This window comes from Bombina bombina, chromosome 2, assembly GCF_027579735.1.
Source record: "Bombina bombina isolate aBomBom1 chromosome 2, aBomBom1.pri, whole genome shotgun sequence".
Classification (NCBI taxonomy): domain Eukaryota; kingdom Metazoa; phylum Chordata; class Amphibia; order Anura; family Bombinatoridae; genus Bombina; species Bombina bombina.
In genome coordinates, this window is record NC_069500.1 from 25,211,486 (window position 1) to 25,283,574 (window position 72,089).

Here is a 72,089-nt window from a genome sequence, read left to right on the forward strand (position 1 = left end):
AAAAAGTTTTTTAAAAAAAAAATTTACACTACTGCTACAACAGATATGAGTGGTGGCACTAGTTGGCAAGTGGGCTTGGCACACACGCTGGCAGGCAGGCAACTGCAATTAGATTACACTAGAAAACTGATGTTTCACAGTCAAAAAAGTTTTTTTTTTTTTTTAAATTTACACTACTGTTACAACAGATATGAGTGGTGGCACTAGTTGGCAAGTGGGCTTGGCACACACGCTGGCAGGCAGGCAACTGCACTTAGATTACACTAGCAGACTGATGTTTCACAGTCAAAAAATTTTTTTTTTACAAAATTTACACTACTGTTACAACAGATATTAGTGGTTGCACTAGTTGGCAAGTGAGCCTGACACACATGCTGGCAGGCAGGCAAATGCTATTAGATTACACTAGCAGACTGATGTTTCACAGTCAAAAAAGTTTTGTTTTTTTTTAATTTACACTACTGTTACAACAGATATGAGTGGTGGCACTAGTTGGCAAGTGAGCCTGGCACACATGCTGGCAGTCAGGCAAATGCAATTAGATTACACTAGCAGACTGATGTTTCACAGTCAAAAAAGTTTTTTTTTTAAATTTACACTACTGTTACAACAGATATGAGTGGTGGCACTAGTTGGCAAGTGAGCCTGGCACACATGCTGGCAGTCAGGCAACTGCAATTAGATTACACTAGCAGACTGATGTTTCACAGTCAAAAAAGTTTTTATTTTTAAATTTACACTACTGTTACAAGAGATATGAGTGGTGGCACTAGTTTGCAAGTGGGCCTGGCACACACGCTGGCAGGCAGGCAACTACTATTAGATTACACTAGCAGACTGATGTTTCACAGTCAAAAAAGTTTTTTTTTTAAATTTACACTACTGTTACAACAGAAATGAGTAGTGGCACTAGTTGGCAAGTGGACCTGGCACACACGCTGGCAGGCAGGAAACTGCAATTAGATTACACTAGCAGACTGATGTTTCACAGTGAAAAAAGTTTTTTTTTACAAAATTTACACTACTGTTACAACAGATATGAGTGGTGGCACTAGTTGGCAAGTGGGCCTGGCACACACGCTGGCAGGCAGGCAACTGCAATTAGATCACACTAGCAGACTGATGTTTCACAGTCAAAAAGATTTTTTTTAAATTTACACTACTGTTACAACAGATATGAGTGGTGGCACTAGTTGGCAAGTGGGACTGGCACACACGCTGGCAGGCAGGCAACTGCAATTAGATTACACTAGAAGACTGATGTTTCACAGTCAAAAAAGTTTTTTTTTAAAATGTACACTACTGTTACAACAGATATGAGTGGTGGCACTAGTTGGCAAGTGGGCCTGGCACACACACTGGCAGGCAGGCAACTGCAATTAGATTACACTAGCAGACTGATGTTTCACAGTGAAAAATGATTTTTTTTAAAAAAATTACACTACTGTTACAACAGATATGAGTGGTGGCACTAGTTGGCAAGTGGGCCTCGCACAAACGCTGGCAGGCAGGCAGGCAACTGCAATTAGATTTCACTAGCAGACTGATGTTTCACAGTCAAAAATTTTTTTTTTACAAAATTTACACTACTGTTGCAACAGATATGAGTAGTTGCACTAGTTGGCAAGTGGGCCTGGCAAACAGGCAACTGCAATTAGATTACACTGCAGACTGATGTTTCACAGTCCAAAAAGTTTTTTTTTTTAAATTTACACTACTGTTACAACAGATATGAGTGGTGGCACTAGTTGGCAAGTGGGCCTGGCACAAACGCTGGCAGGCAGGCAACTGCAATTAGAATACACTAGCAGACTGATGTTTCACAGTCAAAAAAGTTTTTATTTTTAAATTTACACTACTGTTACAACAGATATGAGTGGTGGCACTAGTTGGCAAGTGGGTCTGGCACACACGCTGGCAGGCAGTCAACTACAATTAGATTACACTGCAGACTGATGTTTCACAGTCAAAAAAGTTTTTTTTTTTAAATTTACACTATTGTTACAACAGATATGAGTGGTGGCACTAGTTGGCAAGTGTGCCTGGCACACACGCTGGCAGGCAGGCAACTGCAATTAGATTACACTAGCAGACTGATGTTTCACAGTCAAAAAAGTTTTTATTTTTAAATTTACACTACTGTTACAACAGATATGAGTGGTGGCACTAGTTGGCAAGTGGGACTGGCACACACGCTGGCAGGCAGGCAACTGCAATTAGATCACACTAGCAGACTGATGTTTCACAGTCAAAATTTTTTTTTTAAATTTACACTACTGTTACAACAGATATGAGTGGTGGCACATAGCAAGTGGGCCTGGCACACATGCTGGCAGGCAGGCAACTACAATTAGATTACACTAGCAGACTGATGTTTCACAGTCAAAAAAGTTTTTTTTTTAAATGTACACTACTGTTACAACAGATATGAGTGGTGGCACTAGTTGGCAAGTGGGCCTGACACACACACTGGCAGGCAGGCAACTGCAATTAGATTACACTAGCAGACTGATGTTTCATAGTGAAAAATGATTTTTTTTTAACAAATTACACTACTGTTACAACAGATATGAGTGGTGGCACTAGTTGGCAAGTGGGCCTCGCACACACGCTGGCAACTGCAATTAGATTACACTAGCAGACTGATGTTTCACAGTCAAAATTTTTTTTTTACAAAATTTACACTACTGTTGCAACAGATATGAGTGGTGGCACTAGTTGGCAAGTGGGCCTGGCACAAACGCTGGCAGGCAGGCAACTGCAATTAGATTACACTAGCAGACTGATGTTTCACAGTCAAAAAAGTTTTTTTTTTAAATTTACACTACTGTTACAACAGATATGAGTGGTGGCACTAGTTGGCAAGTGAGCCTGACACACATGCTGGCAGTCAGGCAACTGCAATTAGATTACACTAGCAGACTGATGTTTCACAGTCAAAAAAGTTTTTATTTTTAAATTTACACTACTGTTACAACAGATATGAGTGGTGGCACTAGTTTGCAAGTGGGCCTGGCACACACGCTGGCAGGCAGGCAACTACAATTAGATCACACTAGCAGACTGATGTTTCACAGTCAAAAAAGTTTTTTTTTTAAATTTACACTACTGTTACAACAGAAATGAGTAGTGGCACTAGTTGGCAAGTGGACCTGGCACACACGCTGGCAGGCAGGCAACTGCAATTAGATTACACTAGCAGACTGATGTTTCACAGTGAAAAAAGTTTTTTTTTACAAAATTTACACTACTGTTACAACAGATATGAGTGGTGGCACTAGTTGGCAAGTGGGCCTGGCACACACACTGGCAGGCAGGCAACTGCAATTAGATCACACTATCAGACTGATGTTTCACAGACAAAAAGTTTTTTTTAAAATTTACACTACTGTTACCACAGATATGAGTGGTGGCACTAGTTGGCAAGTGGGAATGGCACACACGCTGGCAGGCAGTCAACTACAATTAGATTACACTGCAGACTGATGTTTCACAGTCAAAAAAGTTTTTTTTTTTAAATTTACACTATTGTTACAACAGATATGAGTGGTGGCACTAGTTGGCAAGTGTGCCTGGCACACACGCTGGCAGGCAGGCAACTGCAATTAGATTACACTAGCAGACTGATGTTTCACAGTCAAAAAAGTTTTTATTTTTAAATTTACACTACTGTTACAACAGATATGAGTGGTGGCACTAGTTGGCAAGTGGGCCTGGCACACACACTGGCAGGCAGGCAACTGCAATTAGATTACACTAGCAGACTGATGTTTCACAGTGAAAAATGATTTTTTTTTAAAAAATTACACTACTGTTACAACAGATATGAGTGGTGGCACTAGTTGGCAAGTGGGCCTCGCACAAACGCTGGCAGGCAGGCAGGCAACTGCAATTAGATTTCACTAGCAGACTGATGTTTCACAGTCAAAATTTTTTTTTTTACAAAATTTACACTACTGTTGCAACAGATATGAGTAGTTGCACTAGTTGGCAAGTGGGCCTGGCAAACACGCTGGCAGGCAGGCAACTGCAATTAGATTACACTGCAGACTGATGTTTCACAGTCCAAAAAGTTTTTTTTTTTAAATTTACACTACTGTTACAACAGATATGAGTGGTGGCACTAGTTGGCAAGTGGGCCTGGCACAAACGCTGGCAGGCAGGCAACTGCAATTAGAATACACTAGCAGACTGATGTTTCACAGTCAAAAAAGTTTTTATTTTTAAATTTACACTACTGTTACAACAGATATGAGTGGTGGCACTAGTTGGCAAGTGGGTCTGGCACACACGCTGGCAGGCAGTCAACTACAATTAGATTACACTGCAGACTGATGTTTCACAGTCAAAAAAGTTTTTATTTTTAAATTTACACTACTGTTACAACAGATATGAGTGGTGGCACTAGTTGGCAAGTGGGCCTGGCACACACACTGGCAGGCAGGCAACTGCAATTAGATTACACTAGCAGACTGATGTTTCACAGTGAAAAATGATTTTTTTTTTAAAAATTACACTACTGTTACAACAGATATGAGTGGTGGCACTAGTTGGCAAGTGGGCCTCGCACAAACGCTGGCAGGCAGGCAGGCAACTGCAATTAGATTTCACTAGCAGACTGATGTTTCACAGTCAAAATTTTTTTTTTTACAAAATTTACACTACTGTTGCAACAGATATGAGTAGTTGCACTAGTTGGCAAGTGGGCCTGGCAAACACGCTGGCAGGCAGGCAACTGCAATTAGATTACACTGCAGACTGATGTTTCACAGTCCAAAAAGTTTTTTTTTTTAAATTTACACTACTGTTACAACAGATATGAGTGGTGGCACTAGTTGGCAAGTGGGCCTGGCACAAACGCTGGCAGGCAGGCAACTGCAATTAGAATACACTAGCAGACTGATGTTTCACAGTCAAAAAAGTTTTTATTTTTAAATTTACACTATTGTTACAACAGATATGAGTGGTGGCACTAGTTGGCAAGTGTGCCTGGCACACACGCTGGCAGGCAGGCAACTGCAATTAGATTACACTAGCAGACTGATGTTTCACAGTCAAAAAAGTTTTTATTTTTAAATTTACACTACTGTTACAACAGATATGAGTGGTGGCACTAGTTGGCAAGTGGGACTGGCACACACGCTGGCAGGCAGGCAACTGCAATTAGATCACACTAGCAGACTGATGTTTCACAGTCAAAATTTTTTTTTTAAATTTACACTACTGTTACAACAGATATGAGTGGTGGCACATAGCAAGTGGGCCTGGCACACATGCTGGCAGGCAGGCAGGCAACTACAATTAGATTACACTAGCAGACTGATGTTTCACAGTCAAAAAAGTTTTTTTTTTAAATGTACACTACTGTTACAACAGATATGAGTGGTGGCACTAGTTGGCAAGTGGGCCTGACACACACACTGGCAGGCAGGCAACTGCAATTAGATTACACTAGCAGACTGATGTTTCATAGTGAAAAATGATTTTTTTTTAACAAATTACACTACTGTTACAACAGATATGAGTGGTGGCACTAGTTGGCAAGTGGGCCTCGCACACACGCTGGCAACTGCAATTAGATTACACTAGCAGACTGATGTTTCACAGTCAAATTTTTTTTTTTTACAAAATTTACACTACTGTTGCAACAGATATGAGTAGTTGCACTAGTTGGCAAGTGGGCCTGGCACACACGCTGGCAGGCAGGCAACTGCAATTAGATTACACTGCAGACTGATGTTTCACAGTCAAAAAAGTTTTTTTTTTAAATTTACACTACTGTTACAACAGATATGAGTGGTGGCACTAGTTGGCAAGTGGGCCTGGCACACACGCTGGCAGGCAACTGCAATTAGATTACACTGCAATTAGATTACACTAGCAGACTGATGTTTCACAGTAAGAAAAGTTTTTTTTTTTAAATTTACACTACTGTTACAACAGATATGAGTGGTGGCACTAGTTGGCAAGTGGGCCTGGCACAAACGCTGGCAGGCAGGCAACTGCAATTAGATTACACTAGCAGACTGATGTTTCACAGTCAAAAAAGTTTTTTTTTTAAATTTACACTACTGTTACAACAGATATGAGTGGTGGCACTAGTTTGCAAGTGGGCCTGGCACACACGCTGGCAGGCAGGCAACTACAATTAGATCACACTAGCAGACTGATGTTTCACAGTCAAAAAAGTTTTTTTTTTAAATTTACACTACTGTTACAACAGAAATGAGTAGTGGCACTAGTTGGCAAGTGGACCTGGCACACACGCTGGCAGGCAGGCAACTGCAATTAGATTACACTAGCAGACTGATGATTCACAGTGAAAAAATTTTTTTTTACAAAATTTACACTACTGTTACAACAGATATGAGTGGTGGCACTAGTTGGCAAGTGGGCCTGGCACACACGCTGGCAGGCAGGCAACTGCAATTAGATCACACTATCAGACTGATGTTTCACAGACAAAAAGTTTTTTTTAAAATTTACACTACTGTTACAACAGATATGAGTGGTGGCACTAGTTGGCAAGTGGGAATGGCACACACGCTGGCAGGCAGGCAACTGCAATTAGATTACACTAGAAGACTGATGTTTCACAGTCAAAAAAGTTTTTTTTTAAAATGTACACTACTGTTACAACAGATATGAGTGGTGGCACTAGTTGGCAAGTGGGCCTGGCACACACACTGGCAGGCAGGCAACTGCAATTAGATTACACTAGCAGACTGATGTTTCACAGTGAAAAATGATTTTTTTTTAAAAAATTACACTACTGTTACAACAGATATGAGTGGTGGCACTAGTTGGCAAGTGGGCCTCGCACACACGCTGGCAGGCAGGCAGGCAGGCAACTGCAATTAGATTACACTAGCAGACTGATGTTTCACAGTCAAAAATTTTTTTTTTACAAAATTTACACTACTGTTGCAACAGATATGAGTAGTTGCACTAGTTGGCAAGTGGGCCTGGCAAACACGCTGGCAGGCAGGCAACTGCAATTAGATTACACTGCAGACTGATGTTTCACAGTCAAAAAAGTTTTTTTTTTTATATTTACACTACTGTTACAACAGATATGAGTGGTGGCACTAGTTGGCAAGTGGGCCTGGCACAAACGCTGGCAGGCAGGCAACTGCAATTAGAATACACTAGCAGACTGATGTTTCACAGTCAAAAAAGTTTTTATTTTTAAATTTACACTACTGTTACAACAGATATGAGTGGTGGCACTAGTTGGCAAGTGGGTCTGGCACACACGCTGGCAGGCAGTCAACTACAATTAGATTACACTGCAGACTGATGTTTCACAGTCAAAAAAGTTTTTTTTTTTAAATTTACACTATTGTTACAACAGATATGAGTGGTGGCACTAGTTGGCAAGTGTGCCTGGCACACACGCTGGCAGGCAGGCAACTGCAATTAGATTACACTAGCAGACTGATGTTTCACAGTCAAAAAAGTTTTTATTTTTAAATTTACACTACTGTTACAACAGATATGAGTGGTGGCACTAGTTGGCAAGTGGGACTGGCACACACGCTGGCAGGCAGGCAACTGCAATTAGATCACACTAGCAGACTGATGTTTCACAGTCAAAATTTTTTTTTTAAATTTACACTACTGTTACAACAGATATGAGTGGTGGCACATAGCAAGTGGGCCTGGCACACATGCTGGCAGGCAGGCAACTACAATTAGATTACACTAGCAGACTGATGTTTCACAGTCAAAAAAGTTTTTTTTTAAAATGTACACTACTGTTACAACAGATATGAGTGGTGGCACTAGTTGGCAAGTGGGCCTGACACACACACTGGCAGGCAGGCAGGAAACTGCAATTAGATTACACTAGCAGACTGATGTTTCATAGTGAAAAATGATTTTTTTTTAACAAATTACACTACTGTTACAACAGATATGAGTGGTGGCACTAGTTGGCAAGTGGGCCTCGCACACACGCTGGCAGGCAGGCAGGCAACTGCAATTAGATTACACTAGCAGACTGATGTTTCACAGTCAAAAAATTTTTTTTACAAAATTTACACTACTGTTGCAACAGATATGAGTAGTTGCACTAGTTGGCAAGTGGGCCTGGCACACACGCTGGCAGGCAGGCAACTGCAATTAGATTACACTGCAGACTGATGTTTCACAGTCAAAAAAGTTTTTTTTTTAAATTTACACTACTGTTACAACAGATATTAGTGGTGGCACTAGTTGGCAAGTGGGCCTGGCCTACACGCTGGCAGGCAACTGCAATTAGATTACACTGCAATTAGATTACACTAGCAGACTGATGTTTCACAGTAAGAAAAGTTTTTTTTTTAAATTTACACTACTGTTACAACAGATATGAGTGGTGGCACTAGTTGGCAAGTGGGCCTGGCACAAACGCTGGCAGGCAGGCAACTGCAATTAGATTACACTAGCAGACTGATGTTTCACAGTCAAAAAAGTTTTTTTTTTAAATTTACACTACTGTTACAACAGATATGAGTGGTGGCACTAGTTGGCAAGTGAGCCTGGCACACATGCTGGCAGTCAGACAACTGCAATTAGATTACACTAGCAGACTGATGTTTCACAGTCAAAAAAGTTTTTATTTTTAAATTTACACTACTGTTACAACAGATATGAGTGGTGGCACTAGTTTGCAAGTGGGCCTGGCACACACGCTGGCAGGCAGGCAACTACAATTAGATTACACTAGCAGACTGATGTTTCACAGTCAAAAAAGTTTTTTTTTTAAATTTACACTACTGTTACAACAGAAATGAGTAGTGGCACTAGTTGGCAAGTGGACCTGGCACACACGCTGGCAGGCAGGCAACTGCAATTAGATTACACTAGCAGACTGATGTTTCACAGTGAAAAAAGTTTTTTTTTACAAAATTTACACTACTGTTACAACAGATATGAGTGGTGGCACTAGTTGGCAAGTGGGCCTGGCACACACGCTGGCAGGCAGGCAACTGCAATTAGATCACACTATCAGACTGATGTTTCACAGACAAAAAGTTTTTTTTAAAATTTACACTACTGTTACAACAGATATGAGTGGTGGCACTAGTTGGCAAGTGGGAATGGCACACACGCTGGCAGGCAGGCAGGCAACTGCAATTAGATTACACTAGAAGACTGATGTTTCACAGTCAAAAAAGTTTTTTTTTTAAAATGTACACTACTGTTACAAGAGATATGAGTGGTGGCACTAGTTGGCAAGTGGGCCTGGCACACACACTGGCAGACAGGCAACTGCAATTAGATTACACTAGCAGACTGATGTTTCACAGTGAAAAATGATTTTTTTTAAAAAAATTACACTACTGTTACAACAGATATGAGTGGTGGCACTAGTTGGCAAGTGGGCCTCGCACACACGCTGGCAGGCAGGCAGGCAGGCAACTGCAATTAGATTACACTAGCAGACTGATGTTTCACAGTCAAAATTTTTTTTTTTACAAAATTTACACTACTGTTGCAACAGATATGAGTAGTTGCACTAGTTGGCAAGTGGGCCTGGCAAACACGCTGGCAGGCAGGCAACTGCAATTAGATTACACTGCAGACTGATGTTTCACAGTCCAAAAAGTTTTTTTTTTTAAATTTACACTACTGTTACAACAGATATGAGTGGTGGCACTAGTTGGCAAGTGGGCCTGGCACAAACGCTGGCAGGCAGGCAACTGCAATTAGAATACACTAGCAGACTGATGTTTCACAGTCAAAAAAGTTTTTATTTTTAAATTTACACTACTGTTACAACAGATATGAGTGGTGGCACTAGTTGGCAAGTGGGTCTGGCACACACGCTGGCAGGCAGTCAACTACAATTAGATTACACTGCAGACTGATGTTTCACAGTCAAAAAAGTTTTTTTTTTTAAATTTACACTATTGTTACAACAGATATGAGTGGTGGCACTAGTTGGCAAGTGTGCCTGGCACACACGCTGGCAGGCAGGCAACTGCAATTAGATTACACTAGCAGACTGATGTTTCACAGTCAAAAAAGTTTTTATTTTTAAATTTACACTACTGTTACAACAGATATGAGTGGTGGCACTAGTTGGCAAGTGGGACTGGCACACACGCTGGCAGGCAGGCAACTGCAATTAGATCACACTAGCAGACTGATGTTTCACAGTCAAATTTTTTTTTTTAAATTTACACTACTGTTACAACAGATATGAGTGGTGGCACATAGCAAGTGGGCCTGGCACACATGCTGGCAGGCAGGCAGGCAGGCAACTACAATTAGATTACACTAGCAGACTGATGTTTCACAGTCAAAAAAGTTTTTTTTTTAAATGTACACTACTGTTACAACAGATATGAGTGGTGGCACTAGTTGGCAAGTGGGCCTGACACACACACTGGCAGGCAGGCAACTGCAATTAGATTACACTAGCAGACTGATGTTTCATAGTGAAAAATGATTTTTTTTTAACAAATTACACTACTGTTACAACAGATATGAGTGGTGGCACTAGTTGGCAAGTGGGCCTCGCACACACGCTGGCAACTGCAATTAGATTACACTAGCAGACTGATGTTTCACAGTCAAAATTTTTTTTTTTACAAAATTTACACTACTGTTGCAACAGATATGAGTAGTTGCACTAGTTGGCAAGTGGGCCTGGCACACACGCTGGCAGGCAGGCAACTGCAATTAGATTACACTGCAGACTGATGTTTCACAGTCAAAAAAGTTTTTTTTTTAAATTTACACTACTGTTACAACAGATATGAGTGGTGGCACTAGTTGGCAAGTGGGCCTGGCACACACGCTGGCAGGCAACTGCAATTAGATTACACTGCAATTAGATTACACTAGCAGACTGATGTTTCACAGTAAGAAAAGTTTTTTTTTTTAAATTTACACTACTGTTACAACAGATATGAGTGGTGGCACTAGTTGGCAAGTGGGCCTGGCACAAACGCTGGCAGGCAGGCAACTGCAATTAGATTACACTAGCAGACTGATGTTTCACAGTCAAAAAAGTTTTTTTTTTAAATTTACACTACTGTTACAACAGATATGAGTGGTGGCACTAGTTTGCAAGTGGGCCTGGCACACACGCTGGCAGGCAGGCAACTACAATTAGATCACACTAGCAGACTGATGTTTCACAGTCAAAAAAGTTTTTTTTTTAAATGTACACTACTGTTACAACAGATATGAGTGGTGGCACTAGTTGGCAAGTGGGCCTGACACACACACTGGCAGGCAGGCAACTGCAATTAGATTACACTAGCAGACTGATGTTTCATAGTGAAAAATGATTTTTTTTTAACAAATTACACTACTGTTACAACAGATATGAGTGGTGGCACTAGTTGGCAAGTGGGCCTCGCACACACCCTGGCAACTGCAATTAGATTACACTAGCAGACTGATGTTTCACAGTCAAATTTTTTTTTTTTACAAAATTTACACTACTGTTGCAACAGATATGAGTAGTTGCACTAGTTTGCAAGTGGGCCTGGCACACACGCTGGCAGGCAGGCAACTACAATTAGATCACACTAGCAGACTGATGTTTCACAGTCAAAAAAGTTTTTTTTTTAAATTTACACTACTGTTACAACAGAAATGAGTAGTGGCACTAGTTGGCAAGTGGACCTGGCACACACGCTGGCAGGCAGGCAACTGCAATTAGATTACACTAGCAGACTGATGTTTCACAGTGAAAAAAGTTTTTTTTTACAAAATTTACACTACTGTTACAACAGATATGAGTGGTGGCACTAGTTGGCAAGTGGGCCTGGCACACACGCTGGCAGGCAGGCAACTGCAATTAGATCACACTATCAGACTGATGTTTCACAGACAAAAAGTTTTTTTTAAAATTTACACTACTGTTACAACAGATATGAGTGGTGGCACTAGTTGGCAAGTGGGAATGGCACACACGCTGGCAGGCAGGCAACTGCAATTAGATTACACTAGAAGACTGATGTTTCACAGTCAAAAAAGTTTTTTTTTTAAATGTACACTACTGTTACAACAGATATGAGTGGTGGCACTAGTTGGCAAGTGGGCCTGGCACACACACTGGCAGGCAGGCAACTGCAATTAGATTACACTAGCAGACTGATGTTTCACAGTGAAAAATGATTTTTTTTTTAAAAATTACACTACTGTTACAACAGATATGAGTGGTGGCACTAGTTGGCAAGTGGGCCTCGCACACACGCTGGCAGGCAGGCAGGCAACTGCAATTAGATTACACTAGCAGACTGATGTTTCACAGTCAAAAATTTTATTTTTACAAAATTTACACTACTGTTGCAACAGATATGAGTAGTTGCACTAGTTGGCAAGTGGGCCTGGCAAACACGCTGGCAGGCAGGCAACTGCAATTAGATTACACTGCAGACTGATGTTTCACAGTCAAAAAAGTTTTTTTTTTTATATTTACACTACTGTTACAACAGATATGAGTGGTGGCACTAGTTGGCAAGTGGGCCTGGCACAAACGCTGGCAGGCAGGCAACTGCAATTAGAATACACTAGCAGACTGATGTTTCACAGTCAAAAAAGTTTTTATTTTTAAATTTACACTACTGTTACAACAGATATGAGTGGTGGCACTAGTTGGCAAGTGGGTCTGGCACACACGCTGGCAGGCAGTCAACTACAATTAGATTACACTGCAGACTGATGTTTCACAGTCAAAAAAGTTTTTTTTTTTAAATTTACACTATTGTTACAACAGATATGAGTGGTGGCACTAGTTGGCAAGTGTGCCTGGCACACACGCTGGCAGGCAGGCAACTGCAATTAGATTACACTAGCAGACTGATGTTTCACAGTCAAAAAAGTTTTTATTTTTAAATTTACACTACTGTTACAACAGATATGAGTGGTGGCACTAGTTGGCAAGTGGGACTGGCACACACGCTGGCAGGCAGGCAACTGCAATTAGATCACACTAGCAGACTGATGTTTCACAGTCAAAATTTTTTTTTTAAATTTACACTACTGTTACAACAGATATGAGTGGTGGCACATAGCAAGTGGGCCTGGCACACATGCTGGCAGGCAGGCAACTACAATTAGATTACACTAGCAGACTGATGTTTCACAGTCAAAAAAGTTTTTTTTTAAAATGTACACTACTGTTACAACAGATATGAGTGGTGGCACTAGTTGGCAAGTGGGCCTGACACACACACTGGCAGGCAGGCAGGCAACTGCAATTAGATTACACTAGCAGACTGATGTTTCATAGTGAAAAATTATTTTTTTTTAACAAATTACACTACTGTTACAACAGATATGAGTGGTGGCACTAGTTGGCAAGTGGGCCTCGCACACACGCTGGCAGGCAACTGCAATTAGATTACACTAGCAGACTGATGTTTCACAGTCAAAAAATTTTTTTTACAAAATTTACACTACTGTTGCAACAGATATGAGTAGTTGCACTAGTTGGCAAGTGGGCCTGGCACACACGCTGGCAGGCAGGCAACTGCAATTAGATTACACTGCAGACTGATGTTTCACAGTCAAAAAAGTTTTTTTTTTAAATTTACACTACTGTTACAACAGATATGAGTGGTGGCACTAGTTGGCAAGTGGGCCTGGCCTACACGCTGGCAGGCAACTGCAATTAGATTACACTGCAATTAGATTACACTAGCAGACTGATGTTTCACAGTAAGAAAAGTTTTTTTTTTAAATTTACACTACTGTTACAACAGATATGAGTGGTGGCACTAGTTGGCAAGTGGGCCTGGCACAAACGCTGGCAGGCAGGCAACTGCAATTAGATTACACTAGCAGACTGATGTTTCACAGTCAAAAAAGTTTTTTTTTTAAATTTACACTACTGTTACAACAGATATGAGTGGTGGCACTAGTTGGCAAGTGAGCCTGGCACACATGCTGGCAGTCAGGCAACTGCAATTAGATTACACTAGCAGACTGATGTTTCACAGTCAAAAAAGTTTTTATTTTTAAATTTACACTACTGTTACAACAGATATGAGTGGTGGCACTAGTTTGCAAGTGGGCCTGGCACACACGCTGGCAGGCAGGCAACTACAATTAGATTACACTAGCAGACTGATGTTTCACAGTCAAAAAATTTTTTTTTTTAAATTTACACTACTGTTACAACAGAAATGAGTAGTGGCACTAGTTGGCAAGTGGACCTGGCACACACGCTGGCAGGCAGGCAACTGCAATTAGATTACACTAGCAGACTGATGTTTCACAGTGAAAAAAGTTTTTTTTTACAAAATTTACACTACTGTTACAACAGATATGAGTGGTGGCACTAGTTGGCAAGTGGGCCTGGCACACACGCTGGCAGGCAGGCAACTGCAATTAGATCACACTATCAGACTGATGTTTCACAGACAAAAAGTTTTTTTTAAAATTTACACTACTGTTACAACAGATATGAGTGGTGGCACTAGTTGGCAAGTGGGAATGGCACACACGCTGGCAGGCAGGCAACTGCAATTAGATTACACTAGAAGACTGATGTTTCACAGTCAAAAAAGTTTTTTTTTTAAAATGTACACTACTGTTACAACAGATATGAGTGGTGGCACTAGTTGGCAAGTGGGCCTGGCACACACACTGGCAGGCAGGCAACTGCAATTAGATTACACTAGCAGACTGATGTTTCACAGTGAAAAATGATTTTTTTTAAAAAAATTACACTACTGTTACAACAGATATGAGTGGTGGCACTAGTTGGCAAGTGGGCCTGGCACAAACGCTGGCAGGCAGGCAACTGCAATTAGAATACACTAGCAGACTGATGTTTCACAGTCAAAAAAGTTTTTATTTTTAAATTTACACTACTGTTACAACAGATATGAGTGGTGGCACTAGTTGGCAAGTGGGTCTGGCACACACGCTGGCAGGCAGTCAACTACAATTAGATTACACTGCAGACTGATGTTTCACAGTCAAAAAAGTTTTTTTTTTTAAATTTACACTATTGTTACAACAGATATGAGTGGTGGCACTAGTTGGCAAGTGTGCCTGGCACACACGCTGGCAGGCAGGCAACTGCAATTAGATTACACTAGCAGACTGATGTTTCTCAGTCAAAAAAGTTTTTATTTTTAAATTAACACTACTGTTACAACAGATATGAGTGGTGGCACTAGTTGGCAAGTGGGACTGGCACACACGCTGGCAGGCAGGCAACTGCAATTATATTACACTAGCAGACTGATGTTTCACAGTCAAAAATTTTTTTTTAAATTTACACTACTGTTACAACAGATATGAGTGGTGGCACATAGCAAGTGGGCCTGGCACACATGCTGGCAGGCAGGCAGGCAACTACAATTAGATTACACTAGCAGACTGATGTTTCACAGTCAAAAAAGTTTTTTTTTTAAATGTACACTACTGTTACAACAGATATGAGTGGTGGCACTAGTTGGCAAGCGGGCCTGGCACACACACTGGCAGGCAGGCAACTGCAATTAGATTACACTAGCAGACTGATGTTTCATAGTGAAAAATGATTTTTTTAAAAAAAATTACACTACTGTTACAACAGATATGAGTGGTGGCACTAGTTGGCAAGTGGGCCTCGCACACACGCTGGCAGGCAGGCAGGCAACTGCAATTAGATTACACTAGCAGACTGATGTTTCACAGTCAAAAATTTTTTTTTACAAAATTTACACTACTGTTGCAACAGATATGAGTAGTTGCACTAGTTGGCAAGTGGGCCTGGCACACACGCTGGCAGGCAGGCAACTGCAATTAGATTACACTGCAGACTGATGTTTCACAGTCAAAAAAGTTTTTTTTTTAAATTTAAACTACTGTTACAACAGATATGAGTGGTGGCACTAGTTGGCAAGTGGGCCTGGCACACATGCTGGCAGGCAACTGCAATTAGATTACACTGCAATTAGATTACACTAGCAGACTGATGTTTCACAGTAAGAAAAGTTTTTTTTTTTTAAATTTACACTACTGTTACAACAGATATGAGTGGTGGCACTAGTTGGCAAGTGGGCCTGGCACAAACGCTGGCAGGCAGGCAACTGCAATTAGGTTACACTAGCAGACTGATGTTTCACAGTCAAAAAAGTTTTTATTTTTAAATTTACACTACTGTTACAACAGATATGAGTGGTGGCACTAGTTGGCAAGTGGGTCTGGCACACACGCTGGCAGGCAGTCAACTACAATTAGATTATACTAGCAGACTGATGTTTCACAGTAAAAAAAAGTTTTTTTTTAAAATTTACACTATTGTTACAACAGATATGAGTGGTGGCACTAGTTGGCAAGTGTGCCTGGCACACACGCTGGCAGGCAGGCAACTGCAATTAGATTACACTAGCAGACTGATGTTTCTCAGTCAAAAAAGTTTTTATTTTTAAATTTACACTACTGTTACAACAGATATGAGTGGTGGCACTAGTTGGCAAGTGGGCCTGGCACACACGCTGGCAGACAGGCAACTGCAATTAGATCACACTAGCAGACTGATGTTTCACAGTCAAAAAGTTTTTTTTTAAATTTACACTACTGTTACAACAGATATGAGTGGTTGCACTAGTTGGCAAGTGGGCCTGGCAAACACGCTGGCAGTCAGGCAACTGCAATTAGATTACACTAGCAGACTGATGTTTCACAGTCAAAAAAGTTTTTTTTTTAAATGTACACTACTGTTAAAACAGATATGAGTGGTGGCACTAGTTGGCAAGTGGGCCTGGCACACACACTGGCAGGCAGGCAACTGCAATTAGATTACACTAGCAGACTGATGTTTCATAGTGAATTTTTTTTTTTTTTTTAAATTACACTACTGTTACAACAGATATGAGTGGTGGCACTAGTTGGCAAGTGGGCCTCGCACACACGCTGGCAGGCAACTGCAATTAGATTACACTAGCAGACTGATGTTTCACAGTCAAAACATTTTTTTTACAAAATTTACACTACTGTTGCAACAGATATGAGTAGTTGCACTAGTTGGCAAGTGGGCCTGGCACACACGCTGACAGGCAGGCAACTGCAATTAGATTACACTGCAGACTGATGTTTCACAGTCAAAAAAGTTTTTTTTTTAAATTTACACTACTGTTACAACAGATATGAGTGGTGGCACTAGTTGGCAAGTGGGCCGGGCACACACGCTGGCAGGCAACTGTAATTAGATTACACTGCAATTAGATTACACTAGCAGACTGATGTTTCACAGTAAAAAAAGGTTTTTTTTTTAAATTTACACTACTGTTACAACAGATATGAGTGGTGGCACTAGTTGGCAAGTGGGCCTGGCACAAACGCTGGCAGGCAGGCAACTGCAATTAGGTTACACTAGCAGACTGATGTTTCACAGTCAAAAAAGTTTTTATTTTTAAATTTACACTACTGTTACAACAGATATGAGTGGTGGCACTAGTTGGCAAGTGGGTCTGGCACACACGATGGCAGGCAGTCAACTACAATTAGATTACACTAGCACACTGATGTTTCACAGTCAAAAAAGTTTTTTTTTTAAATTTACACTATTGTTACAACAGATATGAGTGGTGGCACTAGTTGGCAAGTGTGCCTGGCACACACGCTGGCAGGCAGGCAACTGCAATTAGATTACACTAGCAGACTGATGTTTCTCAGTCAAAAAAGTTTTTATTTTTAAATTTACACTACTGTTACAACAGATATGAGTGGTGGCACTAGTTGGCAAGTGGGCCTGGCACACACGCTGGCAGGCAGGCAGCTGCAATTAGATTACACTAGCAGACTGATGTTTCACAGTAAAAAAGTTTTTTTTTACAAAATTTACACTACTGTTACAACAGATATGAGTGGTGGCACTAGTTTGCAAGTGGGCCTGGCACACACGCTGGCAGGCAGGCAACTGCAATTAGATTACACTAGCAGACTGATGTTTCACAGTCAAAAAAGTTTTTTTTTTAAATTTACACTATTGTTACAACAGATATGAGTGGTGGAACTAGTTGGCAAGTGTGCCTGGCACACACGCTGGCAGGCAGGCAACTGCAATTAGATTACACTAGCAGACTGATGTTTCACAGTCAAAAAAGTTTTTTTTTTTTAAATTTACACTACTGTTACAACAGATATGATTGGTGGCACTAGTTGGCAAGTGGGCCTGGCACACACGCTGACAGGCAGGTAACTGCAATTAGATTACACTAGCAGACTGATGTTTCACAGTCAAAAAAGTTTTTTTTTTACAAAATTTACACTACTGTTACAACAGATATTAGTGGTTGCACTAGTTGGCAAGTGGGCCTGGCACACACGCTGGCAAGCAGGCAGGCAACTGCAATTAGATTACACTAGCAGACTGATGTTTCACAGTCAAAAAAGTTTTTTTTTTAAATTTACACTACTGTTACAACAGATATGAGTGGTGGCACTAGTTGGCAAGTGGGTCTGGCACACACGCTGGCAGGCAGTCAACTACAATTTGATTACACTAGCAGACTGATGTTTCACAGTAAAAAAAAGTTTTTTTTTAAATTTACACTATTGTTACAACAGATATGAGTGGTGGCACTAGTTGGCAAGTGTGCCTGGCACACACGCTGGCAGGCAGGCAACTGCAATTAGATTACACTAGCAGACTGATGTTTCTCAGTCAAAAAAGTTTTTATTTTTAAATTTACACTACTGTTACAACAGATATGAGTGGTGGCACTCGTTGGCAAGTGGGTCTGGCACACACGCTGGCAGGCAGTCAACTACAATTAGATTACACTAGCAGACTGATGTTTCACAGTCAAAAAAGTTTTTTTTTTAAATTTACACTATTGTTACAACAGATATGAGTGGTGGCACTAGTTGGCAAGTGTGCCTGGCACATACGCTGGCAGGCAGGCAACTGCAATTAGATTACACTAGCAGACTGATGTTTCTCAGTCAAAAAAGTTTTTATTTTTAAATTTACACTACTGTTACAACAGATATGAGTGGTGGCACTCGTTGGCAAGTGGGTCTGGCACACACGCTGGCAGGCAGTCAACTACAATTAGATTACACTAGCAGACTGATGTTTCACAGTCAAAAAAGTTTTTTTTTTAAATTTACACTATTGTTACAACAGATATGAGTGGTGGCACTAGTTGGCAAGTGTGCCTGGCACATACGCTGGCAGGCAGGCAACTGCAATTAGATTACACTAGCAGACTGATGTTTCTCAGTCAAAAAAGTTTTTATTTTTAAATTTACACTACTGTTACAACAGATATGAGTGGTGGCACTAGTTGGCAAGTGGGTCTGGCACACACGCTGGCAGGCAGGCAACTACAATTAGATTACACTAGCAGACTGATGTTTCACAGTCAAAAAAGTTTTTTTTTTTTAATTTACACTACTGTTACAACAGATATGAGAGGTGGCACTAGTTTGCAAGTGGGCCTGGCACACACGCTGGCAGGCAGGCAGCTGCAATTAGATTACACTAGCAGACTGATGTTTCACAGTAAAAAAGTTTTTTTTTACAAAATTTACACTACTGTTACAACAGATATGAGTGGTGGCACTATTTGGCAAGTGGGCCTGGCACACACGCTGGCAGGCAGGCAACTGCAATTAGATTACACTAGCAGACTGATGTTTCACAGTCAAAAAAGTTTTTTTTTTAAATTTACACTATTGTTACAACAGATATGAGTGGTGGAACTAGTTGGCAAGTGTGCCTGGCACACACGCTGGCAGGCAGGCAACTGCAATTAGATTACACTAGCAGACTGATGTTTCACAGTCAAAAAAGTTTTTTTTTTTTAAATTTACACTACTGTTACAACAGATATGAGTGGTGGCACTAGTTGGCAAGTGGGCCTGGCACACACGCTGACAGGCAGGTAACTGCAATTAGATTACACTAGCAGACTGATGTTTCACAGTCAAAAAAGTTTTTTTTTACAAAATTTACACTACTGTTACAACAGATATTAGTGGTTGCACTAGTTGGCAAGTGGGCCTGGCACACACGCTGGCAGGCAGGCAACTGCAATTAGATTACACTAGCAGACTGATGTTTCACAGTAAAAAAAAGTTGTTTTTTTTAAATTTACACTATTGTTACAACAGATATGAGTGGTGGCACTATTTGGCAAGTGTGCCTGGCACACACGTTAGCAGGCAGGCAACTGCAATTAGATTACACTAGCAGACTGATGTCTCACAGTCAAAAAAGTTTTTTTTTTTTTAAATTTACACAACTGTTACAACAGATATGAGTGGTGGCACTAGTTGGCAAGTGGGCCTGGCACACACGCTGGCAGGCAGGCTACTGCAATTAGATTACACTAGCAGACTGATTTTTCACAGTCAAAAAAGTTTTTTTTTATACAAAATTTACACTACTGTTACAACAGATATGAGTGGTGGCACTAGTTGGCAAGTGGGCCTGGCACACACGCTGTCAGGCATGCAACTGCAATTAGATTACACTAGCAGACTGATGTTTCACAGTCAAATTTTTTTTTTTTAAATTTACACTACTGTTACAACAGATATGAGTGGTAGCACTGCAGGTAGGCAACTGCTATTAGATTACACTAGCAGACTGATGTTTCACAGTCAAAAATTTTTTTTAATTAAATTTACACTACTGTTACAACAGATATGAGCGGTAGCACTGCAGGCAGGCAACTGCAATTATATTACACTAGCAGACTGATGTTTCACAGTCAAAATTACATAGGCCAAAAAAAGACATGTTCTAGCCCTAAAAAGGGCTTTTTGGGTTGCTGTCCTTACAGCAGAGATCAGATGAGTCCTTCAGGACTGTAGTGGACACTGAATACAGTATCCTAGCTATCAATTTCCCTATAAAATCAGCAGCAGCTACACTATCCCTCCTCTCACTAAGAATGCAGGATCAGAATGAATCTAAAATGGCTGCTGTTCAGGACCTTGGAGGGTCTGGGAGGGAGTGTCTACTGATGATTGGCTGAAATGTGTCTGCAGACTGTGAGATACAGGGTCAAAGTTTATTCAATGATGATGAATAGGAGGCGGATCGAACATCGCATATGTTCGCCCGCCGCTGCGAACGCGAACAAGCTATGTTCGCCAAGAACTATTCGCCGGTGAACAATTTGCAACATCACTATTCACCAATTATTTATGGCTTAATTAATTATAGATACCTGGGTTAGTTCAGAAATTATATTTATATGTTATTCTTTTTAGTACAGCTACAGTTTCAGTTACAAAATAATCCCATTAAAATATGTTAATTCATATAAATATAACTCTGTAATCTCATAACCAATATGGAAGAAGTTTGGCACTTTCCTAATGGATTGCTGAAACACTCGTTTTTAAAGTATATGGCAGAAAAGTAAAGATCAAATTCTTTAATATTGCACTATCAGATATTTTACATATTTTCAAAGGAAATCAAGTAAACATAGGTTCTTCATTTCTGGGGATAGTTAGTTTCATAGTGCAAAAACACATTTAATTGTAACTGTGATGGTTGATTTTCTAAAAATCATAATATAAATAATAATACATTTTCCCAATTATTTATTATTTATCGTATTTATGTCTGTGAGATAATAAATACCGATTTAATAACTAAATAAATGGGGAACAAATACTGTGGTTGGTGCAATTAAAAAAAAAAACTATTAATTCTACTTGCTCCATTTATGGATCCATCATACTATTTGGAAAACTCAAAAGCTAATGATAAAGCAACATTTAAACAATATTCATAAGTGCTTGTCAGAAAAAAGAAATCAGCAGATTATTTTAGGAGTGAAATTAGAAACTCACAGCACTTGTTCATGAGAGAATAATTAACTTATTACATTTCTATCAGTTTGTTTACAACCCCAGAGGACTGTCTTTCTACAGAATAAATTATATAATTTTTTTGTCTGAGAAATTCACACAAAACTACTAAACTTGAACAGATAACATCGTCAAGGTACAGCAAAATCATTTATAAATAAATACCAGAGGTCAGGCAGTGAGGAAATGCTGTATGTATATATGTGTGTACATATGTTTTTATGTGCTTTACTGTATTTTTACTTTACATAGTTAATTACCATCCCAATGTCCTTCACATACAGAACAATGTACATTTTATTGAAAATACATATAAGAGGAAGCGTATTGTGAAAAGCGACCACATTAGGGGCTTTTTCTTATTTTAATCAGTTCACCAATAATTAAAAATATAAATCAATATACTGATGATATATTAGTTGAACTGTTTAAACCACCAAGGGAATGATTGGGGGGAGGAGAAGAATTCTTACTTAAATAAGGTTTCTTTTATGGATTTTGGTCAGTAGAAATTATTTGTTGGAGCTGCAAACTGATACATTTAAAAGAGGTTCTTTCCCCACATAAATTGGTTTAAAACTTACTCAGCTCGAGCCTTAACTGCGGTAGAAGCAAGCTTTCACTTGCTACTGGCTTGTAGCAGTAGCACTAGCTACTATTTTTAAAGGATATAAACCTAAAAAAAAAAAATTCATGATTCAGATAACACATAGAATTGTAAACAACTTTGCAATTTACTTCTATTACTTCATTCTCTTGCTATTCTGTGTTGAAGGAGCAGCACTGCACTACTGGAGCTAGCTAAACACATTGGATGAGCCTGTGGCAAGAGGCATATATGTGTAACCACCAATCAGCAGCTAGCTCCCAGTAGTGCACTAGATAATAGAAGTAAATGAAAAGTTATTTAAAACTATCTGCTCTGTCTGAAACATGGAAGTTTAATTTTGATTTTTTTTTTGTTTGTTTCTTTAACTTTTATTTGTGTATTTATTTATTTTTACTATTTGATCTCAAAAGTGCAAAGACCTTTAAAAAATTGGGCCCTGACAGAAAATAGAGGGGAGAGGGGAAAAGAGCTGCCATCTAGTGGTCAAAAGGGTATACATTTGTTTAAAACACACAGAGTTCCATACACATGCATGCTACCTACCTAGGTATGCTCTACAACCATGAATATAGTGAGAACATTGTATATTTAATAACAGAAGTAAATTGATTTTTTTAATACTATTCTCTGAATCATAGATGCCCCTTTAATTAAAGTGCTGCATTGATGTGAAGAGATCTGGTAGGTTGTGGAAGAAATAGTGCACTGTATCATTTAATTATGCGGATTCTTTATGTTCAGTCCTATGGTCCCTTAAAGTTGTTAACTGACTGACAACGATGATAATACCCTGCGCAATATGTAAAAAAAAGGAAAAAGCAGATTTAAAGAGGCAGTAAACATTAACATTCCCTGCCATCGTTTTGCAGTGTGTGCACAGTTCATTTTTATAATAAGGCTCTCACCTTCTGAAAATATAATATTCTGTATATTTATTGCTTTTTGGTTGCACAGTCTTTTTACCTGGCACTGAATTTTTTTTTTTTAATGTCATCAATTTACTGTTCTTTAAACACAACCTTCTTAATGGCGCCATTAAGGAATTCACATGGATTGTCATGTGATTTTCATTTTGAGCCCATTTTAAAATATTAGAAACCTAATCCGTTGTATCCTTTTGTTAAAACATATTTTATTGTAATTATTATTGTTTTACTTTTATATTTTAACAGCCCTGATCACTTGAAAACTTTTTCTTATCTGTTTTTTACAGCTTTTCACACAACTTTTTTTATATTTTTGTGCACATTTACAAAATGTCTGCAAATTGCCCTTGTTATGAGTTAAAGGGACAGTGAACCCAAATGTTTTCTTTCGTGATTCATATAGAGCATGCAATTTTAAGCAACTTTCTAATTTACTCCTATTATCAATTTTTCTTCATTCACTTGCTATATTTATTTTTAAAAGAAGGCATCTAAGCTTCTTTTTTGGTTCAGAACTCTGGAGAGCACTTTTTTATTGGTGGATAAATGTATCCACCAATCAGCAAGAATAACCCAGGTTATTCACCAAAAATGGTCCGGCATCTAAACTTACAGTCTTGCATTTCAAATAAAGGTACCAAGAGAATGAAGAAAATTTGATAATAGGAGTAAATTTGAAAGTTGCTTATAAATTGCATGCTCTATCTGAATCACGAAAGAAAAAAATTGGGTTCAGTGTCCCTTTAAGTAAAAATATCTGAAATTAGACACATTGGGCAGTCAATTAATTATCTACATGTTTCCCCTTCAAATTGAACACAAATATGTTGCTTCCTTGTTTGTGTAAAAAAACATTAGGTACTTAAAAAAAAGCCTTAGAATATTTAATTTTATTATTATGTATGTTTGGTGGCTTTAATAATTGAGATATATGGGTCTTCTAATTGATTGGAATGCCATAAAAAAGATAGATAACATTCCTGAATTGAATATTTTTTTTCCATTCTAAATTGACCATAATTTAATTCCTATATTTATCTTTCCATTGTTTAAAGGTACAAAATACTGTAAAATTGTTTGTCCCTTAATGTGCTTCCAATTACTTTTTTTATCAACTGCAGAGTATAAAATGTGTTTATTTGTTTATATGAAATAGCTGATTTTGAGTTTTAAGGCCACAACCTTGTAGGTTTAATTAGATCTCATTACTTTGTCACAATGTGTACATATACAGGCTTATTTATCTTATATCTGTCCTAAACTAAAGACCAATATTTGGAGAGAACAATGGAAAATTGACATTGTATTACCTTATCTCTTCTATACCCCACTGGGAGAGTAATTTTTTTGCTAGCTTATCGATAGCTTGGACCTAAGGCCAGAAACTTTCAGAATAGGTGGGGATACCACAGGCTAAATCAATTATTTCAAATTCCAATATAAGGGTAATAAAAATACCTGTAAAAAAATAATGCACTCCCCATATTAAAGGGCAGAAAGTTTTTGAGTAAGCTGTCCCTTTAAAACAGTATTCCAGCCCAGCTGCTAATCTTGCCAATAATCAGGAGACAATCCAACATCTTAAATAAAAGAAAAAAAAACTTTGTGTAAGGTTTTATTGTGAATGGAAGCTCAAGGCTTTGAAGGAGAAACATACATTTCATTGAGTAAATCATTAATGAAAACATTTTTTTTCAATGATGGTCATAATCATAGCTATACTTTTTATATACGTTTTAATTCCAAATACTTACCTTGTTTTTATCATTTATCTTGGGTGAAAATGGACCTTAAGCACAAATGCAATGGTTTATTATGTGAGAAAATGTTTTAGACAATGAACAACTATTTTAAAGGTGTGCTGAAGTTGCTGATAATATCTGTAAAGATCTCAAAACATTTAAAATTTCATTTTTGGATCCTTGGCAAATTTATTTCGAATTATAAAATGTCCTCAATTCTGTAGAACTTCTAATTACAGATGTATATCTATATATTGCTCCCCAAATCAGTGGTTCTCACTCATAATGCTTTCTTTATTGATAGAGATGGGATAAAAGCAGGAACAAACAGTGGTATGTCTTAGTGTTCACAACAATATTTTAGATATGGACATTTAAAAAAAGTATATTTTTATTAATCCCTAACCAATTAGGATGAATGTGGAACAGAAATGTGAATGCCCATTTATCAAGAAGCCACACTAAGCAAATTCACGTATTCCAGAATGTACACTTGGATATATATTTTTTGCAGGCCAAAGGCTTATTGTCTTCAGAGCTTTTTTGTACAAAATGTTATGTTGACCAGAATGCACACTGTTACGTAGATTGTGGGTGTGTAAATCTTTACATTCTAGCTTTGTTGAACAGGTGGATTTGGTTGGTAAAACTACTTGGGAAGTAAATGTCAGGTCTTTTTTGTGCAAAATGTTTTTATGCCAGAACAAATATTTAGACGTGGATTATAATGTGTCTGTTGATCTTGTTCTTCCTGATTCCTAGCCTTTTGGGAAAAGTAAATTTATTTGGCGTTGGTAGAATGTACACATTGATATGGATTCCAGATTGGCTCTGTCGCTCATTGTTTATACTTCCTAGCCCTGTGAAACAGTTTAGTTTGGTGTGCAAAACAAATATCAATCATTGTACAACCCTTTCCCAACTTCCAAGTTGTAGGTGATATATTCCTAATCATTTATTTTCTAGGTAAGTCACAGGTTAAACCTGGAAGCTTTGACAGATATCCTCTGATTCTAGTTCAAGTCTAGAAAAAGTAGTACCTCGTAACAGGAGGTAATTGTTACAAATAGTTGAGACGGTCTGGCACTCTCTGTTTATTGTGTTGATATTGGAGATGTGTGGTCTGGAGGCAATGATATGATCCCAATTTTTAAAAAGCTGTTTATGAATTTCAAGTTGTCGGCAATGAGGGGGTCTGAGGTCCTTTGATACCCAACAGAGGGCATGTACCAAGGGTGCTTTGAGGATGTGTGAGTCTAGTGCTACCCATGCTTTAGGTTCTTGTATTTTGTGCCAATCTAATATCCTTTGCAGTGTAACTGCTTGATAATATTCCTCAATCTTAGGTAAACCCAATCCCCCATTTATAGTTGGTCTATACATCGTGTTTCTGTTAATTATTGGTCTGCGCCTACCCCATACAAATATATTAAGGCACTTTTGAAGCCTGTTCATGTACCATTGGGGAATATGAAGTGGTAAGGCTTGTAAAATATACAAGATTCTAGGTAAAGTGGTCATCTTTAGGGCCTGAATCCGTCCCCACCAAGACAAAGGTTTATTCGTCCATATCTTGAAGTCACGGTGTGTGTTGAGAAGTAATGTGTTGTAATTTTTGTCAAAGAGGGTTGTCTGGTTGGGAGATAAATGTATCCCTAGATATTTTATGGAATCCGATTTAAGCCTAAGTGGGAAGATTGAGGCCAGAGATTTAAATTTCGTACTCGATAGATTAATATTTAAGATTTCGGACTTTTGTTTATTAACAAGGAAGTTAGAATATCTTCCAAACTTGTCTAATTCTAAAAGTATTTCTGGGATGGATTTAAGGGGGATGGCACCGTGAATAGCACGTCATCAGCATACATGGCAATTTTGTAGTCTTGTTGACCGATTGTTATTCCCCTGATGTTTTGGTTCCTGCGTACACAAAACGTGAAAACTTCCATCATCAAAATGAATAAGATCGGGGACAAGGGGCAGCCCTGTCGAGTGCCATTATGAATTGGGAGCGCTGCCGACAAAATTCCATTTACTTTAACTTTGGCACTTGGGTGAGTATATAAACTAAAAATTCTATTTATTATTTTCGGGCCAAATCCTATGTTTTTTAAAGTTAATTTTAGAAATTGCCAATCAGTCCAGTCAAATGCTTTCTCGGCATCGATGGCCATAAGCACTGACTCGATGTTGTGATGTTTAACATATTCCATGAGCGTTAGGGCTCTGAGGGTATTGTCTCTCGCCTCTCGGCCGGGAACAAAACCAACCTGGTCGGTGTGTATGATGTTGTTAAGTATTGGATTCAGGCGGTTTGCTAAAAATTTTCATAATAGTTTTATGTCGGTGTTGAGAAGCAAGATCGGGTGATAGCTTGCTGGTTCGTCTTGTGGTTTGTCAGGCTTTAAGATCACAGATATATGTGCGGTTAGGGAGTCCCTAGGAAGTTGGGCATTTTCATCTAGAGCATTAAAATGTTTCAATAGGTGCGGGGCTAATATGGATCTGAGTGTCTTGTAGTATAGATTCGTGAGACCATCAGGTCCGGGGCTTTTCCCCACAGGGAGATCCTTAATAGCGGTTAGTATTTCTGTCAGGGTTATGAGTCTCTCAAAGTCTGATATTTGTGTCTGGGTTAGTTTATTCAGATTGGCTGATTCTATATACTCTATCATTTCTTGCATATGTGTTAGTGTTGAGTTGGTACGTAAGTTATATATTTGATGGTAAAAGGTTTGGAAATGGGCTGCTATGGCCTTACTATCTTGAATATGCTCTCCCTGTTGGGTTCTAATTTTGTGGATATGCGTGAGGGAATTTCTATCCCTGAGAGTGTTTGCAAGTATTCTACCTGGACGGTTACCCTCATAAAAATATTTCTTTTGAAGCTGCAAGGCTTTTCTCTGAGCTTCAGAATAAAGTAATGTTTTAAGTTCGTTTCTGGTGGTTGTTAGGGCCTGAAGAAGGGCATGATTTGAAGGTGAGCTTTTGTGCTGTATCTCTAAAGTGTGCACTTTTGTGGTTAAGGCATTTAATTGCATGTTATATTGCTTCTTAAGCTGTGCCTTATGTTTAATGCATTCCCCTCAGAAAACTGTTTTATGGGCTTCCCATATATATAGGGGTTGTGTTTCTGGTATTGCATTGATATTAAAATATTCTGTTAATGTGGACGTCAGAGTTTGTGCTGTTGGTGGGTGATGTAGGAGATATGCGTCCAATCTCCATATAAAAGGATGTATTGGGGTATCTGGCCAGTTCAGTTTAAGACTGATCATTGAGTGGTCCATCCAAACTGTCGGGGCATACATTGCCCATGGATGAGAGTAAAATGTAAAATTACGCTGTGTGGGGTGTTGTGTTCTTCATGTGTCAACCAAGCCCAATTCTTTAATGCAGTTAAATACTGAGTTAGGTGTCCGTGGCGCATTTATGGATGTCGAATCTAAGAGGGGGTCCAAAACAGTAGACAGTTTAGTTTTAATGTGAACATTGCAATCTTGGCTTCTACATATTGAGAACACATATTGTGTATATAAATTATGATTTTGTTGTCAATTGAATGCAATTTTGTTAACGATCGCAGTTGAAACTGATTGCAATGTATTGCTCATTTATATGGAGCTCCAAAATTAAATCAATACATATGAAATAAAATAAATGAATTGATATGAAAAAAAAAAAAATTGGTTTTTAAATGTGTTATAATTGAACGTGATGGTTTACGTTCATATCAAGCATATGCTTAGACATTTTATTGAAAGTTTTAAATATCGTAATAAACAAGTGTTTTGTCAGTACGAGTGTATTAGTGAATGTGATAATAGGTAAGTTTGTATATTTCATCACCTGAATGTATGTGAATGTATGTGAATTTAACATATTGGAATTACAAAGTGCTCATTATAATATAAGTATGGTGTATGATATATGTGGGTGTATGAGTGAAGAAAATAAAAGAACCTGCTTGCCAAGTAGGATCTTTTATTTTACTTTTATTTATTTATTTATTTTCTTCACTTATACACCCACATATATCATACACCATACTTAACTCATTCACTGTATTTTCTATGCAGTGAGTATATTATAATGAGCACTTTAATTCCAATATGTTAAATTCACATACATTCAGGTGATGAAATATACAAACTTACCTATAATCACATTCACTAATACACTCATACTGACAAAACACTTGTTTATTACGATATTTAAAACTTTCAATAAAATGTCTAAGCATATGCTTGTCATGAACGTAAATCATCACGTTAAATTATAACACATTTAAAAACCAAATTTTTTTTTTTTCATATCAATTCATTTATTTTATTTCCTATGTATTGATTTCATTTTGGAGCTCCATATAAATGAGCAATACATTGCTACTGATTTCAACCGCGATCGTTAACAAAAATGCATTTAATTGACAACAAAATCATAATTGATATGCATTGATATGTGTTCTCAATATGTAGAAGCCAAGATCGCAATGTTCACATTAAAACTAAACTGTCGTATCCTGTAATAATATGAATAATAGTTTATGAATCGCCCTACCCGGTGATGTCATCCGCATATGTGACACACCTCACTTTCAGAGGCCAATAATTGGCTGAAACAGGACAATGGGCTGAAACCATCCCCCATAAATACCCTCAGATGCCGGAGCGTGTCACCTTTGAAAAAGCCGAAACTCTATTGGCGAAACATGTTAGGGAAGGGTATTGCCTAAATACCCTGTTTGTTTGTTTTTTTAAATGGCATACTAACTCGATTAAATAAGAAATACAGTATTTGTATGGGTATTATTAACTCTGGGAATAGTCAATACAAAACGTGATACTAAGTTATAAGCGCTTACAGGTTCAACCCACACAATGATACATATGTGTCGGCTACGGTACCTCTGCACTTTAGAATAATCGTTTATATCTCGATGCCAAAATAAGGCTCCCTTAGTCAAGCAAGCTTGTATATTTAGTATCCAGGTTAAACTGAATACACGAGTAACCGGTACAAGTTTGGAGAATTATATAAGTGTGCAGATATATACACAAGTGTGAGCTTAATTATTGAAAAAAAGTTGTTACAAGAAACAGAATATATTTTTGGTGATATATAGGCTCGCAGTGATATAACAATAATCACAACAGTACAAGGCATGAATTGTAGGATGTTAATAATTGATTAAAGTTTGAACAACCATAAATTCTATCAGGTGGCGATATTATAAAACCCTTTTAATGTACATATCAGCATACATCTTAGCTACTTAATATAAGAACACAGGACTAACTATACTAATAGGGGAAATTATAACTTAGTCTTATATGCATATGCAAATTTACGGCTAGATTTAGAGTTCTGCGGCCAAAGGTGTGCGTTAGCTACGCATGCTTTTTTTTCCCCGCACTTTTTAAATACCGCTGGTATTTAGAGTTCACAGAATGGCTGCGTTAGGCTCCAAAAAAGGAGCGTAGAGCATAATTTACCGCCACTGCAACTCTCGATACCAGCGGTGCTTACGGACGCGACCAGCTTCAAAAACGTGCTTGTGCACGATTCCCCCATAGGAAACAATGGGGCATTTTGAGCTGAAAAAAACCTGCAAAAAAGCAGCGTTCAGCTCTTAATGCAGCCCCATTGTTTCCTATGGGGAAACAGTTTCTATGTCTGCACCTAACACCCTAACATGTACCCCGAGTCTAAACACCCCTAACCTTACACTTATTAGCCCCTAATCTGCCGCCCCCGCTATCGCTGACCCCTGCATATTATTATTAACCCCTAATCTGCCGCTCCGTACACCGCCGCAACCTACATTATACCTATGTACCCCTAATCTGCTGCCCCTAACACCGCCAACCCCTATATTATATTTATTAACCCCTAATCTGCCGCCCCCGCTATTGCTGACCCCTGCATATTATTATTAACCCCTAATCTGCCGCTCCGTACACCGCCGCAACCTACGTTATCCCTATGTACCCCTAATCTGCTGCCCCTAACACCGCCGACCCCTATATTATATTTATTAACCCCTAATCTGCTGCCCCCAACGTCGCCTCCACCTACCTACAATAATTAACCCCTAATCTGCCGACCGGACCTCATCGCTACTATAATAAATGTATTAACCCCTAAAGCTAAGTCTTATCCTAACACTAACACCCCCTAAGTTAAATATAATTTAAATCTAACGAAATAAATTAACTCTTATTAAATAAATTATTCCTATTTAAGCTAAATGCTTACCTGTAAAATAAACCCTAATATAGCTACAATATAAATTATAATTATATTGTAGCTATTTTAGGATTAATATTTATTTTACAGGCAACTTTGTAATTATTTTAACCAGGTACAATCGCTATTAAATAGTTAATAACTATTTAATAGTTACCTAGTTAAAATAATTAAACCTAACACTACACTATCAATAAATTAATTAAATAAAATACCTACAATTATCTACAATTAAACCTAACACTACACTATCAATAAATTAATTAAATAAAATACCTGCAAATAAATACAATGAAATAAACTAACTAAAGTACAAAAAATAAAAAAGAACTAAGTTACAAAAAATAAAAAAATATTTACAAACATCAGAAAAATATTACAACAATTTTAAACTAATTACACCTACTCTAAGCCCCCTAATAAAATAACAAAGACCCCCAAAATAAAAAAATGCCCTACCCTATTCTAAAATTAAAATAAAAAAGCTCTTTTACCTTACCAGCCCTAAAAAGGGGCCTTTGCGGGGCATGTCCCAAAGAATTCAGCTCTTTTGCCTGTAAAAAAAAACATACAATACCCCCCACCCAACATTACAACCCACCACCCACATACCCCTAATCTAACCCAAACCCCCCTTAAATAAACCTAACACTAAGCCCCTGAAGATCTTCCTACCTTATCTTTACCACACTGGGTATCAGCGATTGGTCCAGGCTCCGATGTCGTGATCCAAGCCCAAGCGGGGGGCTGAAGATGTCCATGATCCGGCTGAAGTCTTCATCCAAGCGGGAGCTGAAGAGGTCCATGATCCGACTGAAGTCTTCTATCAAACAGCATCTTCAATCTTCTTTCATCCGGATCCATGTAGTTCATCCCGCCGACGCGGAACATCCATCTTCACCGACGACTTCCCGACGAATGACGGTTCCTTTAAGGGATGTCATCCAAGATGGCGTCCCTCGAATTCCGATTGGATGATAGGATTCTATCAGCCAATCAGAATTAAGCTAGGAAAATTCTGATTGGCTGATGGAATCAGCCAATCAGATTCAAGTTCAATCTGATTGGCTGATACGATCATGATCGGATCAGCCAATCGGATTGAACTTGATTCTGATTGGCTGATTCCATCAGCCAATCAGAATTTTCCTACCTTAATTCCGATTGGCTGATAGAATCCTATCAGCCAATCGGAATTCGAGGGACGCCATCTTGGATGACGTCCCTTAAAGGAACCTTCATTTGTCGTCTAGTCGTCGGAAGAAGAGGATGGATCCGCGCTGGAGGTCTTCAAGATGGAGCCGGTCGTCATCGGATGGAAGAACATAGAAGATGCCTCCTGGATGAAGATGTTTGCCAGTCCGAATGTCCTCTTCTGCCCGCTTGGATCAAGACTTCAGCCGGAGGATGGATGTCTTCAGCCCAACGCTTGGGGTTGGATCAAGACATCGGAGCCTGGACGGATCACTGATACCTGGCGAGGTGAAGATAAGGTAGGAAGATCTTCAGGGGCTTAGTGTTAGGTTTATTTAAGGGGGGTTTGGGTTAAATTAGGGGTATGTGGGTGGTGGGTTGTAATGTTGGGGGGGGGTATTGTATGTTTTTTTTACAGGCAAAAGAGCTGAATTCTTTTGGGCATGCCCCGCAAATGGCCCTTTTAAGAGCTGGTAAGGTAAAAGAGCTTTTCTATTTTAATTTTAGAATAGGGTAGGGCATTTTTTTATTTTGGGGGGCTTTGTTATTTTATTAGGGGGCTTAGAGTAGGTGTAATTAGTTTAAAATTGTTGTAATATTTTTCTAATGTTTGTAAATATTTTTTTATTTTTTGTAACTTAGTTCTTTTTTATTTTTTGTACTTTAGTTAGTTTATTTAATTGTATTTAATTGTAGGTATTTTATTTAATTAATTTATTGATAGTGTAGTGTTAGGTTTAATTGTAGATAATTGTAGGTATTTTATTTAATTAATTTATTGATAGTGTAGTGTTAGGTTTAATTGTAACTTAGGTTAGGATTTATTTTACAGGTAATTTTGTAATTATTTTAACTAGTTATTAACTATTTAATAGCTATTGTGCCTGGTTAAAATAATTACAAAGTTGCCTGTAAAATAAATATTAATCCTAAAATAGCTACAATATAATTATAATTTATATTGTAGGTATATTAGGGTTTATTTTACAGGTAAGTATTTAGCTTTAAATAGGAATAATTTATTTAATAAGATTTATTTTATTTCGTTAGATTTAAATTATATTTAACTTAGGGGGTGTTAGGGTTATGGTTAGACGTAGCTTTAGGGGTTAATACATTTATTATAGTAGCAGTGAGGTCCGGTCGGCAGATTAGGGGTTAATAAGTGTAGGTAGGTGTCAGCGACGTTGAGGGGGGCAGATTAGGGGTTAATAAATATAATATAGGGTTCTGCGTTGTTAGGGGCAGCAGATTAGGGGTACATAATTATAACGTAGCTGGCGGCGGTGTGCGGTCGGCAGATTAGGGGTTAAAAAAATGTAATCTTGTGGCGGCGATGTGGGGGGGCCTCGGTTTAGGGGTACATAGGAAGTTTATGGGTGTTAGTGTACTTTAGAGCACAGTAGTTAAGAGCTTTATGAACCGGCGTTAGTCCAAAAAGCTCTTAACTCCTGTTTTTTTCTGTGGCTAGAGTTTTGTCGTTAGATTTCTAACGCTCACTTCAGCCAAGACTCTAAATACCGGCGTTAGAAAGATCCCATTGAAAAGATAGGATAATCAGAAGAAATACTATCAAAGCGCCAAATAACTTGTGCAATAAATCTTATTCAAACAGCATTTAAATAAAGGATTTAAAACAATATGACAATTTGGACAAATTTAATGAAGGATAATAAACAGTATGACAATATTTTAAAAACAATGTTGCAGTTGATTAAAACAATGTAACAATTAAAACAAATAATCGAGGATCCAAGATTTTACAATAAGTTTAAAAGCCCAAATTCTTGGGAAACAACAAGTGTTAACATATGATAAAATATAACTCGTGAGAAATGTCTAACTCTTGTTAGTGAAAATAATTTATGTGTAGACCTTTGGTTGTGTTGGAGCGGTGTTCTTAATTTTCCTGATTCACCTTATGTCTAAGTGATTTTGGTGTGTCTTCTCCTAATATTTTCCAGAAATTTGCAATATGTTGTGCAAAAGAGAAAAGGTGCAGATGCTTGATTGGAAAAAATATATAATGGACTTAATGTGAAAAAAATATATAATGAACTTTGTGAAAAAATATGTGTCAAAGTCAATGGCGTGTCAAAAAACAAAAAACAAACAATAGTTTTTTGAAAAATAGTGAAAAAACTGTACTTGAAAACGATAAGCAGAGAACAGTGTAAACGGTAAAAAATTCAGTTAAAATTTCAAAAATGGTGCATATCTAGATACAATCTGTCTTAGTGACTGATAAACAGTAAAAATGATGAACAGTAAAAGTGTGGTCTTCACAGTTGTGCAAATACGATCCAGTGATCAAAAGAAAAAGGAATTGTGATCCATAATGCTAAAAGTAAAAGTTCAATCCAAGTGAAAAAAGAAAAGAAAAATATTTGTTCAGATTAGTGTAGAACAGTCACACATCCAGGGGTTATGTCAAATTTTAAAATGTATATGTGATGATTTTCTCCAAGATTGAGGGTGCAATGTGTCTTCTAAGCAATAAATTCAACTTGCTGCAGATAAAATTCCTTCTGCCAAAAAAGAAATAAATAATAGTGTAGATGGTTTAAAAAGAATAATATTGCCAGAATGTCACTCACCAGTCGACGCGTTTCGGTCATCCACTGACCTTTATCAAGACTGTTTTTTTAATATGATTGGGGTCTTTATATACCTTTATTGGTAGTTGCCATTTTTCGTTATGCCAGAAGTGAACCTCACCACTTCCGGTTTCGCGTAACGCTGATATTTCTTATATTTCTTAAATACCGTGTATTACTTCTCAAATTGTCAGGCACTTTCCTATAGCTTCATCCCTGATTATTTTGTTTATTTTAAGTGGCTGTGGGACAATTTTTTCACGGATCTCTTTTGGCTTCAATATGTACATTCCCCTATTGGTTAGCCTTATACACAGAGATCTTTCCGATTGGCTGGATAAGGGGCGGGTTGTGAGAAATCCACACTATTGGCCATTGATGATGTTATGGGTAACTGTGGCATGTGTCTATGTTTACAGGACTGTTTGTCCGTTTTTTCAGCCTGCCTATTGGATGCCAAAAAATGTCCACACTCCTTAACGATTGGTTAAATTTGGAGGTGTGTAGTAAATTACAGAATTCTATTGGTTTCTGTGAATATAATACGAGAGAGTTTGTTGTGTTGAAATTTTCAATAATGCCGACTATTATATATACAGGATGTCAGTTAGATTGTATAAGAACATAATAATCCTTTATATCACATAGATTTAAATCTTGAATTGCAACAGTATTCCAGAGAGTGTATACGTCCTATGTGTATCATCTCAAAGTATACTAGCATGACTTTATACAGAGTGTAACTCGAAATATTTTTTTCACATTAATGGATTTAGGTTTTTAACATAACTGCCTTCTAAGGAAATAGACCCTGTACATTGTTCCTTGTGCTTATGATCAAACAATATTACATGATATTAATCTTCTATAACTACTCATCTGTAGTGTTTCTAAGTTTATCACAACTTGAAAAACGAGTTTGTTGTATAATACTCACTTAGTTTAGTTAGTGTTATAAGACCATATTTCTGATTCTCCGACATTTGTTAAACATTTTATAAAAAATTTTGTTAAACATCTTGTAAAAAAAAAAATTTCTCTTTGATTTCCTATTTTTCAATCTTTTAATATTTTTCAATATGTGATGGAATGCCAGGAAAAGGGATTATATCAATATTTCAATACTGCAAGTGGCTGGCTATTTCATCTGTATTAATATATATAGAACTTAAGTGTTCTTGCGGTACTTTTGGATTTTAAGTTTCTATTTAGCTTGAAAAGATATAATGAAACCAATCTACAGAGATATATTAAAGTTTATTATTTTTAAATCTATTAGTATATATTTAAAGAGGGGGTAGTTATCATCTCGAATGTCAGAAGAAGTTTTTAAAGGAAATTTCCAAAAGTTATTCCTTTTCTAGTCAGTGTTCTATGTATATTTTGACTTTTTCAACTAATTGCTTTTATTACTGATTACTCAGAGGCTACTTAATCTTGGTATGCAAGACTTGAATGTACGAGGAAATTCATATTAATCATCCTATGTGGGAAGATAAAGATGTTGAATCTGGATTAGATTCACCCATGGTCTTTTCCATGGTAGTAATCAAGAATTTTAACATATATTTTTCTAGTGATATAACATATATGTCTAGTGAGCTCAGGAGAGGCTTTGCTCCCTGGGATCATTATTGCAGTATGGACAACTATAAGTAGATTCACATTTAGGTCAGAGAAGAGATACAAAGGGAGAGCTCTTGCACGCACATCCTGTTTTCATTCTTATGCCATTGTTTAGTTTTCATTTTATCTGGTTTAATTCTCACCAGGTCAGATTGGGAAATATCAAAATTCTTTTAATCATTCATCAGGGTGGGTTCGACAGAAAAATATATTCTTTTATTTTTATTTTTATTGTTTCCGTCAGTGTGTGTGGGAGACCCTCAGTTTCTTTTTTGAGAACAGAAATGGTTTCACCAGGTCATCAAATTTTCTCGCTCAGATAATGGAAAGCATAATTTGTTCTACATTTCTTATATTTCAAGGGTGGTCAAAGTTTGAGATCTTATAAATTACTCTGATTTTCTTCATCTTCATGATCATTCTAAGCTTCTCCTTAGTTCAGATTTAATAAGTGGGACAAATCTTCTTTATTATTTAATCCTCTCGGAAAAAGACAATCTAAACGAAAGATCCATTTTGATTCTTCTGTGAGTAGTTTTTTCTCCTGGTTGCCTCCTCTCCAATCTTTTGGTACTTTTTGTATTCCCATATATTTCAGTGTTCTAATATCTCCAAGATGTTTTTCGGAGAAATTTTTATACAACGCGGTCTCTTTGTTGAGTTTCTTAATGCACAACAAATGCTCACGTATTCTGTCCCTCAATGCCCTAGACTTTTGTCCCACATATTCGAGACCACAGGGACATTGGAGTAGGTACACAACGTTCTTATCTTGACAGCGTATTAAGTCCTTGATCTTATATTTTTCTTGGTTGTTATGTGATTAGAATTCCGTGAATTTTCTACCACATTTACATGCTTTGCATGTATGACAAGGAAAAAAGCCTTTTACAGTTTTCCCGAATGTGTCTTTTATTTCAGATTTTTTAACCTTTTTTATGATTGGGGCTAATTTTTTTTTTTCAAATTATTAGCCCTTCTGTACACAAATTTTGGTCTTTGAGGTAGTTTTTCTCTGAGGATGTCATCATCCTTCAATATATTCCAATGCTTCTGAAAAATGTTCTCGATGATATGACTATTTTCACTGTATTCCGTTATTAGTGGTATATTAAGGATCTCGTTACTTTGGTTCCCACTTGTCTTATATTTATTTATATTTGGTTAGCTCTTTCCTTTCAATTTTTCCGATTTCTTCTATCTTCTGATCCAAGAATTTTTCATTATAACCTCTCTCAAGAAATTTAGCCTTGATTATTTGGGCTTGTTCTTCCCATTTTTGAGGATCTGAGCAATTTTTCATCATCCTTAAAAGTTGTCCCTTTGGGATGTTAGCTTTCCAATTTCTATGATGACAACTGGTTTGGTGGACATAGTTGTTACTGTCCACCTTTTTGAAATGAGTTGATGTTTCAATGGCATTGTCCTTTATTTCTATTTTTAAATCAAGGTATGTGAGGGATTTCTAACTGTGTTCATACGTGAAATGGAGATTTGCTTCATTTTGATTCATCACCTTAAAGGTGTACTCTAGATCTTCTAGTGTTCCTTTCCAGATCAGTATGATATCGTCAATGTAGCGGCGATAAAAGACCAGGTCCGCGCCCGCTGGGCATGATTCCCAGAAAATTTCTTCCCACTTAGCCATGTAGAGGTTAGCATAGCTAGGCGCGAACCTGGTCCCCATTGCCGTTCCACAGATCTGCCTATAAAACTTCCCTTCATTACAAAAATAATTATGATGCAGGATATAATGGATGCTCTTGAGTATGAAATCACATTGTCTTGCCGGAATTTCTTCATCTCTCTCTAGATAGAATTGTACAGCTCTCATTCCTTCTTCATGAGGAATACTTGTGTACAATGCTGTAACATCACACGTTGCCATGATGTAGTTCTCTTCCCAGCTGATTTCCTCAAGTAGGTTAATTATCTGACTGGAATCTCTTAGATAAGATGGACGTTCCTTGACCTTTTTTTGGAAGTGTCTATCCACATACTCCGACAGATTGCTGCTCAAGGATCCTATCCCCAAAATGATTGGTCTTCCTGTGGGATTCTTAAGATTTTTATGAATCTTCGGGAGATGGTATATTATAGGAGTCTTCGGGAACTGTACATTAATGTAATTATACTCCTTTTCATTCAAAATGTTATCCTCTTTTGCTCCCTTTAGGAGATCTGTCAGTCTCTTTTTGTACAGATTCACAGGGTTTTCTCTTAATTTTTCATATGTGTTTTTATCACCCAAAATCCTTTCTGTCTCGTTGTTATAGTCTGTTTTATTCATCAACACAATCCCACCTCCTTTATCGGCGGACTTTATGGTGAGATTGTGGTTTTCCTCCAGTTGTTTAACAATTCTTAATTGTTTGTCCGATAGATTCTTGTTTTTCAATTTTAGCTTTTTATTAGTAATATCTCGTATTTCTCTGCAGACTACTGTCTCGAAAGTTTTGAGTGCTGTCCCTTTGTATGTCAAGGGATAGAATGTAGACCTTGGCTTAAGGTTTGTATCTTTATAGCCATCATCTTGCTTAGTTTGAGTATATTCTTGAAATCCACAACCCATCCTTTCAGTAGGTGTTTTAAAAAAGAACCTTTTCAGGGTTAATTTCCTGATAAATTCTTTTGTGTTTACAAATGTCGTAAACTTATCTAGACTTTTTGATGGGGCAAAAGATAGACCAAGTTTTAGAATAGATCTCTCATCTTTGTTTAATTTATAAGAGCTCAGATTGAATATCCCTTTTTCAGTCACCTCCTCTTCCTGGTTTTCTTCTTTGTTCACATTCTTTTTTGTTTTTACACCTCCTCTTTTCCCTCTGTGGGTCTTGTTTTTGCGTGAGTTGTAGATTGATTTTGTTCTCCCTTTTTGCAGTTGTGGTGGTCCAACTCTAAAAAAGAGGAGGAGGAGTGAGGTACTTGTATATTTGTTAGTGTTTGAATGTTTGCTCGATTCACTCCATTTTCTTTTTCTCTAACTTTTAATTGTCCCCCAGACTTTTCAATTTTTTCTTTCAGCCTCTCATTTTGAGGCTCATCTCTTGATCCTTGTTGTCTTCTTTCTTGTGTAGGGGTCTCATAAGTATTCCTGTTTCTAAACTGTTGATCATATGGTCTTTCATCATCAAAGTTTCGTTTCTGTTGGTGATTTCTCATATCTCGCTGATATTCTCTTTCTTGATGGTTTTGATTTCTCCAGTTTCTCTCTGGGTAGTAGGAATTACTCCAATTTCCTTGTGCAAATCTCCCTTTATAATCTCGTTCTCTCCCTCTCTCTTCATATGCATTTGTATAATATTCCCTTCTCTCCCTTCTTTGTTCAAATTGATTGTTACCCATTCTGTTATTATATGACCTTTCATACATATTATATCTGTTATATGTATATTGCCCCCTATAATTGTTATCGAAATTTCTTTGTCTCTGATTGTTATATTCATTTCTGTAATCAATTGCGTGCTGACTTGTCATTGTAATAGTCTGACGTTTTATTCCTATAATATGGAGTATGTTGTTGTATTTCAGATTGTTGTGGATTAGATCTTTCTTTTTTGGCTTTTTTATCTTTTTTATATGTAACTGTTGTCCATGTATTAGACTCATTTCTGTCATTTTCTATATGGGGATTTGTCTCATTTAAATTCTCTTCAAATTCAGAATTTCCTCTTTCATCAATATTTTTCTTTTCTAATTCCCTTATTAGTTTATTAGTCTTCTTTTTTATAATATCTTCCTTTATTTTACTTACTTTTTTTACCAAGATATCTTTTTTATCTGCAATTTCCTCACATTCTGGACCTGAATTTTCCAAATTCAGAATAATGACTTCATTATCCTTAATTTCTAGATCTATCTCTGTGATTTGTGTTTCTCTATATTCTATAATCAACTTTATCAACTGTTGAGAAGTTTGTATTAATACATTTTTCCATTTTTCGGCTAAAGTGTCTGAAAGTGGAAATGCACACTCTTTATTCACTAATAGCCCTTTTGGGATGATTTCTAATTCTAAACATTTTTTAAGGAAGGATATTTCTCCTTTATATTTCACCTCGGAAATAAGGAGTTTTTCTAATTCTTTAAAAATTAGATGTATGTCTATAGTATCTTGTTCATCTTCTAATACATGCTCTTCTCTTCCTGTATTTGTAATGCTAATATTAATCGGCTGTCTTAGGCTCTGAAAAGAGTTCATTTTCAGATGTGCTGTAGTGTGTGTGAAAGGTATTAGTAGTGGCTGCTCTGTGTTGGCTAGGAATAATATATTGGTGAAATGTAGTGTGTCACTGAGCGCCTACTGCAATGTTGACCCTTAGCTCTAATAAATTGACCCCTAGCGGTCAAAAAAATGTGGAAAATCAGAAGAAATACTATCAAAGCGCCAAATAACAATGGCAGGGTCTGAACTTGTGCAATAAATCTTATTAAAACAGATGCATTTAAATAAAGGATTTAAAACAATATGACAATTTGGACAAATTTAATGAAGGATAATAAACAGTATGACAATATAACAATTAAAACAAATAATCGAGGATCCAAGATTTTACAATAAGTTTAAAAGCCCAAATTCTTGGGAAACAACAAGAGTTAACATATGATAAAATAAAACTCGTGAGAAATGTCTAACTCTTGTTAGTGAAAATAATTTATGTGTAGACCTTTGGTTGTGTTGGAGCGGTGTTCTTAATTTTCCTGATTAACCTTATGTCTAAGTGATTTTGGTGTGTCTTCTCCTAATATTTTCCAGAAATTTGCAATATGTTGTGCAAAAGAGAAAAGGTGCAGATGCTTGATTGGAAAAAATATATAATGGACTTAATGTGAAAAAAATATATAATGAACTTTGTGAAAAAATATGTGTCAAAGTCAATGGCGTGTCAAAAAACAAAAAACAAACAATAGTTTTTTGAAAAATAGTGAAAAAACTGTACTTGAAAACGATAAGCAGAGAACAGTGTAAACGGTAAAAAATTCAGTTAAAATTTCAAAAATGGTGCATATCTAGATACAATCTGTCTTAGTGACTGATAAACAGTAAAAATGATGAACAGTAAAAGTGTGGTCTTCACAGTTGTTCAAATACGATCCAGTGATCAAACGAAAAAGGAAATGTGATCCATAATGCTAAAAGTAAAAGTTCAATCCAAGTGAAAAAAGAAAAGAAAAATATTTGTTCAGATTAGTGTAGAACAGTCACACATCCAGGGGTTATGTCAAATTTTAAAATGTATATGTGATGATTTTCTCCAAGATTGAGGGTGCAATGTGTCTTCTAAGCAATAAATTCAACTTGCTGCAGATAAAATTCCTTCTGCCAAAAAAGAAATAAATAATAGTGTAGATGGTTTAAAAAGAATAATATTGCCAGAATGTCACTCACCAGTCGACGCGTTTCGGTCATCCACTGACCTTTATCAAGACTGTTTTTTTAATATGATTGGGGTCTTTATATACCTTTATTGGTAGTTGCCATTTTTCGTTATGCCAGAAGTGAACCTCACCACTTCCGGTTTCGCGTAACGCTGATATTTCTTATATTTCTTAAATACCGTGTATTACTTCTAAAATTGTCAGGCACTTTCCTATAGCTTCATCCCTGTTTATTTTGTTTATTTTAAGTGGCTGTGGGACAATTTTTTCACGGATCTCTTTTGGCTTCAATATGTACATTCCCCTATTGGTTAGCCTTATACACAGAGATCTTTCCGATTGGCTGGATAAGGGGCGGGTTGTGAGAAATCCACACTATTGGCCATTGATGATGTTATGGGTAACTGTGGCATGTGTCTATGTTTACATGACTGTTTGTCCGTTTTTTCAGCCTGCCTATTGGATGCCAAAAAATGTCCACACTCCTTAACGATTGGTTAAATTTGGAGGTGTGTAGTAAATTACAGAATTCTATTGGTTTCTGTGAATATAATACGAGAGAGTTCGTTGTGTTGAAATTTTCAATAATGCCGACTATTATTTATACAGGATGTCAGTTAGATTGTATAAGAACATAATAATCCTTTATATCACATAGATTTAAATCTTGAATTGCAACAGTATTCCAGAGTGTGTATACGTCCTATGTGTATCATCTCAAAGTATACTAGCATGACTTTATACAGAGTGTAACTCGAAATATTTACTTCACATTAATGGATTTAGGTTTTTAACATAACTGCCTTCTAAGGAAATAGACCCTGTACATTGTTCCTTGTGCTTATGATCAAACAATATTACATGATATTAATCTTCTATAACTACTCATCTGTAGTGTTTCTAAGTTTATCACAACTTGAAAAACGAGTTTGTTGTATAATACTCACTTAGTTTAGTTAGTGTTATAAGACCATATTTCTGATTCTCCGACATTTGTTAAACATTTTATAAAAAAATTTGTTAAACATCTTGTAAAAAAAAAAAAATTCTCTTTGATTTCCTATTTTTCAATCTTTTAATATTTTTCAATATGTGATGGAATGCCAGGAAAAGGGATTATATCAATATTTCAATACTGCAAGTGGCTGGCTATTTCATCTGTATTAATATATATAGAACTTAAGTGTTCTTGCGGTACTTTTGGATTTTAAGTTTCTATTTAGCTTGAAAAGATATAATGAAACCAATCTACAGAGATATATTAAAGTTTATTATTTTTAAATCTATTAGTATATATTTAAAGAGGGGGTAGTTATCATCTCGAATGTCAGAAGAAGTTTTTAAAGGAAATTTCCAAAAGTTATTCCTTTCCTAGTCAGTGTTCTATGTATATTTTGACTTTTTCAACTAATTGCTTTTATTACTGATTACTCAGAGGCTACTTAATCTTGGTATGCAAGACTTGAATGTACGAGGAAATTCATATTAATCATCCTATGTGGGAAGATAAAGATGTTGAATCTGGATTAGATTCACCCATGGTCTTTTCCATGGTAGTAATCAAGAATTTTAACATATATGTCTAGTGATATAACATATATGTCTAGTGAGCTCAGGAGAGGCTTTGCTCCCTGGGATCATTATTGCAGTATGGACAACTATAAGTAGATTCACATTTAGGTCAGAGAAGAGATACAAAGGGAGAGCTCTTGCACACACATCCTGTTTTCATTCTTATGCCATTGTTTAGTTTTCATTTTATCTGGTTTAATTCTCACCAGGTCAGATTGGGAAATATCAAAATTCTTTTAATCATTCATCAGGGTGGGTTCGAAAGAAAAATATATTCTTTTATTTTTATTGTTTCCGTCAGTTTGTGTGGGAGACCCTCAGTTTCTTTTTTGAGAACAGAAATGGTTTCACCAGGTCATCAAATTTTCTCGCTCAGATAATGGAAAGCATAATTTGTTCTACATTTCTTATATTTCAAGGGTGGTCAAAGTTTGAGATCTTATAAATTACTCTGATTTTCTTCATCTTCATGATCATTCTAAGCTTCTCCTTAGTTCAGATTTAGATAAGTGGGACAAATCTTTTTTATTATTTAATCCTCTCGGAAAAAGACAATCTAAACGAAAGATCCATTTTGATTCTTCTGTGAGTAGTTTTTTCTCCTGGTTGCCTCCTCTCCAATCTTTTGGTACTTTTTGTATTCCCATATATTTCAGTGTTCTAATATCTCCAAGATGTTTTTCGGAGAAATTTTTATACAACGCGGTCTCTTTGTTGAGTTTCTCAATGCACAACAAATGCTCACGTATTCTGTCCCTCAATGCCCTAGACGTTTGTCCCACATATTCGAGACCACAGGGACATTGGAGTAGGTACACAACGTTCTTATCTTGACAGCGTATTAAGTCCTTGATCTTATATTTTTCTTGGTTGTTATGTGATTAGAATTCCGTGAATTTTCTACCACATTTACATGCTTTGCATGTATGACAAGGAAAAAAGCCTTTTACAGTTTTCCCGAATGTGTCTTTTATTTCAGATTTTTTAACCTTTTTTATGCTTGGGGCTAATTTTTTTTTTCAAATTATTAGCCCTTCTGTACACAAATTTTGGTCTTTGAGGTAGTTTTTCTCCGAGGATGTCATCATCCTTCAATATATTCCAATGCTTCTGAAAAATGTTCTCGATGATATGCCTATTTTCACTGTATTCCGTTATTAGTGGTATATTAAGGATCTCGTTACTTTGGTTCCCACTTGTCTTATATTTATATTTGGTCAGCTCTTTCCTTTCAATTTTTCCGATTTCTTCTATCTTCTGATCCAAGAATTTTTCATTATAACCTCTCTCAAGAAATTTAGCCTTGATTATTTGGGCTTGTTCTTCCCATTTTTGAGGATCTGAGCAATTTTTCATCATCCTTAAAAGTTGTCCCTTTGGGATGTTAGCTTTCCAATTTCTATGATGACAACTGGTTTGGTGGACATAGTTGTTACTGTCCACCTTTTTGAAATGAGTTGATGTTTCAATGGCATTGTCCTTTATTTCTATTTTTAAATCAAGGTATGTGAGTGATTTCTGACTGTGTTCATACGTGAAATGGAGATTTGCTTCATTTTGATTCATCACCTTAAAGGTGTACTCTAGATCTTCTTGTGTTCCTTTCCAGATCAGTATGATATCGTCAATGTAGCGGCGATAAAAGACCAGGTCCGCGCCCGCTGGGCATGATTCCCAGAAAATTTCTTCCCACTTAGCCATGTAGAGGTTAGCATAGCTAGGCGCGAACCTGGTCCCCATTGCCGTTCCACAGATCTGCCTATAAAACTTCCCTTCATTACAAAAATAATTATGATGCAGGATATAATGGATGCTCTCGAGTATGAAATCACATTGTCTTGCCGGAATTTCTTCATCTCTCTCTAGATAGAATTGTACTGCTCTCATTCCTTCTTCATGAGGAATACTTGTGTACAATGCTGTAACATCACACGTTGCCATGATGTAGTTCTCTTCCCAGCTGATTTCCTCAAGTAGGTTAATTATCTGAGTGGAATCTCTTAGATAAGATGGACGTTCCTTGACCTTTTTTTGGAGGTGTCTATCCACATACTCCGACAGATTGCTGCTCAAGGATCCTATCCCCAAAATGATTGGTCTTCCTGGGGGATTCTTAAGATTTTTATGAATCTTCGGGAGATGGTATATTATAGGAGTCTTCGGGAACTGTACATTAATGTAATTATACTCCTTTTCATTCAAGATGTTATCCTCTTTTGCTCCCTTTAGGAGATCTGTCAGTCTCTTTTTGTACAGATTCACAGGGTTTTCTCTTAATTTTTCATATGTGTTTTTATCACCCAAAATCCTTTCTGTCTCGTTGTTATAGTCTGTTTTATTCATCAACACAATCCCACCTCCTTTATCGGCGGACTTTATGGTGGAATTGTGGTTTTCCTCCAGTTGTTTAACAATTCTTAATTGTTTGTCCGATAGATTCTTGTTTTTCAATTTTAGCTTTTTATTAGTAATATCTCGTATTTCTCTGCAGACTACTGTCTCGAACGTTTCGAGTGCTGTCCCTTTGTATGTCAAGGGATAGAATGTAGACCTTGGCTTAAGGTTTGTATGTTTATAGCCATCATCTTGCTGAGTTTGAGTATATTCTTGAAATCCACAACCCATCCTTTCAGTAGGTGTTTTAAAAAAGAACCTTTTCAGGGTTAATTTCCTGATAAATTCTTTTGTGTTTACAAATGTCGTAAACTTATCTAGACTTTTTGATGGGGCAAAAGATAGACCAAGTTTTAGAATAGATCTCTCATCTTTGTTTAATTTATAAGAGCTCAGATTGAATATCCCTTTTTCAGTCACCTCCTCTTCCTGGTTTTCTTCTTTGTTCACATTCTTTTTTGTTTTTACACCTCCTCTTTTCCCTCTGTGGGTCTTGTTTTTGCGCGAGTTGTAGATTGATTTTGTTCTCCCTTTTTGCAGTTGTGGTGGTCCAACTCTAAAAAAGAGGAGGAGGAGTGAGGTACTTGTATATTTGTTAGTGTTTGAATGTTTGCTCGATTCAATCCATTTTCTTTTTCTCTAACTTTTAATTGTCCCCCAGACTTTTCAATTTTTTCTTTCAGCCTCTCATTTTGAGGCTCATCTCTTGATCCTTGTTGTCTTCTTTCTTGTGTAGGGGTCTCATAAGTATTCCTGTTTCTAAACTGTTGATCATATGGTCTTTCATCATCAAAGTTTCGTTTCTGTTGGTGATTTCTCATATCTTGCTGATATTCTCTTTCTTGATGGTTTTGATTTCTCCAGTTTCTCTCTGGGTAGTAGGAATTACTCCAATTTCCTTGTGCAAATCTCCCTTTATAATCTCGTTCTCTCCCTCTCTCTTCATATGGATTTGTATAATATTCCCTTCTCTCCCTTCTTTGTTCAAATTGATTGTTACCCATTCTGTTATTATATGACCTTTCATACATATTATATCTGTTATATGTATATTGCCCCCTATAATTGTTATCGACATTTCTTTGTCTCTGATTGTTATATTCATTTCTGTAATCAATATGTCTAAAATTGCGTGCTGACTTGTCATTGTAATAGTCTGACGTTTTATTCCTATAATATGGAGTATGTTGTTGTATTTCAGATTGTTGTGGATTAGATCTTTCTTTTTTGGCTTTTTTATCTTTTTTATATGTAACTGTTGTCCATGTATTAGACTCATTTCTGTCATTTTCTGTATGGGGATTTGTCTCATTTAAATTCACTTCAAATTCAGAATTTCCTTTTTCATCAATATTTTTCTTTTCTAATTCCCTTATTAGTTTCTTAGTCTTCTTTTTTATAATATCTTCCTTTATTTTACTTACTTTTTTTTACCAAGATATCTTTTTTATCTGCAATTTCCTCACATTCTGGACCTGAATTTTCCAAATTCAGAATAATGACTTCATTATCCTTAATTTCTAGATCTATCTCTGTGATTTGTGTTTCTCTATATTCTATAATAAACTTTATCAACTGTTGAGAAGTTTGTATTAATACATTTTTCCATTTTTCGGCTAAAGTGTCTGAAAGTGGAAATGCACACTCTTTATTCACTAATAGCCCTTTTGGGATGATTTCTAATTCTAAACATTTTTTAAGGAAGGATATTTCTCCTTTATATTTCACCTCGGAAATAAGGAGTTTTTCTAATTCTTTAAAAATTAGATGTATGTCTATAGTATCTTGTTCATCTTCTAATACATGCTCTTCTCTTCCTGTATTTGTAATGCTAATATTAATCGGCTGTCTTAGGCTCTGAAAAGAGTTCATTTTCAGATGTGCTGTAGTGTGTGTGAAAGGTATTAGTAGTGGCTGCTCTGTGTTGGCTAGGAATAATATATTGGTGAAATGTAGTGTGTCACTGAGCGCCTACTGCAATGTTGACCCTTAGCTCTAATAAATTGACCCCTAGCGGTCAAAAAAATGTGGAAAATCAGAAGAAATACTATCAAAGCGCCAAATAACAATGGCAGGGTATGAACTTGTGCAATAAATCTTATTAAAACAGATGCATTTAAATAAAGGATTTAAAACAATATGACATTTTGGACAAATTTAATGAAGGATAATAAACAGTATGACAATATAACAATTAAAACAAATAATCGAGGATCCAAGATTTTACAATAAGTTTAAAAGCCCAAATTCTTGGGAAACAACAAGAGTTAACATATGATAAAATAAAACTCGTGAGAAATGTCTAACTCTTGTTAGTGAAAATAATTTATGTGTAGACCTTTGGTTGTGTTGGAGCGGTGTTCTTAATTTTCCTGATTCACCTTATGTCTAAGTGATTTTGGTGTGTCTTCTCCTAATATTTTCCAGAAATTTGCAATATGTTGTGCAAAAGAGAAAAGGTGCAGATGCTTGATTGGAAAAAATATATAATGGACTTAATGTGAAAAAAATATATAATGAACTTTGTGAAAAAATATGTGTCAAAGTCAATGGCGTGTCAAAAAACAAAAAACAAACAATAGTTTTTTGAAAAATAGTGAAAAAACTGTACTTGAAAACGATAAGCAGAGAACAGTGTAAACGGTAAAAAATTCAGTTAAAATTTCAAAAATGGTGCATATCTAGATACAATCTGTCTTAGTGACTGATAAACAGTAAAAATGATGAACAGTAAAAGTGTGGTCTTCACAGTTGTGCAAATACGATCCAGTGATCAAAAGAAAAAGGAATTGTGATCCATAATGCTAAAAGTAAAAGTTCAATCCAAGTGAAAAAAGAAAAGAAAAATATTTGTTCAGATTAGTGTAGAACAGTCACACATCCAGGGGTTATGTCAAATTTTAAAATGTATATGTGATGATTTTCTCCAAGATTGAGGGTGCAATGTGTCTTCTAAGCAATAAATTCAACTTGCTGCAGATAAAATTCCTTCTGCCAAAAAAGAAATAAATAATAGTGTAGATGGTTTAAAAAGAATAATATTGCCAGAATGTCACTCACCAGTCGACGCGTTTCGGTCATCCACTGACCTTTATCAAGACTGTTTTTTTAATATGATTGGGGTCTTTATATACCTTTATTGGTAGTTGCCATTTTTCGTTATGCCAGAAGTGAACCTCACCACTTCCGGTTTCGCGTAACGCTGATATTTCTTATATTTCTTAAATACCGTGTATTACTTCTCAAATTGTCAGGCACTTTCCTATAGCTTCATCCCTGATTATTTTGTTTATTTTAAGTGGCTGTGGGACAATTTTTTCACGGATCTCTTTTGGCTTCAATATGTACATTCCCCTATTGGTTAGCCTTATACACAGAGATCTTTCCGATTGGCTGGATAAGGGGCGGGTTGTGAGAAATCCACACTATTGGCCATTGATGATGTTATGGGTAACTGTGGCATGTGTCTATGTTTACAGGACTGTTTGTCCGTTTTTTCAGCCTGCCTATTGGATGCCAAAAAATGTCCACACTCCTTAACGATTGGTTAAATTTGGAGGTGTGTAGTAAATTACAGAATTCTATTGGTTTCTGTGAATATAATACGAGAGAGTTTGTTGTGTTGAAATTTTCAATAATGCCGACTATTATATATACAGGATGTCAGTTAGATTGTATAAGAACATAATAATCCTTTATATCACATAGATTTAAATCTTGAATTGCAACAGTATTCCAGAGAGTGTATACGTCCTATGTGTATCATCTCAAAGTATACTAGCATGACTTTATACAGAGTGTAACTCGAAATATTTTTTTCACATTAATGGATTTAGGTTTTTAACATAACTGCCTTCTAAGGAAATAGACCCTGTACATTGTTCCTTGTGCTTATGATCAAACAATATTACATGATATTAATCTTCTATAACTACTCATCTGTAGTGTTTCTAAGTTTATCACAACTTGAAAAACGAGTTTGTTGTATAATACTCACTTAGTTTAGTTAGTGTTATAAGACCATATTTCTGATTCTCCGACATTTGTTAAACATTTTATAAAAAATTTTGTTAAACATCTTGTAAAAAAAAAAATTTCTCTTTGATTTCCTATTTTTCAATCTTTTAATATTTTTCAATATGTGATGGAATGCCAGGAAAAGGGATTATATCAATATTTCAATACTGCAAGTGGCTGGCTATTTCATCTGTATTAATATATATAGAACTTAAGTGTTCTTGCGGTACTTTTGGATTTTAAGTTTCTATTTAGCTTGAAAAGATATAATGAAACCAATCTACAGAGATATATTAAAGTTTATTATTTTTAAATCTATTAGTATATATTTAAAGAGGGGGTAGTTATCATCTCGAATGTCAGAAGAAGTTTTTAAAGGAAATTTCCAAAAGTTATTCCTTTTCTAGTCAGTGTTCTATGTATATTTTGACTTTTTCAACTAATTGCTTTTATTACTGATTACTCAGAGGCTACTTAATCTTGGTATGCAAGACTTGAATGTACGAGGAAATTCATATTAATCATCCTATGTGGGAAGATAAAGATGTTGAATCTGGATTAGATTCACCCATGGTCTTTTCCATGGTAGTAATCAAGAATTTTAACATATATTTTTCTAGTGATATAACATATATGTCTAGTGAGCTCAGGAGAGGCTTTGCTCCCTGGGATCATTATTGCAGTATGGACAACTATAAGTAGATTCACATTTAGGTCAGAGAAGAGATACAAAGGGAGAGCTCTTGCACGCACATCCTGTTTTCATTCTTATGCCATTGTTTAGTTTTCATTTTATCTGGTTTAATTCTCACCAGGTCAGATTGGGAAATATCAAAATTCTTTTAATCATTCATCAGGGTGGGTTCGACAGAAAAATATATTCTTTTATTTTTATTTTTATTGTTTCCGTCAGTGTGTGTGGGAGACCCTCAGTTTCTTTTTTGAGAACAGAAATGGTTTCACCAGGTCATCAAATTTTCTCGCTCAGATAATGGAAAGCATAATTTGTTCTACATTTCTTATATTTCAAGGGTGGTCAAAGTTTGAGATCTTATAAATTACTCTGATTTTCTTCATCTTCATGATCATTCTAAGCTTCTCCTTAGTTCAGATTTAATAAGTGGGACAAATCTTCTTTATTATTTAATCCTCTCGGAAAAAGACAATCTAAACGAAAGATCCATTTTGATTCTTCTGTGAGTAGTTTTTTCTCCTGGTTGCCTCCTCTCCAATCTTTTGGTACTTTTTGTATTCCCATATATTTCAGTGTTCTAATATCTCCAAGATGTTTTTCGGAGAAATTTTTATACAACGCGGTCTCTTTGTTGAGTTTCTTAATGCACAACAAATGCTCACGTATTCTGTCCCTCAATGCCCTAGACTTTTGTCCCACATATTCGAGACCCCTGGGACATTGGAGTAGGTACACAACGTTCTTATCTTGACAGCGTATTAAGTCCTTGATCTTATATTTTTCTTGGTTGTTATGTGATTAGAATTCCGTGAATTTTCTACCACATTTACATGCTTTGCATGTATGACAAGGAAAAAAGCCTTTTACAGTTTTCCCGAATGTGTCTTTTATTTCAGATTTTTTAACCTTTTTTATGATTGGGGCTAATTTTTTTTTTTCAAATTATTAGCCCTTCTGTACACAAATTTTGGTCTTTGAGGTAGTTTTTCTCTGAGGATGTCATCATCCTTCAATATATTCCAATGCTTCTGAAAAATGTTCTCGATGATATGACTATTTTCACTGTATTCCGTTATTAGTGGTATATTAAGGATCTCGTTACTTTGGTTCCCACTTGTCTTATATTTATTTATATTTGGTTAGCTCTTTCCTTTCAATTTTTCCGATTTCTTCTATCTTCTGATCCAAGAATTTTTCATTATAACCTCTCTCAAGAAATTTAGCCTTGATTATTTGGGCTTGTTCTTCCCATTTTTGAGGATCTGAGCAATTTTTCATCATCCTTAAAAGTTGTCCCTTTGGGATGTTAGCTTTCCAATTTCTATGATGACAACTGGTTTGGTGGACATAGTTGTTACTGTCCACCTTTTTGAAATGAGTTGATGTTTCAATGGCATTGTCCTTTATTTCTATTTTTAAATCAAGGTATGTGAGGGATTTCTAACTGTGTTCATACGTGAAATGGAGATTTGCTTCATTTTGATTCATCACCTTAAAGGTGTACTCTAGATCTTCTAGTGTTCCTTTCCAGATCAGTATGATATCGTCAATGTAGCGGCGATAAAAGACCAGGTCCGCGCCCGCTGGGCATGATTCCCGGAAAATTTCTTCCCACTTAGCCATGTAGAGGTTAGCATAGCTAGGCGCGAACCTGGTCCCCATTGCCGTTCCACAGATCTGCCTATAAAACTTCCCTTCATTACAAAAATAATTATGATGCAGGATATAATGGATGCTCTTGAGTATGAAATCACATTGTCTTGCCGGAATTTCTTCATCTCTCTCTAGATAGAATTGTACAGCTCTCATTCCTTCTTCATGAGGAATACTTGTGTACAATGCTGTAACATCACACGTTGCCATGATGTAGTTCTCTTCCCAGCTGATTTCCTCAAGTAGGTTAATTATCTGAGTGGAATCTCTTAGATAAGATGGACGTTCCTTGACCTTTTTTTGGAAGTGTCTATCCACATACTCCGACAGATTGCTGCTCAAGGATCCTATCCCCAAAATGATTGGTCTTCCTGTGGGATTCTTAAGATTTTTATGAATCTTCGGGAGATGGTATATTATAGGAGTCTTCGGGAACTGTACATTAATGTAATTATACTCCTTTTCATTCAAGATGTTATCCTCTTTTGCTCCCTTTAGGAGATCTGTCAGTCTCTTTTTGTACAGATTCACAGGGTTTTCTCTTAATTTTTCATATGTGTTTTTATCACCCAAAATCCTTTCTGTCTCGTTGTTATAGTCTGTTTTATTCATCAACACAATCCCACCTCCTTTATCGGCCGACTTTATGGTGAGATTGTGGTTTTCCTCCAGTTGTTTAACAATTCTTAATTGTTTGTCCGATAGATTCTTGTTTTTCAATTTTAGCTTTTTATTAGTAATATCTCGTATTTCTCTGCAGACTACTGTCTCGAAAGTTTTGAGTGCTGTCCCTTTGTATGTCAAGGGATAGAATGTAGACCTTGGCTTAAGGTTTGTATCTTTATAGCCATCATCTTGCTTAGTTTGAGTATATTCTTGAAATCCACAACCCATCCTTTCAGTAGGTGTTTTAAAAAAGAACCTTTTCAGGGTTAATTTCCTGATAAATTCTTTTGTGTTTACAAATGTCGTAAACTTATCTAGACTTTTTGATGGGGCAAAAGATAGACCAAGTTTTAGAATAGATCTCTCATCTTTGTTTAATTTATAAGAGCTCAGATTGAATATCCCTTTTTCAGTCACCTCCTCTTCCTGGTTTTCTTCTTTGTTCACATTCTTTTTTGTTTTTACACCTCCTCTTTTCCCTCTGTGGGTCTTGTTTTTGCGTGAGTTGTAGATTGATTTTGTTCTCCCTTTTTGCAGTTGTGGTGGTCCAACTCTAAAAAAGAGGAGGAGGAGTGAGGTACTTGTATATTTGTTAGTGTTTGAATGTTTGCTCGATTCACTCCATTTTCTTTTTCTCTAACTTTTAATTGTCCCCCAGACTTTTCAATTTTTTCTTTCAGCCTCTCATTTTGAGGCTCATCTCTTGATCCTTGTTGTCTTCTTTCTTGTGTAGGGGTCTCATAAGTATTCCTGTTTCTAAACTGTTGATCATATGGTCTTTCATCATCAAAGTTTCGTTTCTGTTGGTGATTTCTCATATCTCGCTGATATTCTCTTTCTTGATGGTTTTGATTTCTCCAGTTTCTCTCTGGGTAGTAGGAATTACTCCAATTTCCTTGTGCAAATCTCCCTTTATAATCTCGTTCTCTCCCTCTCTCTTCATATGCATTTGTATAATATTCCCTTCTCTCCCTTCTTTGTTCAAATTGATTGTTACCCATTCTGTTATTATATGACCTTTCATACATATTATATCTGTTATATGTATATTGCCCCCTATAATTGTTATCGAAATTTCTTTGTCTCTGATTGTTATATTCATTTCTGTAATCAATTGCGTGCTGACTTGTCATTGTAATAGTCTGACGTTTTATTCCTATAATATGGAGTATGTTGTTGTATTTCAGATTGTTGTGGATTAGATCTTTCTTTTTTGGCTTTTTTATCTTTTTTATATGTAACTGTTGTCCATGTATTAGACTCATTTCTGTCATTTTCTATATGGGGATTTGTCTCATTTAAATTCTCTTCAAATTCAGAATTTCCTTTTTCATCAATATTTTTCTTTTCTAATTCCCTTATTAGTTTATTAGTCTTCTTTTTTATAATATCTTCCTTTATTTTACTTACTTTTTTTACCAAGATATCTTTTTTATCTGCAATTTCCTCACATTCTGGACCTGAATTTTCCAAATTCAGAATAATGACTTCATTATCCTTAATTTCTAGATCTATCTCTGTGATTTGTGTTTCTCTATATTCTATAATCAACTTTATCAACTGTTGAGAAGTTTGTATTAATACATTTTTCCATTTTTCGGCTAAAGTGTCTGAAAGTGGAAATGCACACTCTTTATTCACTAATAGCCCTTTTGGGATGATTTCTAATTCTAAACATTTTTTAAGGAAGGATATTTCTCCTTTATATTTCACCTCGGAAATAAGGAGTTTTTCTAATTCTTTAAAAATTAGATGTATGTCTATAGTATCTTGTTCATCTTCTAATACATGCTCTTCTCTTCCTGTATTTGTAATGCTAATATTAATCGGCTGTCTTAGGCTCTGAAAAGAGTTCATTTTCAGATGTGCTGTAGTGTGTGTGAAAGGTATTAGTAGTGGCTGCTCTGTGTTGGCTAGGAATAATATATTGGTGAAATGTAGTGTGTCACTGAGCGCCTACTGCAATGTTGACCCTTAGCTCTAATAAATTGACCCCTAGCGGTCAAAAAAATGTGGAAAATCAGAAGAAATACTATCAAAGCGCCAAATAACAATGGCAGGGTATGAACTTGTGCAATAAATCTTATTAAAACAGATGCATTTAAATAAAGGATTTAAAACAATATGACAATTTGGACAAATTTAATGAAGGATAATAAACAGTATGACAATATAACAATTAAAACAAATAATCGAGGATCCAAGATTTTACAATAAGTTTAAAAGCCCAAATTCTTGGGAAACAACAAGAGTTAACATATGATAAAATAAAACTCGTGAGAAATGTCTAACTCTTGTTAGTGAAAATAATTTATGTGTAGACCTTTGGTTGTGTTGGAGCGGTGTTCTTAATTTTCCTGATTCACCTTATGTCTAAGTGATTTTGGTGTGTCTTCTCCTAATATTTTCCAGAAATTTGCAATATGTTGTGCAAAAGAGAAAAGGTGCAGATGCTTGATTGGAAAAAATATATAATGGACTTAATGTGAAAAAAATATATAATGAACTTTGTGAAAAAATATGTGTCAAAGTCAATGGCGTGTCAAAAAACAAAAAACAAACAATAGTTTTTTGAAAAATAGTGAAAAAACTGTACTTGAAAACGATAAGCAGAGAACAGTGTAAACGGTAAAAAATTCAGTTAAAATTTCAAAAATGGTGCATATCTAGATACAATCTGTCTTAGTGACTGATAAACAGTAAAAATGATGAACAGTAAAAGTGTGGTCTTCACAGTTGTGCAAATACGATCCAGTGATCAAACGAAAAAGGAAATGTGATCCATAATGCTAAAAGTAAAAGTTCAATCCAAGTGAAAAAAGAAAAGAAAAATATTTGTTCAGATTAGTGTAGAACAGTCACACATCCAGGGGTTATGTCAAATTTTAAAATGTATATGTGATGATTTTCTCCAAGATTGAGGGTGCAATGTGTCTTCTAAGCAATAAATTCAACTTGCTGCAGATAAAATTCCTTCTGCCAAAAAAGAAATAAATAATAGTGTAGATGGTTTAAAAAGAATAATATTGCCAGAATGTCACTCACCAGTCGACGCGTTTCGGTCATCCACTGACCTTTATCAAGACTGTTTTTTTAATATGATTGGGGTCTTTATATACCTTTATTGGTAGTTGCCATTTTTCGTTATGCCAGAAGTGAACCTCACCACTTCCGGTTTCGCGTAACGCTGATATTTCTTATATTTCTTAAATACCGTGTATTACTTCTAAAATTGTCAGGCACTTTCCTATAGCTTCATCCCTGTTTATTTTGTTTATTTTAAGTGGCTGTGGGACAATTTTTTCACGGATCTCTTTTGGCTTCAATATGTACATTCCCCTATTGGTTAGCCTTATACACAGAGATCTTTCCGATTGGCTGGAAAAGGGGCGGGTTGTGAGAAATCCACACTATTGGCCATTGATGATGTTATGGGTAACTGTGGCATGTGTCTATGTTTACATGACTGTTTGTCCGTTTTTTCAGCCTGCCTATTGGATGCCAAAAAATGTCCACACTCCTTAACGATTGGTTAAATTTGGAGGTGTGTAGTAAATTACAGAATTCTATTGGTTTCTGTGAATATAATACGAGAGAGTTCGTTGTGTTGAAATTTTCAATAATGCCGACTATTATTTATACAGGATGTCAGTTAGATTGTATAAGAACATAATAATCCTTTATATCACATAGATTTAAATCTTGAATTGCAACAGTATTCCAGAGTGTGTATACGTCCTATGTGTATCATCTCAAAGTATACTAGCATGACTTTATACAGAGTGTAACTCGAAATATTTACTTCACATTAATGGATTTAGGTTTTTAACATAACTGCCTTCTAAGGAAATAGACCCTGTACATTGTTCCTTGTGCTTATGATCAAACAATATTACATGATATTAATCTTCTATAACTACTCATCTGTAGTGTTTCTAAGTTTATCACAACTTGAAAAACGAGTTTGTTGTATAATACTCACTTAGTTTAGTTAGTGTTATAAGACCATATTTCTGATTCTCCGACATTTGTTAAACATTTTATAAAAAATTTTGTTAAACATCTTGTAAAAAAAAAAAAATTCTCTTTGATTTCCTATTTTTCAATCTTTTAATATTTTTCAATATGTGATGGAATGCCAGGAAAAGGGATTATATCAATATTTCAATACTGCAAGTGGCTGGCTATTTCATCTGTATTAATATATATAGAACTTAAGTGTTCTTGCGGTACTTTTGGATTTTAAGTTTCTATTTAGCTTGAAAAGATATAATGAAACCAATCTACAGAGATATATTAAAGTTTATTATTTTTAAATCTATTAGTATATATTTAAAGAGGGGGTAGTTATCATCTCGAATGTCAGAAGAAGTTTTTAAAGGAAATTTCCAAAAGTTATTCCTTTCCTAGTCAGTGTTCTATGTATATTTTGACTTTTTCAACTAATTGCTTTTATTACTGATTACTCAGAGGCTACTTAATCTTGGTATGCAAGACTTGAATGTACGAGGAAATTCATATTAATCATCCTATGTGGGAAGATAAAGATGTTGAATCTGGATTAGATTCACCCATGGTCTTTTCCATGGTAGTAATCAAGAATTTTAACATATATGTCTAGTGATATAACATATATGTCTAGTGAGCTCAGGAGAGGCTTTGCTCCCTGGGATCATTATTGCAGTATGGACAACTATAAGTAGATTCACATTTAGGTCAGAGAAGAGATACAAAGGGAGAGCTCTTGCACACACATCCTGTTTTCATTCTTATGCCATTGTTTAGTTTTCATTTTATCTGGTTTAATTCTCACCAGGTCAGATTGGGAAATATCAAAATTCTTTTAATCATTCATCAGGGTGGGTTCGAAAGAAAAATATATTCTTTTATTTTTATTGTTTCCGTCAGTTTGTGTGGGAGACCCTCAGTTTCTTTTTTGAGAACAGAAATGGTTTCACCAGGTCATCAAATTTTCTCGCTCAGATAATGGAAAGCATAATTTGTTCTACATTTCTTATATTTCAAGGGTGGTCAAAGTTTGAGATCTTATAAATTACTCTGATTTTCTTCATCTTCATGATCATTCTAAGCTTCTCCTTAGTTCAGATTTAGATAAGTGGGACAAATCTTTTTTATTATTTAATCCTCTCGGAAAAAGACAATCTAAACGAAAGATCCATTTTGATTCTTCTGTGAGTAGTTTTTTCTCCTGGTTGCCTCCTCTCCAATCTTTTGGTACTTTTTGTATTCCCATATATTTCAGTGTTCTAATATCTCCAAGATGTTTTTCGGAGAAATTTTTATACAACGCGGTCTCTTTGTTGAGTTTCTCAATGCACAACAAATGCTCACGTATTCTGTCCCTCAATGCCCTAGACGTTTGTCCCACATATTCGAGACCACAGGGACATTGGAGTAGGTACACAACGTTCTTATCTTGACAGCGTATTAAGTCCTTGATCTTATATTTTTCTTGGTTGTTATGTGATTAGAATTCCGTGAATTTTCTACCACATTTACATGCTTTGCATGTATGACAAGGAAAAAAGCCTTTTACAGTTTTCCCGAATGTGTCTTTTATTTCAGATTTTTTAACCTTTTTTATGCTTGGGGCTAATTTTTTTTTTCAAATTATTAGCCCTTCTGTACACAAATTTTGGTCTTTGAGGTAGTTTTTCTCCGAGGATGTCATCATCCTTCAATATATTCCAATGCTTCTGAAAAATGTTCTCGATGATATGCCTATTTTCACTGTATTCCGTTATTAGTGGTATATTAAGGATCTCGTTACTTTGGTTCCCACTTGTCTTATATTTATATTTGGTTAGCTCTTTCCTTTCAATTTTTCCGATTTCTTCTATCTTCTGATCCAAGAATTTTTCATTATAACCTCTCTCAAGAAATTTAGCCTTGATTATTTGGGCTTGTTCTTCCCATTTTTGAGGATCTGAGCAATTTTTCATCATCCTTAAAAGTTGTCCCTTTGGGATGTTAGCTTTCCAATTTCTATGATGACAACTGGTTTGGTGGACATAGTTGTTACTGTCCACCTTTTTGAAATGAGTTGATGTTTCAATGGCATTGTCCTTTATTTCTATTTTTAAATCAAGGTATGTGAGTGATTTCTGACTGTGTTCATACGTGAAATGGAGATTTGCTTCATTTTGATTCATCACCTTAAAGGTGTACTCTAGATCTTCTTGTGTTCCTTTCCAGATCAGTATGATATCGTCAATGTAGCGGCGATAAAAGACCAGGTCCGCGCCCGCTGGGCATGATTCCCAGAAAATTTCTTCCCACTTAGCCATGTAGAGGTTAGCATAGCTAGGCGCGAACCTGGTCCCCATTGCCGTTCCACAGATCTGCCTATAAAACTTCCCTTCATTACAAAAATAATTATGATGCAGGATATAATGGATGCTCTCGAGTATGAAATCACATTGTCTTGCCGGAATTTCTTCATCTCTCTCTAGATAGAATTGTACTGCTCTCATTCCTTCTTCATGAGGAATACTTGTGTACAATGCTGTAACATCACACGTTGCCATGATGTAGTTCTCTTCCCAGCTGATTTCCTCAAGTAGGTTAATTATCTGAGTGGAATCTCTTAGATAAGATGGACGTTCCTTGACCTTTTTTTGGAGGTGTCTATCCACATACTCCGACAGATTGCTGCTCAAGGATCCTATCCCCAAAATGATTGGTCTTCCTGGGGGATTCTTAAGATTTTTATGAATCTTCGGGAGATGGTATATTATAGGAGTCTTCGGGAACTGTACATTAATGTAATTATACTCCTTTTCATTCAAGATGTTATCCTCTTTTGCTCCCTTTAGGAGATCTGTCAGTCTCTTTTTGTACAGATTCACAGGGTTTTCTCTTAATTTTTCATATGTGTTTTTATCACCCAAAATCCTTTCTGTCTCGTTGTTATAGTCTGTTTTATTCATCAACACAATCCCACCTCCTTTATCGGCGGACTTTATGGTGGAATTGTGGTTTTCCTCCAGTTGTTTAACAATTCTTAATTGTTTGTCCGATAGATTCTTGTTTTTCAATTTTAGCTTTTTATTAGTAATATCTCGTATTTCTCTGCAGACTACTGTCTCGAACGTTTCGAGTGCTGTCCCTTTGTATGTCAAGGGATAGAATGTAGACCTTGGCTTAAGGTTTGTATGTTTATAGCCATCATCTTGCTGAGTTTGAGTATATTCTTGAAATCCACAACCCATCCTTTCAGTAGGTGTTTTAAAAAAGAACCTTTTCAGGGTTAATTTCCTGATAAATTCTTTTGTGTTTACAAATGTCGTAAACTTATCTAGACTTTTTGATGGGGCAAAAGATAGACCAAGTTTTAGAATAGATCTCTCATCTTTGTTTAATTTATAAGAGCTCAGATTGAATATCCCTTTTTCAGTCACCTCCTCTTCCTGGTTTTCTTCTTTGTTCACATTCTTTTTTGTTTTTACACCTCCTCTTTTCCCTCTGTGGGTCTTGTTTTTGCGCGAGTTGTAGATTGATTTTGTTCTCCCTTTTTGCAGTTGTGGTGGTCCAACTCTAAAAAAGAGGAGGAGGAGTGAGGTACTTGTATATTTGTTAGTGTTTGAATGTTTGCTCGATTCAATCCATTTTCTTTTTCTCTAACTTTTAATTGTCCCCCAGACTTTTCAATTTTTTCTTTCAGCCTCTCATTTTGAGGCTCATCTCTTGATCCTTGTTGTCTTCTTTCTTGTGTAGGGGTCTCATAAGTATTCCTGTTTCTAAACTGATGATCATATGGTCTTTCATCATCAAAGTTTCGTTTCTGTTGGTGATTTCTCATATCTTGCTGATATTCTCTTTCTTGATGGTTTTGATTTCTCCAGTTTCTCTCTGGGTAGTAGGAATTACTCCAATTTCCTTGTGCAAATCTCCCTTTATAATCTCGTTCTCTCCCTCTCTCTTCATATGGATTTGTATAATATTCCCTTCTCTCCCTTCTTTGTTCAAATTGATTGTTACCCATTCTGTTATTATATGACCTTTCATACATATTATATCTGTTATATGTATATTGCCCCCTATAATTGTTATCGACATTTCTTTGTCTCTGATTGTTATATTCATTTCTGTAATCAATATGTCTAAAATTGCGTGCTGACTTGTCATTGTAATAGTCTGACGTTTTATTCCTATAATATGGAGTATGTTGTTGTATTTCAGATTGTTGTGGATTAGATCTTTCTTTTTTGGCTTTTTTATCTTTTTTATATGTAACTGTTGTCCATGTATTAGACTCATTTCTGTCATTTTCTGTATGGGGATTTGTCTCATTTAAATTCACTTCAAATTCAGAATTTCCTTTTTCATCAATATTTTTCTTTTCTAATTCCCTTATTAGTTTCTTAGTCTTCTTTTTTATAATATCTTCCTTTATTTTACTTACTTTTTTTTACCAAGATATCTTTTTTATCTGCAATTTCCTCACATTCTGGACCTGAATTTTCCAAATTCAGAATAATGACTTCATTATCCTTAATTTCTAGATCTATCTCTGTGATTTGTGTTTCTCTATATTCTATAATAAACTTTATCAACTGTTGAGAAGTTTGTATTAATACATTTTTCCATTTTTCGGCTAAAGTGTCTGAAAGTGGAAATGCACACTCTTTATTCACTAATAGCCCTTTTGGGATGATTTCTAATTCTAAACATTTTTTAAGGAAGGATATTTCTCCTTTATATTTCACCTCGGAAATAAGGAGTTTTTCTAATTCTTTAAAAATTAGATGTATGTCTATAGTATCTTCTTCATCTTCTAATACATGCTCTTCTCTTCCTGTATTTGTAATGCTAATATTAATCGGCTGTCTTAGGCTCTGAAAAGAGTTCATTTTCAGATGTGCTGTAGTGTGTGTGAAAGGTATTAGTAGTGGCTGCTCTGTGTTGGCTAGGAATAATATATTGGTGAAATGTAGTGTGTCACTGAGCGCCTACTGCAATGTTGACCCTTAGCTCTAATAAATTGACCCCTAGCGGTCAAAAAAATGTGGAAAATCAGAAGAAATACTATCAAAGCGCCAAATAACAATGGCAGGGTATGAACTTGTGCAATAAATCTTATTAAAACAGATGCATTTAAATAAAGGATTTAAAACAATATGACATTTTGGACAAATTTAATGAAGGATAATAAACAGTATGACAATATAACAATTAAAACAAATAATCGAGGATCCAAGATTTTACAATAAGTTTAAAAGCCCAAATTCTTGGGAAACAACAAGAGTTAACATATGATAAAATAAAACTCGTGAGAAATGTCTAACTCTTGTTAGTGAAAATAATTTATGTGTAGACCTTTGGTTGTGTTGGAGCGGTGTTCTTAATTTTCCTGATTCACCTTATGTCTAAGTGATTTTGGTGTGTCTTCTCCTAATATTTTCCAGAAATTTGCAATATGTTGTGCAAAAGAGAAAAGGTGCAGATGCTTGATTGGAAAAAATATATAATGGACTTAATGTGAAAAAAATATATAATGAACTTTGTGAAAAAATATGTGTCAAAGTCAATGGCGTGTCAAAAAACAAAAAACAAACAATAGTTTTTTGAAAAATAGTGAAAAAACTGTACTTGAAAACGATAAGCAGAGAACAGTGTAAACGGTAAAAAATTCAGTTAAAATTTCAAAAATGGTGCATATCTAGATACAATCTGTCTTAGTGACTGATAAACAGTAAAAATGATGAACAGTAAAAGTGTGGTCTTCACAGTTGTGCAAATACGATCCAGTGATCAAAAGAAAAAGGAATTGTGATCCATAATGTTAAAAGTAAAAGTTCAATCCAAGTGAAAAAAGAAAAGAAAAATATTTGTTCAGATTAGTGTAGAACAGTCACACATCCAGGGGTTATGTCAAATTTTAAAATGTATATGTGATGATTTTCTCCAAGATTGAGGGTGCAATGTGTCTTCTAAGCAATAAATTCAACTTGCTGCAGATAAAATTCCTTCTGCCAAAAAAGAAATAAATAATAGTGTAGATGGTTTAAAAAGAATAATATTGCCAGAATGTCACTCACCAGTCGACGCGTTTCGGTCATCCACTGACCTTTATCAAGACTGTTTTTTTAATATGATTGGGGTCTTTATATACCTTTATTGGTAGTTGCCATTTTTCGTTATGCCAGAAGTGAACCTCACCACTTCCGGTTTCGCGTAACGCTGATATTTCTTATATTTCTTAAATACCGTGTATTACTTCTCAAATTGTCAGGCACTTTCCTATAGCTTCATCCCTGTTTATTTTGTTTATTTTAAGTGGCTGTGGGACAATTTTTTCACGGATCTCTTTTGGCTTCAATATGTACATTCCCCTATTGGTTAGCCTTATACACAGAGATCTTTCCGATTGGCTGGATAAGGGGCGGGTTGTGAGAAATCCACACTATTGGCCATTGATGATGTTATGGGTAACTGTGGCATGTGTCTATGTTTACAGGACTGCTTGTCCATTTTTTCAGCCTGCCTATTGGATGCCAAAAAATGTCCACACTCCTTAACGATTGGTTAAATTTGGAGGTGTGTAGTAAATTACAGAATTCTATTGGTTTCTGTGAATATAATACGAGAGAGTTCGTTGTGTTGAAATTTTCAATAATGCCGACTATTATATATACAGGATGTCAGTTAGATTGTATGAGAACATAATAATCCTTTATATCACATAGATTTAAATCTTGAATTGCAACAGTATTCCAGAGTGTGTATACGTCCTATGTGTATCATCTCAAAGTATACTAGCATGACTTTATACAGAGTGTAACTCGAAATATTTACTTCACATTAATGGATTTAGGTTTTTAACATGATTGCCTTCTAAGGAAATAGACCCTGTACATTGTTCCTTGTGCTTATGATCAAACAATATTACATGATATTAATCTTCTATAACTACTCATCTGTAGTTTTTCTAAGTTTATCATAACTTGAAAAACGAGTTTGTTGTATAATACTCACTTAGTTTATTTAGTGTTATAAGACCATATTTCTGAATCTCCGACATTTGTTAAACATTTTATAAAAAACTTTTGTTAAACATCTTGTAAAAAATTTCTGGGAATCATGCCCAGCGGGCGCGGACCTGGTCTTTTATCGCCGCTACATTGACGATATCATACTGATCTGGAAAGGAACACAAGAAGATCTAGAGTACACCTTTAAGGTGATGAATCAAAATGAAGCAAATCTCCATTTCACGTATGAACACAGTCAGAAATCCCTCACATACCTTGATTTAAAAATAGAAATAAAGGACAATGCCATTGAAACATCAACTCATTTCAAAAAGGTGGACAGTAACAACTATGTCCACCAAACCAGTTGTCATCATAGAAATTGGAAAGCTAACATCCCAAAGGGACAACTTTTAAGGATGATGAAAAATTGCTCAGATCCTCAAAAATGGGAAGAACAAGCCCAAATAATCAAGGCTAAATTTCTTGAGAGAGGTTATAATGAAAAATTCTTGGATCAGAAGATAGAAGAAATCGGAAAAATTGAAAGGAAAGAGCTAACCAAATATAAAGATAAGACAAGTGGGAACCAAAGTAACGATATCCTTAATATACCATTAATAACAGAATACAGTGAAAATAGTCATATCATCGAGAACATTTTTCAGAAGCATTGGAATATATTGAAGGATGATGACATCCTCGGAGAAAAACTACCTCAAAGACCAAAATTTGTGTACATAAGGGCTAATAATTTGAAAAACAAATTAGCCCCAAGCATAAAAAAGGTAAAAAAATCTGAAATAAAAGACACATTCGGGAAAACTGTAAAAGGCTTTTTTCCTTGTCATACATGCAAAGCATGTAAATGTGGTAGAAAATCCACAGAATTCCAATCACATAACAACCAAGAAAAATATAAGATCAAGGACTTAATACGCTGTCAAGATAAGAACGTTGTGTACCTACTCCAATGTCCCTGTGGTCTCCAGTTTGTGGGACAAACGTCTAGGGCATTGAGGGACAGAATACGTGAGCATTTGTTGTGCATTGAGAAACTCAACAAAGAGACCGGTTTGTATAAACATTTCTCCGAAAAACATCTTGGAGATATTAGAACACTGAAATATATGCGAATACAAAAAGTACCAAAAGATTGGAGAGGAGGCAACCAGGAGAAAAAACTACTCACAGAAGAATCAAAATGGATCTTTCGTTTAGATTGTCTTTTTCCGAGAGGATTAAATAATAAAGAAGATTTGTCCCACTTATTAAATCTGAACTAAGGAGAAGCTTAGAATGATCATGAAGATGAAGAAAATCAGAGTAATTTATAAGATCTCAAACTTTGACCACCCTTGAAATATAAGAAATGTAGAACAAATTATGCTTTCCATTATCTGAGCGAGAAAATTTGATGACCTGGTGAAACCATTTCTGTTCTCAAAAAAGAAACTGAGGGTCCCCAACACACACTGACGGAAACAATAAAAATAAAAATAAGAGAATATATTTTTCTTTCGAACCCACCCTGATGAATGATTAAAAGAATTTTTATATTTCCCAATCTGACCTGGTGAGAATTAAACCAGATAAAATGAAAACTAAACAATGGCATAAGAATGAAAACAGGATGTGCGTGCAAGAGCTCTCCCTTTGTATCTCTTCTCTGACCTAAATGTGAATCTACTTATAGTTGTCCATACTGCAATAATGATCCCAGGGAGCAAAGCCTCTCCTGAGCTCACTAGACATATATGTTATATCACTAGACATATATGTTAAAATTCTTGATTACTACCATGGAAAAGACCATGGGTGAATCTAATCCAGATTCAACATCTTTATCTTCCCACATAGGATGATTAATATGAATTTCCTCGTACATTCAAGTCTTGCATACCAAGATTAAGTAGCCTCTGAGTAATCAGTAATAAAAGCAATTAGTTGAAAAAGTCAAAATATACATAGAACACAGACTGGAAAAGGAATAACTTTTGGAAATTTCCTTTGAAAACTTCTTCTGACATTCGAGATGATAACTACCCCCTCTTTAAATATATACTAATAGATTTAAAAATAATAAACTTTAATATATCTCTGTAGATTGGTTTCATTATATCTTTTCAAGCTAAATAGAAACTTAAAATCCAAAAGTACCGCAAGAACACTTAAGTTCTATATATATTAATACAGATGAAATAGCCAGCCACTTGCAGTATTGAAATCTTGATATAATCCCTTTTCCTGGCATTCCATCACATATTGAAAAATATTAAAAGATTGAAAAATAGGAAATCAAAGAGAAAATTTTTTTTTTTACAAGATATTTAACAACATTTTTTATAAAATGTTTAACAAATGTTGGAGAATCAGAAATATGGTCTTATAACACTAAATAAACTGAGTATTATACAACAAACCCGTTTTTCAAGTTGTGATAAACTTAGAAAAACTACAGATGAGTAGTTATAGATAAGCACAAGGAACAATGTACAGGGTCTATTTCCTTAGAAGGCAGTCATGTTAAAAACCTAAATCCATTAATGTGAAGTAAATATTTCGAGTTACACTCTGTATAAAGTCATGCTAGTATACTTTGAGATGATACACATAGGACGTATACACACTCTGGAATACTGTTGCAATTCAAGATTTAAATCTATGTGATATAAAGGATTATTATTTTCTCATACAATCTAACTGACATCCTGTATATATAATAGTCGGCATTATTGAAAATTTCAACACAACGAACTCTCTCGTATTATATTCACAGAAACCAATAGAATTCTGTAATTTACTACACACCTCCAAATTTAACCAATCGTTAAGGAGTGTGGACATTTTTTGGCATCCAATAGGCAGGCTGAAAAAATGGACAAGCAGTCCTGTAAACATAGACACATGCCACAGTTACCCATAACATCATCAATGGCCAATAGTGTGGATTTCTCACAACCCGCCCTTTATCCAGCCAATCGGAAAGATTTCTGTGTATAAGGCTAACCAATAGGGGAATGTACATATTGAATCCAAAAGAGATCCGTGAGAAAAATTGTCCCACAGCCACTTAAAATAAACAAAATAAACAGGGATGAAGCTATAGGAAAGTGCCTGACAATTTGAGAAGTAATACACGGTATATAAGAAATATCAGCGTTACGCGAAACCGGAAGTGGTGAGGTTCACTTCCGGTATAACGAAAAATGGCAACTACCAATAAAGGTATATAAAGACCCCAATCATATTAAAAAAACAGTCTTGATAAAGGTCAGTGGATGACCGAAACGCGTCGACTGGTGAGTGACATTCTGGTAATATTATTCTTTTTAAACCATCTACACTATTATTTATTTCTTTTTTTGGCAGAAGGAATTTTATCTGCAGCAAGTTGAATTTATTGCTTAGAAGACACATTGCACCCTCAATCTTGGAGAAAATAATCACATATACATTTTAAAATTTGACATAACCCCTGGATGTGTCACTGTTCTACACTAATCTGAACAAATATTTTTCTTTTCTTTTTTCACTTGGATTGAACTTTTACTTTTAACATTATGGATCACATTTCCTTTTTGTTTTGATCACTGGATCGTATTTGCACAACTGTGAAGACCACACTTTTACTGTTCATCATTTTTACTGTTTATCAGTCACTAAGACAGATTGTATCTAGATATGCACCATTTTTGAAATTTTAACTGAATTTTTTTACTGTTTACACTGTTCTCTGCTTATTGTTTTCAAGTGCAGTTTTTTCACTATTTTTCAAAAAACTATTGTTTGTTTTTTGTTTTTTGACACGCCATTGACTTTGACACATATTTTTTCACAAAGTTCATTATATATTTTTTTCACATTAAGTCCATTATATATTTTTTCCAATCAAGCATCTGCACCTTTTCTCTTTTGCACAACATATTGCAAATTTCTGGAAAATATTAGGAGAAGACACACCAAAATCACTTAGACATAAGGTTAATCAGGAAAATTAAGAACACCGCTCCAACACAACCAAAGGTCTACACATAAATTATTTTCACTAACAAGAGTTAGACATTTCTCACGAGTTATATTTTATCATATGTTAACTCTTGTTGTTTCCCAAGAATTTGGGCTTTTAAACTTATTGTAAAATCTTGGATCCTCGACTATTTGTTTTAATTGTTATATTGTCATACTGTTTATTATCCTTCATTAAATTTGTACAAATTGTCATATTGTTTTAAATCCTTTATTTAAATGCATCTGTTTTAATAAGATTTATTGCACAAGTTCAGACCCTGCCATTGTTATTTGGCGCTTTGATAGTATTTCTTCTGATTTTCCACATTTTTTTGACCGCTAGGGGTCAATTTATTAGAGCTAAGGGTCAACATTGCAGTAGCTCAGTGACACACTACATTTCATTAGTTTATGGGTGTTAGTGTACTTTAGAGTACAGTAGTTAAGAGCTTTATAAACCGGCGTTAGCCCAGAAAGCTCTTAACTACTGACTTTTTTCCTGCGGCTGGAGTTTTGTCGTTAGATGTCTAACGCTCACTTCAGAAACGACTCTAAATACCGGAGTTAGAAAGATCCCATTGAAAAGATAGGATACGCAATTGGCGTAGGGGGATCTGCGGTATGGATCACGGCTGCAAAGTGAGCGTTAGACCCTTTAATGACTGACTCCAAATACCAGCGGTAGCCCAAAACCAGCGTTAGGAGCCTCTAACGCTGGTTTTGACGGCTAACGCCAAACTCTAAATCTAGCCGTTAGTGATTCCAGCACTTTAGAGAATTCAAACTCAATTTATGAACGTTAAATAAGGTCACACAGGGCTATACTAATAACAGTATAATACTGAGAAATTTATTACGTAGACACTGATAGTAAGCCTGAATTAGGGCACGTTTCACTAAAGATCCAGTAACTGTAATCTTTTATCCTATATTAGTATATTTATTCTTACACCAAGTGGTAATAAAATAAACAAATCATCCCTTGATAGATATTTACATAGGCATATTTACATAGGCACAGTTATTTTTTTGATCCATTAAAAGACCCATTATTGCATTATCAATCAAAGGATCACAGTGATGCATGTTGCTATATTTATTATAACATACTAAAAGCGACACTTAAGCGTGAAGAAATCACGCTTCACCATTTAATATAATTGTGGATGCAGTTGTATTTCCACTGAACAATATTTTACCATCACAATATAAAGGGTAATATTTATAGCTCTACTACTACTCTCAGCATAGATGGTTCCCTATTCCAAGGGCTAATATATCACGCAGCTATATTATCTACATATCATTTTTATAATCCAAACAGCTTTGAAGTGGGCACACTTATTCCCACAATAGTGTGAATACTTAACATAGGCGATATAATCTCTGACCGGGTTTGTTAATCAGTGCTACAAAATAAGTGAGATACAAAATTAATCACAACAATTGTCTACCTTACAATCAACAATATTTACTCACTATATTAATACTACATATCCTGGTTGCTTTCAAGTTATACCCACATATGCCAATGCTACATTATAGCTAGGATAATTCTAATTCGAGTTTCTATGTGTTTTTAAACTGCACACACTCACACATTGATTTTATTCAACCTTTGTAGTAATAAAACTTATGTTTTAATTTTAGCATTCAACCTTTTGATCCTGTTTGCACAGTATGAGGTCTAAATATTTCAGGGGTATTAGAAGTGCTATATACGTGCATTCTCTCAGTCTCAATCCCTCTAGTGATTTAGACTATACTTGCAAATTTTAAAGGGTTTATCTGCACAACCTCAGATGTATGACAGCCGCTACTTGTATTGCTGTAATGTCAGGTTTTGTGTGTCTGTTTGCTTGGTGTGGTCTCTGGGTTGGACTTGAACCTGTGTCTCCTGGTCTAGTGTGCTTTTCACTGAGCTTTCCAGCACTTGGCTGTGGAACAGCTTATCTGGGAGTCTGCTTAGTAGGTCACATGCTTATTGCCTTTACCAGGTGCATCACATTGTTATTATTAGTTTGCTATATATGGCAGCCACACCCAGTTATCAATGCTCTGAGTTTCTTTCCTTTGATTATTTGATAGGCAACTTCCTGGATTTTTGACCTCAGCTTTGTTTTTGGACCTCACCTTTTACAATTTCTGTTGTTTGATCCTCTGCATCTTTCTGACTTGGTTGCCTATTTGTCCCCTGGCTCTTACCACAGCGTTCTTCAGTTGGTTTGTTCTTTGCCTGCACTGTTTACTGCTGTAATCTTTACTGCACCTCTGAACTATATTTGTATCCAGAACTTGTACTCCACTGGCACCGCTGACTATGGTGTCTCTGACTTTGAATTGTACTTTACCCACATCACTGAACTGCTTTCCAACTGTGGGTTTGAATCTTGCTGGCATTGCTGACCCAGGTGCTAAGAATTAAATCAACTTTTTATTATGCCTAAAGGAGATAAAACCAAGAAGGAGACTTCCGTGCCTCTAGTTATTACAAATAAGCTCCTATCTACAAAAAACTAAACTAATCCTAGCATAATTATGGAAAACAGGCTCGCATGAACAAGCCTGCATCATAAGAACTCAAAGCAGCATCCACTGGTTAGTTTGTTGAGCCCAAGGTGTCTACTAACATGAAGCCCTTAGATGGGCAAAGGGGAGTAGCCAACATGGCCAATTCAAACAAGTTCATCTCTGATTGGCTGCAAAGCTTCAGGTTTTGCAAATGTTTTTATCAAATTAGTTACCTGCAGTTTTTATGTTTTTTATTTGAAATATACATTTAAGAAAATCACAAATATACTATCTCCCTTGATAATGTATAGCTCCTTAAAGGATGAAGAAAGTCAACATTAAACTTGAGTGATTCACTATATTTTCTCTTGGTATCTAATGTTGAAAAAGGAATACGCACATACCCTACTCTAGTGGGAGCTAGCCACTGATTGGTGCCTGCATATATTTTTCTCTTGTGATTGGCTAACTAGATGTGTTCAGTTAGCTGTCAGTAGCACAATGCTGTTCCTTCAGCAAATGATAACAAGAAAATGAGACAAATTTGATAATAGAAGTAAATTGTAAAGTTGTTTAAAGTTGTGTACCCTATCCAAATCATGAAAGAAAATTTTGGGGTTTCCTGTCCCTTTAAATCATTCATTGTATATGCTTAACATGAGTTGGACTTTTCAATTTCAACAACCTAGACACCCCATACGTGTATTGAACACTATATATATATATATATATATATGCAAAAAGAGGAATCCGGACCGATGCTCAAAGCAAAAAAGCACTTTATTGACAAATAGACTTAAAAACAGTAGTTCTGTGTATGCCAGAAATAGAATGCATAACAGGTGAGAGAGTAGCTATGGCCAGTTGTTATGTGGGCTTGTTAGGAGCTCATAGTGGGGCCTGTCTTACGCGTTTCGGCTCTCCCTGAGCCTTATTCATAGACTGCATGTTGCCCTGTTTTTGATTGCATATTGATATAGGCTTGCCTAACTGTTGATTGGATATGACGCCCTCTTAAAGCTGTAAAGTGGGTAAGTGGAGGAACAGTCCATTATAAATGGAGCTGGAAACATTAATAACTCAATCTGTAACTGGTGCTAGCTAGTTACAAATAAACACTTGGTTTTTACTAGATGTTAAATAAGAAATGTAGTATCGGCTTAATAACCACTATAAGAAAAAGAGCTATATGTCAAAATGAAATGAAATGGATCAGGAACTAAAGAAGGTGTAAAGCAAATACCTTATCCTATATATTATTACCAACCTATTTACTTATTTATAGTTAAGTGAGAGTCGTGAAATAACAAAATATAGGTCTAATGTTTTTTGGAATGCACAATTGATAGACCTTAAGTTTTACCCCAAATTGGACAACCTTACTAAGAGGATGTATTAATACCTAAATCTAGTCTGGGATGTCTCAACGGACTATGTACTGACTAAAAATAATAATCAAGGGGATTAACCATTA